Raw genomic sequence first — 72,089 nt, 5'->3', positions numbered from 1 at the left:
CCATATATGGTGGTATTTGGAGAATAATTAAAAGATACTATGTGAAATAATATCTTGCAATTAACATGACAATTATTTCTAAATTAAATAGGAAGTATTGGGATTTACTTTTTGAATAAAATCAATAAGGGATTGAGGAGGAGTGATGAGAGGGATTTGAATAAATACCATATTGATCACCTTTGACTCTTCCTTGATTGAGTGGTTATTGTTTGTTGCATGCGCGTGGGAATTCCGGTGTGTCTCGAGGGCAATTTTGTCATTCTTACCCAAAAGCCCACGTGTCACCTTCATAATTTTTTGGATTATTTTTGGCTCCACACAAGGTGCTTTTTGTAAGAAGCACTTTAAGTGATTTTTTGTGAGTAACTTGCATTTTTACTAAGAATAGATTTTAAAAACATTTTAAAAGCATTTTCCAAATGAGCAAATAATTTGAGAGCTTGTTTGAAAGTGCTTTTAAAATAACTGAAAACGTTTTGGTGAAAATGTTTTTAGGTTTTAAAAGCACTAGTTATGTGCTTCATTGTAGGTAGCACTTGAAATGTTTTTTTTTTTTAATTTACTTGCATTTTAATTAAGGATTGATTCCAAAAACATTTTTCTTAAAAGTGTTTTCAGTCATTTAAAAAACAGTTACAAACACACTTGGTTGGAACATGTGAGAAATTATTGTACAATGAATTTGCATTTTTCAAAGAGGTAGAGAACAAAACGATTAAATTCATATTTGGATTCTTCCCATCTTAAAAATTAAGAAAAATATCGTCAGTTGGAAACCTATAAATGTATTTCGGGCATTATATGAAGAAATTAAATTCTTTAAAAAAAAAATGTTAGGAAGATCATTTTTTTGTACCACATTATGTACCATCTGACGTGACAAGGGATGTGTCCATACCACATCAATTAATGAATTTATCTAATTAGATGTTGATTGTATACGTCATTTGCATTTTAACTAAGAATTAATTTCAAAAACATTTTAAAAGCTCTTCCTAAACGAACCAATAATTTGTGTTTGTAACAAAAATCATGCAAGAAGTTATTGTACAATGAATTTGCTTATTTTAAAGAGGAAAAGGAAAAAATGATTAAACAGAAAAGGTTACAAAATTTATATTAACTGCATTCAATATAAGTCCAAGACACTGCTCTAACCATATTCCAGCTTAATTAATCCATAGATACCGATAGAAAGTAATTAAACACTCAAAACAAGACATGTTCGAGCATCATATTTTAAAGAGGTAGAGAACAAAATGATTAAATTCATATTTGGATTCTTCCCCTCATAAAAATAAGAGAAATATCGTCAGTTGGAAGCCTTTAAATGAATATTTGGCAATATATAAAGAAATTAAATTCTTAATAAAAATGCTAAGAATACTATATTTTTGTACTATATTTGTGTATCATTCATTTGATGTGAGAAGTGTTGTTTATGTGCCACCTCAATTAATAAATTTATCTAATTAGATGTTAATTATATGCATCACTTGCCACATTAGATAGTACAAGAATATAATATAAATATGTAGCCTTTTTAGCACTATAAAAATTGAGAAATGCTAAGCAAACTCTCTCAAAGTAGGACTTGCCGACTCTCTACCACATCATGTTTTGACACAATATTTAATAATGTTGGCACGAGAGTTGACGTTAAACTATGAGATGACAGAGAATTTACAAAAAATTCCACTTTAAGAGAATCTCACTAACATTTCTCTCTTACATAAATAAAAAAAGAGAAAAATATATAAGCCAAACTTTGCCTCTATCTTAATTATTGTTTTTATTACCATTATAGCGTCACAATATGTTATCATTTATTAGTATGTGTTATTATTTGTTAATGTTATCACATACCTTAGATTTATGACATATCTATCTATCATTCACACATAATATGATATCGAAAAAAAAAATTATGATACCATACATCTTTTCATCTAATTCTAGTTAACTTTCATAATAAATGCTACTTTTTCAAATTTTGCAAAAAAATAAACCAAGTTAAATGAAAGAACACGTGGTAGATGATTAAATGTATGATAAGCATACACCAAAGTTTAGAATGGTGAGAAAAAATGCTTCCTATCACACATGACAACAACGGCCATACTAATGGCTCAATTACTATTTAGAATGGGATGAATTAATTGAGAGGGAACTCAATTTAATAATTCATAATTTAGATTTTCATTATAAATTATTACTAAAATTTATTGAATCAAAGTAGTTATATAATCAGTTTACTAATTCATCTTAATCGGAATGGAAACATTTTTTTTTTTTTTGAACAATTGATATTATCTTTACTAAGGGGAGTGGGTGGGCTTAGCCTCACAATGATCTAGCAATAATGTGATTCAAATTCGCTTTTGGCGAGAATCGAACCTAATTAAGACCTCTCACTTACCAGTTAAGAAGCCCTTATTCGAAGATATTAATGTATATGCTATTAATAGTAAACTTGCATATTAAAAGTAATAAATTTACATGTTGTGTTTAATACAATGATCATCGGACAGTCAGAGATAATTTATCTTTATATGTATATGATATAATCATAATATAACCGTTGAGATGATGATTGTATCAAATACATGTTAGTATTGTAGCCAAATCCTTTATTTCTCCCAAAATCAGAATATCACTTATGCAAATCCAATTCCTCCTAAATAGGGAGTTGAATTTCTTATTTGATGCAAGTTCCATGTCTCAATCCTTCACTAAAAAAAAAGGGAATGTTTTTTAAGGACCTATACACATTTTTTCAATTTATCATTTGAACTAAAATTTTAAGCAATTTGTTATATCACCTTTCTAAAATCATTACTTTATCATTTCATCCTAAACTGTTAAAGTTTTCCATCTAAAATTCGTGTACATAACTTGTGTTTAGGGTTATTTCGGACGTTTCACATCATTTTCATTTCATTCTTTGTCAAAACAATAAACTAGTAAAAGCACTGTAAGTTTAGTACATATCATTATTTTAGAGGACACCTATATATCAAGAACATGCGATATATGTTTCGAGGACTATCATGTTAAAGAGAAACTCGATCAGGATTATACTATTTTCATTTTAGAATAAAAAATAATATTTTATTGTAATCATTTTCATTTTTTATAGTTGGTAGAACTATAGATTTTCGGAGATTTGAAATGTCCTAAATAGTTCTAAACATAAGTCATGTGTAAAGACTCACGAATTATTTTTAAAATAAAGACATGACAAATTAAAAGTTAATATAAAAAATCGAGTATTTAGTTTATATGATAAATTGAAAGGGAAGTGTTATTGGCACTTCAAAAATCTCATTTTACACTCATCACAAGTGTATTTTTATTTCCTAATATAGAAAGTTTGAAGTGTAAAAATTTTAACAATTTCCAATTGAAAAATATGTATAAGTATATAAGATATTTTAAAATTTTCCTGAAAAAATAAAACAGAGAAAATGACCGTCACGGATTCCCACCACTTCCACGCGCCGCATTGCGCAAAAGGGTGGCAAAGTCAAAAACGCTTACAGTTGGGCCCCAAGTGGGCCCTCACCCCCTCCCAAAGTCAGGTCTATATAAATCAAACCAGTGTCGACTCTTTTCTCCTTCATTCATTCATTCGCTTCCGCCGTTTCACCCGACCCGGAGGCTCCGATACCCGAAAACCCGATTCCCACAATCCTTCATCCTCTGTAGACTTTTCATCCTCTGTAGACTTTTCATGGTGGGTGTTCGTTCGTCTTCTTCTCTCACTATGGCTCTCTCCCTCTAGATTCTAGGCCTTTATTTTTTCACACTATATATAGTCCCCCTCCTTTATCCAAATTTTTTGCTCAAAAACTAATCAAGCGCTCTCTGTCTGCAGCTCTGAGCTCCTCCGAGCTCCCCCGCTACTCCCCCACCATGGCCGGCGATAAGGCCATCAGCCTCGAAGAGATAAAAAACGAGTCCGTCGATCTGGTATATACAAATATCTATATGCTTTCCTTTTCTCTGTTGAGCTCTGCTGCATGTGTTTGGTTCCCGGGAAAAAAATGACTAAAAAGGGTTACAGAGAAAAATTACTCAAACAAAAATTGATCTACTTGAAATTTTAGAGATTTCTGTATCAGTATCGTCAGTTCATCTCACTCACTTTGAAGATTTTTATAATTTTTTTTTTCTTTCGCGAAAAAAATTAATTTACAATTAATTTGTTGCTTTTTCTTAATATTTTCTCGGTGCTTTACTTTTATTTTATTATTTTCGCTAATTTTCTCACCTACCAAACGGTTGTTGATATTTTAAGCAGGAGATTTCGCTCCCTCGTTGCGATTCTTCAAAAATTAAATAAAAAAAATAAAAACTAATAAATCATCTTTTTTTTTCGTGGTTGATCGGCGGCGGGACGTTTCAGTTTTTTTGAGTCTGTCATTTCGGCGATGATCATAGAGAGGCTACACACGAAAAACCTTTTCAGGCCATCCGAATCGTTGGGGCCGTTTGTCCTCGCCTTCTGGTGGGCCCAGATCCCAGAACGAACGGCCCAGATGCTTCCCTACCATGGCTTCTGCTTCAAGCACTTTTTATTTTTAAAAAAAGATTGCAGTTTTGTTTTTGTTTTCGAAAATGTTTTTAAAAAATTTGTATGGTCTGCGCTTTTCCGAAATCACATGAAATCAGCGGCTTGACAAACGCAACGCTGCTTTACCAGAGAACATGGCTGACAACCGAATATTAGTTTACCCTCACACCCCCTATTGGACTCGTGTCCGTCATGTGTCCTATTGAATGCGTGTTCGTCACGCACCTTTTTATTGGGCGATTCTTAAGTGGTTTTATATAAAAGAAAATAATATCTTTTTGATTTGGAAATTAATTTATTGATTGAATTATTCTATCTGATGACCTGTGTTGATGATTTTATTTATTTTATTGTATACGGTTGTATTTTATTAGCTTTCTTGTTTTGGGATTTGGACGTTTTGAGTTCCTTCCTTTTCATTTAGTTTGAGATTCGAACTGTTAAAATTTGATTCAACGATTACAAATAGGAGATCTTTTTAAAAGTGATAATCAAATTCTAATGATCCGGATTCCGAATTAGGTGGATTTTGTGGAAAGAGATTTGGAGAGGATCCCTAACCCCTTGTACTACATATATGCTTGGATCTTTCATTTATATATTTCTAACTTTTTTATTTGGTCAAACATTAAATTTCTATTGAATGCCTAAATTGTTTAGTAAATGATAATCTCACATCATTTTTCTCCAATAGGGAAAAAAAAAAAAAAAACAAACGACACGATTAAGCATGAGGATAATATTTAGGTGCCCACTCTATGTATTCATTTTCTGATTTGGTCTAATAAAAAATATAATTGTATTCCTTATTTTTTAAATCCAAAAAAAATTAAATAACATGCATTATCCTTAAATATAGGCGCGTAGATACTAAACAAAGTGTGTTGTTGATATGCATGATTGTCACGTATCCCATGGTCTTATTTGGTTTAAGCTAGATAAGGTCAAAAGTGTGTTGGTAAGCAGTTGAAATATCATTTGTAAGTATTTAATTATTTTAATTCACTATGTCTTGAAGTCAACAAGGGAGACAGAAATGTTTGACTTTTTGTCTATGAAATCAATTGTCATCTGTTATCTATTTACCGAAGAAAAATCTTAAAATATCATGAACTGTTTGTTTACTATGGTGCAGTGGTGAATTCTTACATTTAAGTTTTTAGCTTGAAATAATTGTATGCGTGTAGCACCGAACTTAATCATGACAAATGCGGTTTAAATATCATGTCGGGTTGGCTTTAAAAGAAATGTTTCTATAATTGTATGCGTGAAACTGCTTATATCGGTGCTGCATACAAACAATTCAGAATAATTTTGAAATGGAAATGTTTATATTATAGGAATTTTCTGAAAGTTTCATGTAAAGAAAATAGGTATTGTTTGAATTTCGTATTGCAGAAAACAGTTGGTTGCATGCAGTTACCCCTAAGAAGTGAAACTGTTCGTTCATGTGTATTTGTTCATTTTTGTTAACAGGAACGGATTCCGGTAGAGGAAGTCTTTGAGCAGCTGAAATGTACAAGAGAAGGTCTGACTGGAGAAGAAGGAGCCAACAGGCTTCAAGTCTTTGGACCAAACAAACTAGAAGAGAAAAAGGTCTGTTAAAATTTCTGACATATTGAAATCTTTTGTTCCTCCTCTGTTTTTTATTTTTTTATTTTTTATTTTATTTTATTTTTTTTATGGTGTGACATGATGATGATTTCGTCTTCTGTAAACAGGAGAGCAAACTGCTCAAGTTCTTGGGATTTATGTGGAATCCTTTGTCATGGGTCATGGAAGCTGCTGCTCTGATGGCTATTGTCTTGGCAAATGGTGATGGAAGGCCTCCTGATTGGCAGGACTTTGTTGGCATTGTTGTTCTTCTGGTCATTAACTCTACTATCAGTTTCATCGAAGAAAACAACGCTGGTAATGCTGCTGCAGCCCTTATGGCCGGTCTAGCTCCCAAGACTAAGGTGATGAAATAAAATTGTTGAACAATGCTTCTATTGTTACTGCAAATATTCTTTTGAAGATTTGCTTATTTTTTTATCATTACCTGATGTAGGTTCTTAGAGATGGTCGATGGACTGAGCAAGATGCTTCAATTTTGGTGCCTGGAGACATAATCAGTATCAAATTGGGAGATATTGTTCCTGCTGATGCCCGCCTTCTCGAGGGTGATCCTCTGAAAATTGATCAATCTGCCCTTACTGGCGAGTCCCTTCCAGTTACTAAGAATCCTTCGGATGAAGTGTTTTCTGGCTCAACATGTAAACAGGGAGAAATTGAAGCAGTTGTTATTGCTACTGGTGTGCACACCTTCTTTGGCAAGGCTGCACATCTGGTGGACAACACCAATCAAGTTGGGCACTTCCAGAAAGTTCTCACTGCCATCGGGAACTTCTGCATTTGTTCAATTGCTGTGGGGATACTAATTGAGATAATAGTAATGTACCCAATACAGAAGCGCAAGTACAGGCAAGGGATTGATAATTTGCTGGTTCTCTTGATTGGAGGAATCCCAATTGCCATGCCAACTGTTTTATCAGTCACCATGGCTATTGGCTCCCACAGGCTTGCTCAGCAGGGAGCTATCACCAAGAGAATGACTGCCATTGAGGAAATGGCTGGCATGGACGTCCTCTGCAGTGACAAGACTGGGACTTTGACCCTGAACAAGCTCTCAGTTGATAGAAATCTGATTGAAGTGTTTGCCAAGGGTGTGGAGAAAGAGCATGTTATGCTTCTTGCAGCAAGGGCTTCTAGGACTGAAAATCAGGATGCTATTGATGCTGCAATTGTAGGAATGCTTGCTGATCCTAAGGAGGTAGTTGGTCTCTCGCTTTTCTTTTGTATATCATTACTTTGTGGTCCAAGCGTTAATAATTCTAATTTTAGGTGTCATATAATAATTTGGGCAGGCACGAGCTGGTATAAGAGAAGTCCATTTCCTACCATTCAACCCCGTAGACAAGAGGACTGCTCTGACCTACATCGATTCCGATGGAAATTGGCATCGCGCTAGTAAAGGTGCCCCTGAGCAGGTAACCTTGTCTTAAGTCAATTCTAGGCATTGATTTGGGGAAGAAATATTCCTCCCCAGACATAACAAATGCAGATATTTCTTATCCTCAGATATTAACCCTATGCAACTGCAAGGAAGATTTCAAGAAAAAGGTGCATGGGGTGATTGATAAGTTTGCTGAACGTGGACTTCGTTCTCTGGGTGTTGCAAGACAGGTTTGTAAGAAAAACCTTTATCATATGCTTATTGCTGTGTAAACTGACTTTCTGATATCATTTCTGTCCTTGATTTATCTCCAGCAAGTACCAGAAAAAACAAAAGAGAGTCCAGGGACACCATGGCAGTTTGTTGGTTTATTGCCGTTATTTGATCCTCCCAGGCATGACAGTGCAGAAACAATTCGCAGGGCACTCAATCTTGGTGTGAATGTGAAGATGATTACAGGTAAGCTCATTTTCCCTTAAAACCGTGTATTACACAGTGGCTACATGTAATCCCTCCTATTTTTCTCCTGCCCGGGGAATTTCGATGCTCTATTCAGTCAGTATAATTTGTGCTCCTATTGTGTAGGGGATCAGCTTGCCATTGGCAAGGAAACTGGAAGGAGGCTTGGTATGGGAACAAACATGTACCCATCCTCCGCATTGCTTGGCCAAGACAAGGATGCAGCCATAGCTTCCCTCCCCGTGGACGAGTTGATTGAGAAGGCTGATGGATTTGCTGGAGTATTTCCTGGTGGGTTCTACCGGAGTTTCTTTGTTCTTTCCACTTTCTAATTAAACATGCAAACTCTTTAATGAGAAGTTATAAACCTCACATTTCTTGGTAGTAGTTTGCATTTCCAAATCAATTGTTATTGGTTTAAATTCAGCCTAGACTCATGATTGCTCATAGCATGAAAGTTATTGGGCATGTTGCTCTGCCTTCAGTGCTTGTTTGGCGATACTATCACAATTGTCCACCTTTTAATTTGATTTTTTTGTTTCATATTAATTAAATGTGCATGGTTTGTGAATGTTGTTAACTTGATATTGAGTCATTGACCATTGTTCTGACACGTCTTTTTTAATATAATAGAACACAAATATGAAATTGTAAAGAGGCTGCAAGAGAGGAAGCACATCTGTGGAATGACTGGAGATGGTGTCAATGACGCTCCAGCTTTGAAAAAAGCAGATATTGGTATTGCCGTAGCTGATGCTACTGATGCTGCAAGAGGTGCTTCAGATATTGTTCTCACTGAACCAGGGCTAAGTGTGATCATAAGTGCAGTACTGACAAGCAGAGCCATATTCCAGAGGATGAAGAACTATACTGTAAGTTACTTTTATGTTCATTGAGAGGAGCTGTAGATGGTCCATAAATAATTTGTTAATCTTCTCAGGTCATTCTAATTCGTTTGTTCTATTTGCAGATCTATGCTGTTTCAATTACAATACGTATAGTGGTAAGTGAAGCAATGATCGGTATTTAGATGTTAGAGTTTTCCTATTTTTGGTTGTGGTTTGTTCTCATGTTGCTAAGTTATATGCAGTTTGGATTTATGTTAATTGCTTTGATATGGAAGTTTGACTTTGCACCCTTCATGGTATTGATCATCGCCATCCTAAATGACGGTAAGATTATCCACCTATCTGTTTGTATCAGTTACCATTAGAACACCATAGTTTTAAACGAGTCTGACTTTGTTTTTATGAATCTGCTAGGAACTATCATGACAATCTCAAAGGATCGAGTGAAGCCATCTCCACAGCCAGACAGCTGGAAACTGAGGGAGATCTTTGCTACTGGCATTGTCCTTGGAGGTTACTTGGCACTAATGACAGTAGTGTTCTTCTGGCTTATGAATGATACCGACTTCTTCTCGGTAGGAATATATAGTTCTTTGTTTTCCATTAATACATAAGCTATTTAGGTCACAGTTATTTTGGCAAATATGTTCATTCTTCTGATTTTATTTAATTATTTTCATAATGCAGGAAAAGTTTCATGTGAGATCTTTGAGGGATAGGCCTGAGCAAATGATGGCAGCGTTGTACTTACAAGTGAGTATTGTGAGCCAAGCCCTTATTTTCGTCACAAGGTCTCGTAGCTGGTCTTTTGTTGAACGCCCTGGACTTCTCTTACTTGGAGCTTTCATGGTTGCTCAACTGGTAAGCATTTTTGCCAACCGAGTACCTTTACAATTTTACCTAATTGCTCTACTGGATGTGTTGAAGTTTTATAATTTGTAGTAATTTTCACTAATGTTAAGGTGATTAATCTAGAAATTTGTACATTTCAAAGCAAGAATTTTACTCTGTTAGCAAGCTTAAAAACCTGTTTGATGCTTCAATTGGTTGCACTGGTACGCGTAAGACAAAATAATTTCCCTTTTATTTTTATTTTATAATAACTCACTCCGCAAAATGGCAGGTTGCAACTCTCATAGCAGTCTATGCAAACTGGGGTTTTGCACGGATAAAGGGAGCTGGCTGGGGGTGGGCTGGTGTCATCTGGCTTTACAGTGTAGTGACATATTTCCCTCTTGACTTTCTTAAATTCGCAATCCGATACATTCAAAGCGGAAAAGCGTGGAATAATCTTTTGGAGAACAAGGTATATTGCTTTCTGCTACATTATAAGCGCTACTCGGCATTATAAGTTAGATTCATGTTTCTTGCCACAATTTACCTTATTGTGTCTTCCCACCAGACTGCCTTCACTACAAAGAAAGATTATGGAAAAGAGGAGAGAGAAGCACAGTGGGCTGCAGCGCAGAGGACCCTTCACGGTCTTCAGCCACCTGAAACGAACAACCTTTTCAATGAGAAGAACAGTTATAGGGAGCTTTCCGAGATTGCAGAACAAGCGAAGCGGAGGGCTGAGGTTGCAAGGTAAGGACCAATTGCACTCGTACATAGATAAAGAAACATGCTTGTCTCAGTAGTGATGTCTGCCGGTTCTGTTTCTTGTTTCTGGGAAAATGCTTCGTCTTGCATTGTTTAAGAGCTTTTTATTTTGGTTGCAGGCTTCGTGAGTTGCATACGCTGAAGGGTCATGTTGAGTCAGTTGTGAAGCTGAAAGGACTTGACATCGATACAATTCAACAGCATTATACAGTTTGATGAGCTTTTCAGAAGGTAAACACAGAGAGAGAGAGGCTTGAGCTTGTACCTTGAAGAGCGAGTAGCCAAAATTAATGACGATGATGATGAAGCGCGTAGCAATAACCTTGTGTCTTTAGATTAGGTTACAACTAGTTTACTTTTGATGTTAAATTTGGCCAGAGGATTATCCTCTTTTGTAGCCAAATAACTTGAAGTTTACAGTATGGTTGTTTTTACTCAAATATCGGCTTTTCAATGTGAAAGCTGCTGCGTATGCTATTGCATTATTATTGTACAGAGTAGGAGAATACAAAACAAGTAATAAGGAAGCATTCGATATGAAATTTGCAAAATTCGTGTTGGAATTTTTACGTTAGGTTTTAATGAAAGATGAGTTTTATTCTAAATTATTGCAGCTGTCTTACTGTGTATGCAAAAATCTAATTCACAGCAATACAATCATGCCTAATCTCATCTGACTTTCCAGTCTTAACTCCAATTCGTCCAAGCTTAGTCGTTTCCGTGACGCTCTGGAACAAAAATATGTACTAAAAGTATTTACCTCGAGTTCTGGGCGTGAGGTATATATTATTTTGTTTGAATATAGGGCAGCCCAAGAAAGGATTTAAAAAATAGTAACAATTTCAAAAAGAGGAGTGGAGATGACAAAACAAGAGTAATTATAGCAATGGTCCCTCAACTTTAATCAAATTAGAGTAATGGTCTTTTAATTAAAAATCCTACATCATTGGTCCCTCAACTCATCGAAATGTGTAGCTATGATTCTTCGTCAACTTCGATTGAATTTTGTCAAAACAAGTTATGTTGGAAAGAGCATTGCTACAATTGGGTTAAAGATGAGGGACAAGTGCTCCAATTGGGTTAAAGTTGAGGGACCATTGCTCCAGTTGGATTAAAGTTAAAGGACCAATAGTAATGAATTTTTAGTTGAGGAACCATAGTTGCACGTTTTGATGAGTTGAGGGACCAATGGTAATGAATTTTTAGTTGAGCGACCATTGCTCCAATTGAGTTAAAGTTAAGGGGAAATTTGAAAAAATAACCAAAATTTGATCCCGCTATAGAATTATAACGACCTTTTTAAGTTGTTGATAATTATAACCAAAAGTTGAATGAAAATACGAATATACCCTTAATTACTAAAATCCTCCTCCTTTGCTATTTTAACGGTTTAAGAACTAGCAGTGCTAGCTTCAGTTTTTCCACAATCCTTGCATCCCCAAATTCCATCTGTGTTTCTCTTCCCAGCATACTTGCCACACAATTCATGCACTATTTGATCAATATTAAACACTAATGCATGAATACCTTTCTTTATCTTTTCCTCCCCTGGGTCTTGCATCTTCCAATGCAACTTGCTAAAACCATGCCTTTTGTATTCTTCAATTCGTTAAAAAAAAAAAAAAATGCCAGATCCATACCTTTTACATTCTTGGTCCATAAAAGGAACAAATTAATTAACTTGCAATTCATACAATTAAATAAAATCAGAACAATAAACCCGTTAATTTTTTCTTAGAAAAACACCAAATAAGCTTTAGATGTAATCAGATTTGTTTTGAAAAAAAAAAAAACATTAAAAACAAAATAAGAGAGACATTCGAGAAACCCAGCATAGAAGGTCGATTCCAAAGAGTGGGTGTTTGAGAGTGATGCACTTTGATGTTCCACTGCTACCCAAGAAACCTAACAACAAATTTAAGATCAACACAAAAACCAGCAATTATGCGTTTGATGTAGTAATCACTTGGTTCAATTGCCTCTGAGTAAAGAGAAGTGTGGTGGTAGTGTTTCACCAATTGGAATAGAGATGAAGAGTTAAAGAAACAAACGCTAGAGCTCCTGAGGTAGGAGAAGAAGAGAGAATTTTGACATACGGGTAATTAAGTATTTTTAACTTCAATTTTGGCTAGTTTTATAAGAATTAGAAAATATAGGCTATATTTCATTGGATGGTTCTCAAAATGGTATATTTTCAAATTTCTCAAAGTTAAGGGACCATTGCTACAATACAAATATAAGCAAATGTTTAATATGTGTAGAAATATGACTTTTTTATTAATTTATACAAAACACTATAATATATGTAGAGTCATATCAATCCCTCTTCCTATTTAGATAGGAAATCCTACACAAGTTACAATTAGAATTACATTTCTATAATACATGCAATAATCACGGAGATGATTCCTAAGTAATTAACTCTAATTTAACAATATGTACAACGAAGCAATTCATCTCTTATCCAAACACTAATATCTGATTTTTCGTGTGGACATCAATTTTGTCATATCGTCTATCTTTCCAATTAATCGACACAAATTTCTCACTTAGGTTTTAGATTTCAGTCACCAAACACTTTGAGAGTTCAATCATAAAACATAAGCTTCTAGAATCTCTTAATACCCTAAAAGAAGCAGTTATGTCTAAGATTAGGTCAAAAATTGAAAGAAAAAAAAAAATTATGAAAACATGAGTCGAGGGAAGCTAAGACGCAACTTTCATTCTACAATGTGACAAACTGAATGACTGAACTTGAATGAAATTTTAACATTAACGTCCGGATAAGAAAATATTTTGTATAACAAGGATTATCATAACAGTTGAGAGGTGAGATCAATATAAGCTTGTATGTATATCCGGGCCGATGCATCGTATGCCAATCCCCAATTTAAGTTGTGAACTTTGAGACCCTCAGAAGGACATGTCGTCCAAAATATCAGTCACGACTCCAAGTTAAAACGACAATCAGTGAGTCAGTTTCCCACAGTCAGCAGTACGAAGCCTAGACAGCGAGGGAACAAATGGCAGCTGTGTCTTTTAGGTAGCTACTGCAGCTGCACAAGGACGTGCCAAAAGCCGCCCGGTTCAACGCCGAAGGTTTGGGCTTCGCCGTTAATGTCTGCACTATTCGATGGGGGGAGCTACAGTTGGGCACACCAGATCGGTGCTCGATGCAATCCCCCAAGTAACCCTCTCTCTCTCTCTCTCTCTCTCTCTCTCTCTCCCCCTCCCTCTCGATTTTCTCTGAGATTGGGTGCTCGATCCACACCAGATGTTTGATGATTTGTCTAAACCAGATTTTTACACATCCTTTGCGACAAATTATACTGCTTGTTCTTGTTTTTCGTAAATTGAAAGCGTAAAACTTTGAATTTCTTGGGTTTTTTCGATTTTATGATTCTTTCTAGTTTTTGGTAATATGGTTTTAGTTGAGCAGTATTTGGATTTAAGCTTTGTGTTTAGAGTGAAATTGGGATCTGCTAATGATTAAAGTTTGACTGGGATCTTGCGATGCAGAATGGAAAGTCTTCACTTTTGTTCTTAACAGTGCCAGACATTAATCGAATTTGTGGTCGACATGATACATACAATGATAATGAGCAAGGTTATACATATACATTCGAATAGACAAATTGACGAAATCAAATTTGCTCTTGTTTTAGCCTAGTAATCATGTACCCAGTACCTACTCTATCGCAAAACAACAAGGGCTATAGCAGCTCCCCCTTTGTTGTTGCATTAGGAAGAGTTTGTGGGAAATTCAACACTGCATAACAAGAGCATGTGCTGCTGGATAGACAGACATGCACCCGGATGTGTTGAAGTTTTATAATTTGTAGTAATTTCCAATAATGTTAAGGTGATTAATCTAGAAATTTGTACATTTTCAAAGTAAGAATGTGACTCTGTTAGCGAGCTTAAAAACCTGTTTGATGTTTCAATTGGTTGCTCTGGTACGTGTATGAAGAAATAATATTCCCTTTTTTTCTTATAATAACTCTTTCCGCAAAATGGCAGGTTGCAACTCTCATAGCAGTCTATGCAAACTGGTGTTTTTCACGGATAAAAGGAGCTGGCTGGGGGTGGGCTGGTGTCATCTGGCTTCACAGTATAGTGACATATGTCCCTCTTGACTTTCTTAAATTCGCAATGCGAGCAGAAAAGCGTGGAATAATCTTTTGGAGAATAAGGTATGTTGCATTCTGCGCTACTCAACAATGTAAGTTAGATTGATGTTTCTTGCCACAATTTTCCTTATTGTGTCTTCCCACCATATTGCCTTCACTACAAAGAAAGATTATGGGAAAGAGGAGAGAGAAGCACAGTGGGCTGCAGCACAGAGGACCCTTCACGGTCTTCAGCCACCTGAAACGAACAACCTTTTCAATGAGAAGAACAGTTACAGGGAGCTTTCCGAGATTGCAGAACAAGCCAAGCAGAGGGCTGAGGTTGCAAGGTAAAGGACCATTTGCACTCATACATAGATATAGAATCATGCTTGTCTCCGTAACAATGTCTGCCGGTTCTGTTTCTTGTTTCCTGGAAAATGCTTCATCTTGCATTGTTTTCCTTTGCTGGTTGGACTTGTTCCACGTGAGAATTGAGTTCTAAAAGAGCTTTTCGTTTTTGTTGCAGGCTTCGGGAGTTGCATATGCTGAAGGGTCATGTTGAGTCAGTTGTGAAGCTGAAAGGACTTGACATCGATACAATTCAACAACATTATACAGTTTGATGAGCCTTTCAAAAGGGAAACACAGAGAGAGACTTAAGTTTGTACCTTGAAGTGAAGAGCGAGTAGCAAAAATTAATGACGATGATGATGAAGCGCTTGGCAATAACCTTGTGTCTTTAGATTAGGTTGCAACTAGTTTACTTTTGATGTTAAATTTGGGCAGAGGATTATCCTCTTTTGTAGCCAAATAACATGAAGTTTACAGTTTGGTTGTTTTTACTCACATGTCGGCTTTTCAATGTGAAAGCTGCTGCGTATGCTTTTGCATTATTTCCTGTACAGAGTAGGATACTACAAAACAAGTAACAAGGAAGGATCCAATATGAAATTTGCAAAACTCGTGTTGGAATTTCTACGTTAGGTTCTCAAGAAAGACGAGTTTGATACTAAATTATTGTAGCTGTATTATTGTATACGCAATAATCTAATTCATATCAATACAATCATGTTTAATCTCACCAGCTTCCCAGTCTTAACCTCAACTTGTCCAAGCTTAGTCAGTTCCGTGACGCTCTAGACACGAAAATATCTACTAAAAATATTTACCTTGAGTTCTGGGCGTGAGGTATATATTAATTTGTTTGAATATAGGGCAGCCTACATGGTTCAGTTCCTACTATTGTTCAATCTTACGCCAAAAAGCAACCTTTGTCATATTTCCTACCCTAGAAAGGATTTTAAAAAAATTGTAACAACTTCAAACGAGGAGTGGAGATGACAAACCAAATAGAGGCAATTGTTTAATATGCGTAGAAATATGATTCTTTGTATTACTTTATATAAATCACTATAATATATAGAGTACTTTTCGATCGCTATGCATTTCATCGCTCCATCGAAAATTTCCTCTACCCCTACCATACTCCATTTTGGTAGTTTTCACAATATCAATTCCTTTTTAGATAGGAATTCTGCACAAGTTACAATTAGAAATTACATTTCTATAATATATGCAATAATCGTGGAGATGATTCCGGAGTAATTGATTCTAATTAAACAATATATACAACAAAGTAGTTCGTCTCTTATTTGGATTTTAATGTTTGATTTTTTGTGCCAATATCAATTTTGTCACATGGTCTATCTTTCCAGTTGATCAACACCAATTCCTCACTTAGGTTTTACATTTCAGTCACCGAACATTCTGAGAGTTCAATCATAAAGCTTAAGCTTGTAGAATCTCTTAATATACAAAAAGAAGCAATCATGTCTAAAATTAGGTCCAAAATTGAAAAAGAAAAAAAATTATGAAAGCAACAGTCAAGCGAAGTTAAGGCGCAACTTTCATCCTAAAGCGTAACAAATAGAATGATGGCCTCGAAAGAAATTTTAACATTTACGTCCGGATAAGAAATTTATCTGTATAACAAGAATGATCAGCATAGTTTAGAGGTGATCCGGGTCCACGCATCATAAGCTAATCCCCCAATTTAACTTTGAGACCCTTAAAACGATATGTCGTCTAATATCAGTCACGACTCACTGTTAAAACAACAACCAGTGAGTCAGTTTCCTTCAGTCAGAAGTAGATAGCCTAGAAAGCGAGGGAAAAAATGGCAGCGGCGTCGTTTAGATGGCAAAAGCCTCGCGGTTGGTGCTCGATGCACACCAGATGTTTGATGATTTGTGTAAACCATATTTTTACACATCCTTTGCCACAAATTATACTGCTTGTTCTTGTTTTTCGCAAATTGAAAGCGTAAAACTTCGAAATTCTTGGGTTTTTTCGATTTTATGATTCTTTTTAGTTTTTGGTGTGGTTTTATTTTAGCAGTAGTTGGATTTAAGCTTTGCGTTTTGAATGAAATTGGGATCTGCTAATGAAATTGTTTTAGCCTAGTAATCATGTACACAGTACTACTCCATCGCAAAACAACAAGGGCTATACCAGCTCCCCATTTGTTGTTGCATTAGGAAGAGTTTGTGGCAAATTCAACACTGCACAACAAGAGCATGTGCTGCTGGATATACACTTACACCTGAGAGAGAGAGAGAGAAAGAGAGAGCCAATTTCAAGAACATCTATAATATAGCTACAATCTTGGGCCAATCTTCCCCTGTCTATAACAAGAACATCTATTCCATGTCCACGTAGGGGATGTGAGCAATCTTGGGCCAATCTTCCCCTGTCTCTCTCCGGAATCGTTCTTCTAGCAGCGGACACCTCCGTATATCCAGTCGAGAAAGAGACGTGGGAAGCCATTCTCCTGGCAAGCACCTGATATTAGGGCACTCAAAAATAAACAAGCCTTTCAGAGATTTTGGCGCTTCTTCAAGAAAGCACTGGACCTCAGGGCATCCTTGTATTGTGAGGCCTTGAAGAGAGGTGAGTTGTCTCAACACCTTGCCTTGGATTGTTGTAAGATTCGGATGTTTGCGGATGGCGAGTTGAGTGAGAGCGGTGGGCAGGAGCCCCTCATCCGGAAACGAACATCCCATTTCTTCTCCACATTCTTCAGTGAAGTTGATTTCCAACTTTCTAAGAGAGTTGAGTCTTGTTAAACCCCACAGTGAGCGGTTTGCGGCGAGTTTTCTACAACACTCAAAAGAAAGGTCTTGTAAATTTGAAAGGTCTTGTAAATTTGACAGCAACACTCCTTGAGGAAATGGTTCCACTTCTGGACAGCTGAACACTTCCAATTTCTGAAGAGACGGTAGAAGGGTATGCATTTGTTCTGGCAACGACCTCAATTTCTCGCATTGAGAGATAAGCAGCTCCTCCAATTTAGGTGCATCCATCCCTCCATCTGGAAAACATACAAAATTTGGGCAGTTTTTTATTTTCAAGTGAACGAGGGAGAGGAATTTAGGGCATTCAGATTCCACATGTGCAAGTGAACCGCTGAAGGATTCCAGGTGCCTCAATTTTACCCTTTCAAGCCTTGGCAGCTTCTCCAACGGTACTATCTCAGTTAGCTTGGGGCATCTGCTCAGTTCAAGCTCACAAAGATTAGGAAACAGTATTGTGGTGTTGCCTCTGCTTCCATCGTAATATGATTCCACTTCTGGACAGTCAAACACTTTCAATATCCGAAGAGACGGTAGAAGGGTATGCATTTGTTCTGGCAACGACCTCAATTTCTTGCATTCAGAGATACACAGCTCCTCCAATTTGGGTGCATCCATCCCTCCATCTAGAAAACATACAAATTTTGGACAGTTTTCTATTTCCAAGTGAACGAGGGAGGGGAATTTAGGGCATTCAGATTCCACATGTGCAAGTGAACCGCTGAAGGATTCCAGGTGCCTCAATTTTACCCTTTCAAGCCTTGGCAGCTTCTCCAACGGTACCATCTCAGTTAGCTTGGGACATCTTCTCAGTTTAAGCTCACAAAGATTAGGAAACAGTATTGTGGTGTTGCCTCTGCTTCCATCGTAATATGATTCCACTTCTGGACAGTCAAACACTTTCAATATCCGAAGAGACGGTAGAAGGGTATGCATTTGTTCTGGCAACGACCTCAATTTCTCGCATTGAGAGATAAGCAGCTCCTCCAATTTAGGTGCATCCATCCCTCCATCTGGAAAACATACAAAATTTGGGCAGTTTTTTATTTTCAAGTGAACGAGGGAGAGGAATTTAGGGCATTCAGATTCCACATGTGCAAGTGAACCGCTGAAGGATTCCAGGTGCCTCAATTTTACCCTTTCAAGCCTTGGTAGCTTCTCCAACGGTACTATCTCAGTTAGCTTGGGACATCTGCTCAGTTCAAGCTCACAAAGATTAGGAAACAGTATTGTGGTGTTGCCTCTGCTTCCATCGTAATATGATTCCACTTCTGGACAGTCAAACACTTTCAATATCCGAAGAGACAGTAGAAGGGTATGCATTTGTTCTGGCAACGACCTCAATTTCTTGCATTGAGAGATACGCAGCTCCTCCAATTTGGGTGCATCCATCCCTCCATCTGGAAAACATACAAAATTTGGGCAGTTTTCTATTTCCAAGTGAACGAGGGAGAGGAATTTAGGGCATTCAGATTCCACATGTGCAAGTGAACCGCTGAAGGATTCCATGTCCCACAATCGTACCCTTTCAAGCCTTGGCAGCTTCTCCAACGGTACTATCTCAGTTAGCTTGGGACATCTGCTCAGTTCAAGCTCACAAAGATTAGGAAACAGTATTGTGGTGTTGCCTCTGCTTCCATCGTAATATGATTCCACTTCTGGACAGTCAAACACTTTCAATTTCTGAAGAGACGGTAGAAGGGTATGCATTTGTTCTGGCAACGACCTCAACTTCTTGCATTGAGAGATACGCAGCTCCTCCAATTTGGGTGCATCCATCCCTCCATCTGGAAAACATACAAAATTTGGGCAGATTTCTATTTCCAAGTGAACGAGGGAGAGGAATTTAGGGCATTCAGATTCCACATGTGCAAGTGAACCGCTGAAGGATTCCAGGTCCCACAATCGTACCCTTTCAAGCCTTGGCAGCTTCTCCAACGGTAATATCTCAGTCAGCTTGGGACATCTGCTCAGTTCAAGCTTACGAAGATTAGGAAACAGTATTGTGGTATTGCCTCTGCTTCCATCATAATATAACCACTTTTGGCAGTTCCACATCTCTCGCAAGCACAATTTTTCTAGAGAACTAAATGGAGCAAGTGAATCATTACCGTAAAACTCGCTATCTATCTCCACCACGTTATTTATCCCTCGAATAAAAAGATCCTTGAGGAAGCGTAGTTGCCCAAGTGGTGGCAATAAGCGGCAATGTTTGCAATCTATAAGTACAATATGAGATAGTTTAGAGAAAGATGGATCTGCTAACCAACCTGGAAATTCTAAACCCCCATAAGATCTAATCTCAATTTGTTTGAGGTTTGTATGAGGTTGGAGCTTCTTGAGCACTTCTCTGTCATTTTCTGGATCATGATTACTGGTATCATCATCACCTTCTCGCCATGTCAAAACAAGTTTGTCCAGATACTCCTTGTTGCTCATGATATCTGCTTCCAAAGCATTCCCCTCATGGTCAATGTTACCAAGTCCCGAGATTGTAAGATCTTGGCGCAAATGCTGAAGCTCTTTTAACTCTCCAATCCTTTGACCTGTTTGTTTGTCCACCACAAAATCGCTTAATGTCTGGAGATTTTTGAAGTTACACATCCCTGCAGGCATCTGTTTGATCTCTGTTCCTCTGATATTGAGATGGCGCAAGTTGATTAGTCTCCCCAATTCGGAAGGTAGTTGAATCAGCCGATGACAAAATTCCAATAACAAGGTCTGTAAATTGTACAAGTTGCACACCTTATCAGGTAATTCTGTTATGAAAGTCCAAGACACGTCCAAATGCCTTAATTGTTTTAAGTCGCCAATTGAACTAGGTAACTCATCAATATCCAAATCTTGTAATTTGAGCACTCTTAAATATGGTAGAACTAGCAATAGATCAATCGGTTTGTTTCCCAATCTGATAAAATGTACCGAATGTAGTCGTAGAAAGCCGTGCAAATGCTTAGCCTTGTATAGTGCCCCAAGATTCTGAGTACTTTGATTGCAGAAGTTCATGGAAGAAACATGACGAACTCTGCATATATTTCTGTCGACTGTCAGATGGTCGTCCTCCAATCTCAAACAAAACTCTCCAGATACAAACTTTGCTAAATCATTGATAAGGTCATGCATGGTGAAATATGACTGAAAATACTGGTCTTTTGAATGTTGAAAGAAAGACCTTGATACTAGAATATCAAAGTAATCACTTCCAACATCTTCCAATGCCTCCTTCCCGTGGGGTTGTAAGAGGTCTTCAGCCATCCACCATAAAATTAACTGTGAAGCTTTAAAGTTGTAACCTTTAGGAAATATTGCACAATAAGCAAAACAACGTTTGAGATGCGGAGGTAGATATTGGTAACTTAACCATAGAGCCGGCAAAACCTTATCATTTGGCAACTCCCATAAGTCACTCTTCAATATCTTTTCCCATTCCTTTGGATTCAAAACAGAGTATAACAGGCCCCCCATTGATTTTATAGCTAAAGGAAGGCCTTGACACTTCTTAACAATTTGCCTTCCAATGGCTTCAAGATGCGGATGGGCAGGAATAACACTGTCTTCCGTGAAGGCATGCTTTGCAAATAACGACCAAGAATCGTCCTCGGATATTCCCTGTAGATAATGTGTTGAAAGAGGCCCGGTGATAGATGCAACGCGTCTTTGGCGTGTTGTGACAATGATCTTACTTCCGCGTACTCCGCAACTATTGAAGTGAGTCATCAAGTTTTTCCAAAGAAGATAATCCTCACTCCAGACATCATCAAGAACGAAGAGGAACTTTTTTCCTGTCAAAACCTTCTCCAACCTTTCAGACAGCAGATCCAGATCTGTGATCCCGCAAGTTTGATCCGTGATCCTCCCATATATTGTTTGCGCTATTTGAAGAATATCAAGTTCTTCTCCGACACAAACCCATGCTTGAACATCAAAGTCATCCTTGACATCTTTGTACACAAGTTGAGCAAGGGTGGACTTCCCGATCCCTCCCATGCCCTCGATGGGAAGCACTCCTATCTTGGGGCCAGCAGTATCATCCGAACGCAATGATTTAAGAATCGTTTCTCTGTCATTTTCCCTTCCCAAGACGTCAGACTCATCGACCCGAGAAGTAGTTTGACGAGTTCTGTCTTGTGGTCTATGTTGAACTCCTTCTTTCAGACCAAGACCGTCTCTTTCATTGAGAATGATGTTTAACACCCCCAGAATGTTTGATATCTTCGGTTCAAGAGAGTCGTGAAATTCATCGGACGGAGAAGAAGACTTGAATACTGATCTCGTGATCCAGCTTGTGCTGCTGCTAGCTGCAGGAGAATGCTCATCGTCACCTTCCAGCTGGCGTCGAAGAGCTTCAGTGTTGATCTCGTCCAGCAACTCTCCTACACAATAGATAGCATCTTTGAGGTCGTCGAGCCACCTCCTCACGGTCGGCCTTGTCATCTGCTTCTCCTCGGCATCGTCAACCAGCTTGTTAGCAGTGAGCAACTTGAGCTTCAACTCCCTCATGAGCAGCTCGTTGTCGTTTTTCTTCCCAGAGATGAAATCGAGGAAGCGACTGGAAGCCATCCGGTCGAACAAAACATTGAGGAAAGAAGAGAGAAAAGCTCCGCCCACCAACTCAGCCATGGTCACAACTGAGTCGCCGTCGGATAGGAATCTGAAAGATGAAGAAAGAGTTTGGGTTGTGGGGATGAGCTAGTTTTGCTTGAATGACGCTTTGCTACTAGTTCAGAGCTTTCAGATCGTTCAGATATCCGTCAACTTTTTCCACATGGGATTTTTCAATCAGTTTTGTTTTGATTGAAAAATTAAAGTGGGAAAATGCAACGCGGTTTATGGGGTCGGCCAGTTGGGAAAATGCAACAACTACCATTCTTGATTGAAAAATGACTTTGCCACTTCAATAATTGACCATCCAGATTTTTAACTAATATTTCTTTTTATTTTTCTTTTTAATTAAAGAGTGTGATTAGTTTTTCTGAGTGAGGGAAAATGCGATCCATCCGGTCAAACAAAACAAGGAGGAAAGATGAGAGAAAAGCTCTGCCCGCCAACTCACCCATGGTCACAACTGTGGTCGGATCGGAATCTGAAAGATGGAAGAGTTTGGTGTGTAGGGATGAGTTTTACTCTGCTTTTGCTACTAAAAGATGAGTTCATAGTGTTTTTTCATTTGTCATTTTCTTAGGGGCATTGCCTTACAGCTAAAATGTTTAATTTAATTTTGCCCTTGAGCTAAAGAAAAATATTTTTACATTGTGGATAAAAATCATGGCAACCGTCCCAAATTTTCAAAAAGATGACGCGTTTTATGGGCTCCACCACTTTCAATTGTTTCCCACCCGCTCTTTCTTCTTTTTTTTTTGGGTCGGATGGATAATGTTCCTTCTTTAAGTGATTCTTGATAACTAATTAGCTTTTTTGCACGCATTCTCTCGTATACAAGTGCATTCTCGATGACTAATAATTAATTTTTCTTCAAATGCATTCTGGATGACTAATAATTTTTCTTCACTAGCATTACTCTTGTTTCCCACTCGCTTGTCCTTCTTTAACTGCATTCTTGGTATTCTTTCGTGAACTTCATTCGCGATAACCAATAACTAATATTTTAGCTCGCTCTTCCTCATCTGCAAGTCCATTTTCAATAACAAATAACTAGCGTCCTCACCCACACGCTCTTCCATCTACAAGGGACTTTTTTCAATCACATGCTCCTTTTAACGTTCAATTTTGTAAGCTAATTTCAGTAGTGGAACAATAATTGAGTTCATCATTTTATTATTTTCAATTTATTTGATACAATAGTCAAAAATTGAAAACAGTGTGTGAAAAGTAAAAAAAATATGAGTGATAGCACCATCTTTCAAAACTATCTACCTGCAGCAATAGTGTGAGTCGCAGGGGATTTTTTGTTTTTGGAAGGTGGATTAAACAATAAGAAGACAAAAGTTGGAATTGTCGGGAAATTTTGTTTTTCTTTTTACTCGTATTGATTTTGGGGCTAGTATATAAATTAAATGATGTTTCTTAAGAAATAAGTCTGCAAATCTGAAAAGAAAGAAAAATAAAGGAGGAGGAGATTGCTCAAACAATGGTTCACTTGAAATTTTTTGTAAATTCCTATCATTTCTATAAATGGTGTATCGCTCAAATTTTTGCTTGGGGCCTCATGACTATCTCTGTTTAGTAGTTCATGAGAATTAGACGGGTGTGAGCTGACGAAGATATCATGGAGAGAAAGGAAGTGAATTAGAATGTAAGAGCTATCAAAGTCTAAAATGGCCTTAGTTAAAATGTACATGACCCACTTGACTACCATGTTACATCCGGATTGTGGTCTATTGCTTGCAGCTCTACATGTGAACTGTTGTTGGACAAAGAAAGCAAAACAGTGTAATTACCAAAATAATGATATATGCCTTCATATATACACACTAGCCGATGTCCACATGCTCTGTGCGTATGTAAACAATTTTATTTTGAGTTACGAAAATGGGAGTGCGGTTAGTTTTTAAAATTCTAAGAAAAAAAAATCAGTAATGAAAATGGGATTATGATGGGGCATTTTTTTTTAAAGTGGGCATTATTTATTTTTTAATATATCACATAATTATTGTCTTGTACTTATATTGTAATATTGTGTATTCAAGGTAAGGGTAAAATAAAAAATAAGGATATAATTGTTATTTTGAGAATGAACGAGGTTGACAAAGCCTCTTTCTTTAATAATAGTATAGATAGTAGGAAAATACCTTTATCAACCTTTTGACTAAGATCAAGCATAGATACTGGAAACGGATTTCATGACTTTCGTCTAAGTTTCATCTTCCTCAAGGATTTACTTCTATCACATTATAACTAAATAACGCTATGCCATGGAAGAGAGAGAGATTGAGAGACAAAAAATAAAAAAAAAAAAAAAAATAAAAAAAAAAAAAAAAAAACCTTACTCATAATACTAGAGAAGTTTTATTTGAATCCATATAATTTCATTCTACACCTAACTTACTCTTCATATCTATATTATTTTTTATTCAACTATCATTATCTCTTTAAACACAAATTTACTACCTAAAGTACTCTTACAAACTCAATTCAATATGTAAGTTTATCTTTACATCTATTTAAAAAATAAAAAACTAAACTCAAAGCATACATTCTCTCCTTTGACATTTTAATTTATTTGGTAATTGTTGGCTGAATAGTTTTGCAAGCATTACAAAAGAAAGATGCACAGTTGCATCCGCGAAATGAATTATGCACAATCCATGGAAAATGTCATGGCCATAACCTTAATTTCAACATAATTCCACGAATCAAAGGACCTTTTTCCTTTACAACTCCTCTTCTTTTTTCACATTAAAAGCTAGGGTCGGGGTTTCAAAAAAAAAAAAAAAAAAAAAAAAAAAAAAAAAAAAAAAAGCTAGGGTCTAAATCTTTTTTTTTTTCTTTTGTTTCGCACACACAGACATGGGCTAACAAAGTCTTTTTATGCAGGCAATGTTAAACCTTAAAAAAAACTTGAAATCAAAATTATTTTTTTGCATAAATCGTCTCATACCTTACTTGGAGGATCCAAAACTTTAAAATCAACACCTATCGGTCGAAAAAGCTTGTTTTTCTGTATGAGATCGTCTTAGGGTTTTAGCCAGAATAGAACATTGGTTAAAGATTGTGTGATGGTTAGGATTTGTTTATTGGATTTTTTATTTATTAATAAATTTTAATTTTATTATTAGTTTATCTTGTACTGATGGTAATTATGCAATAAAGTAAAAAAGACAATTTACATTTAAAATTTAAGTTGAATGTAAAATTGTGTTATATGAGTTCAAATAAAATTTCTCATGATATTATATTAAAATTCTTTTGTTCACCCCCCCATAATTCGTTAAAACACCCCGGCATCAAAATTTCGCCCTAGAATTCCAACTTTACCCTTGTTTCTCATGGAAGTGCCACCCCTTGCAAATACAAAGCATCCCACATCTATCCAACATACCACCTCACCGTCGCCGGTGACTCTATTGTGTCCTCTAGGATCAACCGGACCTTTGAAATCGAGCCGCGAGGGAGGGAAAATGTGATCCATGGCTGTAGTGTGGTTTGGTCTTTATGATTTAGATAAACAATTAAGTCTTTGAGGGAAACAGAATTCAAACGCCAGGCTTCTTTTTGGGGCTCAAGTAAAACAAGTTAAGATATGATTTTTTATTTTTATTTTTAAAAAGAATGGTATTATCGACACATCTCATTTAACTTTTTATACACCGATGAGCACATATTTTATTACTTATTTTACCCTGAAAGTTACATTTTATGATGACATGTTGGATATAAACAAGAGGAATTATATAACTTTGAGTTTTTATAGTCATACTAATGAATAGGATCAAAGTCATATTAATTTCTTAGTTTTAATATAATCATGTGCTATGTTAAATGCCTATGACCATGATTGAAGTGTGGACTATGGATTTACGATTTAGAAAAGACATGTGACTTAAATTTGTTTTACTTCAATCTCTTTGCAGGATACTCATTGGAATAAAATTGGAGGATGTCCATTTGGAAAATACAATTACCGTTTCGAATCAAGTAGAGAATTTAAGAGGGCAATATGAAGGTCATGGTTGTGGTTTTAAAACTTCGTCAGTTACGGAGAATGAAAGAAGGAAGTTAAGGGGAAAGACAAAAGAAACCAAAAGGAACAGCTGGAGTTCAATTGGCATTAATTTGGAGATAGTTGGGGCTGCTCATTATGGAAGAAATGAATGAAAGTGGGAAGAAGAAAAGGAAGAATAAGACAAGCAGAAGAGGGAAGCAAAAGTGGGCAAGACTAAGAAGGAAAAAACAGCTGGTTAATATAGTTAATTGGTTGGTCATTATTCATGGAAAAAAGAGAAAAAGAAGAGGAATTAAAGGGAGGAAACTGATCATCATTCAAGAAAAAAAGAAAAGAAAAGAGAAAAGCATCGGCGGAACATGTAATATCCCACATCGTTCAGGAGAGTGGATCCTGTAAGCCTTATATGTATATTCTCATTTCTACCTAGCACAAGGCCTTTTGGGAGCTCACTGGCTTTGGAATTCATAGAAACTTCGAAGTTAAGCGAGATTGGGCTAGAGCAATCCCAGGATGGGTGACCTACTGGGAAGTTGTTCGTGAGTTCTCAAAAACAAAATCGTGAGGGATTGGTCGGGGCCCAAAGCGGACAATATCATGTTACGGTGAAGTCGAGCCAGGATATGGTGGGGGCCCAGGCCGGGATGTGACAGAACAAGAAGAAGAAGGCAACAGCAGAGCACTCTTGTGTGTTTAGTAATCTAGATGCCATGGATTGTTAGCACATATGAGTATACATAGTAAACTAGATGCCGTGGATAATATATGAATTAGAGGAACTAGACCGTCAATTTGGATGATTACTCATTAATAATTAACGTAGGAATTGAGTTGGATTGGTTATGGTGAATTGGATGCTCTAGTGTCTTTCACAACTAATTTATAATTTTCTTTGCACGTTGTTCATCATTTTACATTACTTGTTAATTTCATTTTACATTTTATTAATTTAGAATCTCTACTCCTAAATTTTTCTCAATCATTAATCATACAATTTCAATTCAAGTGCAATACAAATTAAGTTAGATAGAATTATTTCAATCTTAGTTGGAACGATCTTGTGCTTGCCTACTACACTACTTAATGATTGGTACACTTGCGAGCATTAAAATTTGGACTTAATTGGGTTGATTTCGGTTAATCTAATTTTGGCAACGTATACTCTTCGTTAATTTTTATCATTTTATTATCTTCAATGCGTTTGATTCAACTGTAAAAAATTGAGAGCATTGTATACAAAATAAAAAGAAGTGTGAGTAATAGCACCACACTTTCAAAACTATATACCCGCAGCGATAGTGTTAGTCGCTGTGGGACTTTTTATTTTTGGAAGGTGGATTAAACATTGTCGGGAAATTTTGTTCTTCTTTTTACATGTATTTCTTTGGGGTCTAGTATAGAAATTAAATGATGATTCTTAAGAAATAAGTATGCAAATGTGAAAAGAAATAAAAAAGAAGAAATACTTTGGATTGTGGGGATGAGCTATTTTTCACATGGGATGTTTCAGTGACTTTTGTTTTGTTCCTGAAAACTTAAAAGTCGGAACATGCAACGTGTTTTATGGGGTTCGGCAACTTTTACCCAATCAATAACTTCCCTGTGTTCCCACCTACTTTTCCTCCTCTAACCGAAATCTGAACTTCTAATAGCATTGGATTTTTTTTTTTTTAATTGAAGAAAAACTTCAAAGTTGAAGTTTAGTAACGCTTTAAGTAACTCGCCTATAAAGTACATTCGTAAAAATAAAACCCAATAAAATTAACGGAGACCACACATGTGGTGGAGCATGTGATTTAATTTGAATCATGATCGAGAAAGCAAGATACATAATTTTTTCACAGTGATATAATTGTATCATCAGAAGTTTACCTATTGGAGTTAAATCATAACCTGCTTGACTAGTGTGTTATTATTGTCTGATCTTGGACCAGAAAAGCTTGATTGAAAATGACTTTACCACTTGTCGCGAATTCCCTTCAATTATTAACCATCCAGACAGAGATATATTGCAGCTCTACATAAGAATTGTTATTGGACTTGGAAAGAAAGCATAACTGTGTAATTAACAATAGAATGATATACATAGCGTGATGCTATTTACACACTTTTTTAATTTTCGATCGTTCAAATCGAATGAAATGAATAAAATTAATGAATAAAAATTAACAATGGTGTGTTGGAGGTAAGAGGGATGTGTGAATTTAATACTACCCTATATATATTAGCAGATGCCTTCACACTTTACGTGTGTAAACAATTTTATTTTGTATTTTTTATTTTTGATTAAGGAGTGTGATAAGTTTTTAAAATTCTAAAAAAGAAAATTTCAGTTATGAAAATGGGATAATAATGGGGAAATAGATCCTCTCCGGATCCTTATGTGGGGATCCTAGGGATTCTCACATCTCAGTTATTCATCGCATATCGTGCGATCAGTTTTCATCAGGTATTATTTGTGTTTAATTTTAAATAATAAAAGTCAAATAATTTCTGACCGTACAATACATAATGAACGACTAAGATGTGAAGATCTATAGGATCTTCACATAATGGATTCGGAGAAGATCCATTTCCTAATAATGGGGCTGTTTCTTTTAAAGTGGGCATTATTTATTTTTTAATATATCGCATAATTACTATCTTGTACTCATATTGTAAATATTGTGTATTCAAAGTAAGGATAAAATAGAAAAAAAAAATAGGGATATGATTGTCATTTTGAGAAAGAACGAGGTTGACAAAACCTCTTTCTTTAATAATAGTATAGATAGTGGGAAAATACCTTTCTCGACCTTTTGGCTAAGATCAAGAATAGATAGTAGGAAACAGATTTTGGGACTTTCATCTTCCTCAAGGATTTACTTGTATCACATTATAACTAAATAATGCTATGCCATGTGAAAAGAAAGGAAAAAAAGAAAAAAAACTTACTCATAATACTAGAGAAGTTTTATTTGAATCTATAAAATTTCATTCTAAACATAACTTACTCTCTACACTTATATTATTTTTTTATTCAACCATCATCTCTTTAAATACAAATTTATTACTTAAAGCACTCTTACAATAATATGTAAATTTATCTTTACATTCATTTAAAAAATAAAAACTAAACTCAAAGCATACATTCTCTTCTTTTACGTTCTAATGTATTTGGTAGTTGCTGACTGAATAGTTTTGCAAGCATTACAAGAGAGAGATGCACGTTGCATCCGCGGAATTAAGCATGCACTATGCCACTATCCATGGACAATCCCATGCCTGCAACCTTAATTTCAACATAATTCCACCAATCAAGGGCCCTTTTTCCTTTAGAACTCCTCATCTTTTTCACATTAAAAGCTAGGGTCTAAATGTATTTTACTTTTTCTTCTTCTTTTGTTTCGCTCAGAGACTTGGGCTAACAAAGTCTTTTTATGCAGGTATACACTCCTAAACCTTAAAAAAAAAAAAAAAAAACTTGAAATCGATAAAATTTTTTTTTGTGTGCATAAATCGATTCATACCTTATTTGGAGGATTCAAAAACTTTAAAATCATCATATATTGGTCGAAAAAGGTTGTTTTTCTCTATAAGATCGTCTTAGAGTTTTAGCCAGAATAGAACATTGGTTAAAGATTGTGTGTGGTAAGGGTTTGTTTATTGGATTTTGTATTTATTGATAAATTTTAATTTTATCATTAGTTTATCTTGTACTGATGATAATTATGCAATAAGATAAAAAAGACAATTCACATTTAAAGTTCAAGTTAAGTGTAAAAGTAATATTATATAAGTTCAAATAAAATTATTCATGATATTATATTAAAGTTCTTTTGTTCACACCTCATAATTTGTTAAAACACCCCGCTATCAAAATTTCCCCTACAAGTTAAACAAGTTCAAATATGATTATTGTTTTTCAAAAGGGTGATCTTAGTTTATTTTTCATACACCTTTTTGTTAATTTATGTCATTTTATCATCTTTAATTCATTCTAAAAATTGAGAGCATTTTGTGAAAAGTAAAAAAGGGTGAGTGATAGCACCACCCTTTCAAAACTATCTACCCGCTGTGATGGGGTGAGTCGTTGTGGGATTTTTTGTTTTTGGGAGGTGGATTAAACAAAAGGAAGACAAAAGTTGGTATTGTCGGGAAATTTTATTCTTCTTTTTACTCGTATTGTTTTTGGGTATAGTATAGAAATTAAATGATGTTTCTTGAGAAATAAGTCTGCAAATCAGAAAAGAAATAAAAAGGAAGAAATAGTTTGGATGAGCTAGTTTTGCTTTGCTACTAGAGTACTATAGTTCAGAGTGTTCAGATATCCCTCTAACTCTTTTCACGTGGGATGTTTCACTGACTATTGTTTCGATGCCAAAAACTTAAAGTTGGAAAATGCAACGCGTTATATGGGGTCCGGCAATTTTACCTAATCAATAACTTCAATGTGTTCCCACCTACTTTTACTCCTCCAACCGAAATCTGCACTTCTATTAGCATTGTATTTTTTTAATCGAAGAAAAACTTTGAGTTTAAATTTAGTGTAACGTTAGGAAAATTAAATTTATAGACTAAAATAATAAATTAAATGATGTGTCACTAATAAGAAATGAGCACGTTTATCAACGTTTAAGTAATAATTCAATCATCAACTTATACGTCATTTAGTTTACAAAACTTAATTTATAAATTTAGTCTTCCTAACATTACTTTTAAATTTAGTAACGCATTAAGTAGCTTGCTTAGAAAGAATATTCGCAAAGAATGAAGATTTTCTCCAAATCCTCTTTGTGAAACTCATCAAAATTGACGGAGTCTACACAAGTGATGGAGCATGTGATTTAATTTGAATAATGATCGAGAAAGAAATCACGGTGATATAATTGTATCATCAGAAGTTTACCTATTGGAATTAAATCATGACCCGCTTGACTAGAAAAGCTATATTTGCTGGGATAGGGACAATACTGTACAACTACTCTCCTTGATTGGAAATGGCTTTACCACATCTCTCGGTTCCCTTCAATAATTGACCATCCACACTGAGATCTATAGCAGCACCATATGTGAATTCTTGTTGGACTTTGAAAGAAAGCAAAACATTGTAATTAACAATAGAATGATATATATATATATATATGTATATATAGATATATATGTTGGTGCTATTCATCCATTTTTTTTAATTTTAATAATGAATAATGATATATACTAGCAGATGTCTACAAATTCTGTGCGTAAACAATTTTATTTTATTTTTATTTTTAATTTTTAATTTTTGATTAAGAAGTGTGATTAGTTCTTAAAATATGTAATTTGCTAGACCGTGTGTCATTTACGAAAGGGAGGATTACAGGTTTTACAAATTGTTGTGGTGCTTGTGTAAGCTAGGTGGGCGTACAATTAGGGTTTTTTTTTTTTTTTTTTTTTTTTTAATTTTTCAGATTTTATGTTTTTTTTTTCTGTTTTTTTATTATTTAATATTAGTTAAAATCCATATAAGCATCCATGTCATTTAATGAATAAATAAGAATCATTGGATGTCATGTTATCAAAAGGCTTAAAAAGAGTGTAAAAGTATTTGTAAAAATATTTGTCCCTTGATCCTATCCCTATATATATATATTCCTTTGTTAATTGTTGACACTTTATCATCTTCAATTTATTCAATTCGAAAGTAAAAATTAAGAGCAATTTGTGAAAAGTTAAAAGGAGTGAGTGATAGCATCACCCTTAAGAAATAAGTCTACAAATCTGAAAAGAAATAAAAAGGAAGAAATAGTTTGGATTGTGGGGATGAGCTAGTTTTGCTTTGCTACTGAGTACTAGTTCAAAGTGTTCAGATATCACTAAAAATTTTCACATGGAATGTTTCACTGGCTTTGTTTTGATGCCAAAAACTTTAAAGTTGGAAAATGCAACGCGTTTTATGGGCTTCGGCAACTTTTACCTAGTCAATAACTTCCGTGTGTTCCCACCTACGTTTCCTCCTCCAACAGAAATCTGCACTTCTAATAGCATTGGATTTTTTTTTTATCTAAGAAAAACTTCCAAGTTTAAGTTTAGTAACACGTTAAGTAACTCGCCTAGAAGTACATTCGCAAAAAGGAAACTCAACAGAATTGACGAAGACTGCACAAGCGGTGGAGCATGTGATTTAATTCAGATAATGATCGAGAAAGCAAGATACATAATTTTTTCAGTGATATAAGTGTACCATCAGAAATTTACCTATTGGAATTAAATCATGACCTGCTTGACTAGGTGTGTTATGATTGTCCGATCTGGGACCAGAAAAGCTTTATTTGCTGGGATAGGGACAATACCATACATTACTTTATCGCTTCTCTCGGATTCCCTTCAATTATTGACCATCCACACAGAGATCTATAGTAGCTCTACATGTGAATTGTTGTTGGACTTGGAAAGAAAGCAAAACAGTGTAATTAACAATAGAATGATATATATAGGGATTTTATTCACACGTTTTTTTCAATTTTCGACCGTCCGGATCGAATGAATTAAAGAAAATTAATAGATAAAAATTAATAATAATGTGTTGGAGGTAAAAAAAATGTGTGAATAACTTACACTATATATATATATATATTAGCAAATGCCAACACACTCTATGTGTGTAAACAATTTCATTTTATTTTCTATTTTTTATTTTTGATTAAGAAGTGATTAGTTTTTAAAATTCTGAAAAAGAAAAAATTAGTTATGAAAATGAAACAATGATGGGGCAACTGCTTCTAACGTGGGCATTTTTTTTTTTTAATATGTTCATAATTATTGTTTTTCCCTCATGTTGTAAATATTGTGTATTATGAGTTAGGGTAAAATAGAAAAATTTGGGACATGATTGTCATTATGAGAAATAAGTTGACAGGGCCTTTTGTCACATCCCGGTCCGGGACGGATCACTTCCCGGGCCCGCTCCACCACTGTAGCACGATATTGTCCGCTTTGGGCTTACCATTCCCTCACGGTTTTGTTTTTGGGAACTCACGGACAACTTCTCACCCATCATGGGATTGCTCTAGCCCCCTTCTTGCTTAACTTCGGAGTTCCCATGGAACCCGAAGCCAGTAAGCTCCCAAAAGGCCTCGCGCTAGGTAGGGATGGGAAAATACATATAAGGATCACTCCCCTGGGTGATGTGGGATGTTACAATCCATCCCCCTTAGGGGCCCAACGTCCTCGTCGGCACACCACGGCCAGGGTTAGGCTCTGATACCAATTGTCACATCCCGGCCCGGGGAGGATCACTTCCCGAGCCCGCTCCACCACCGTAGCACGATATTGTCCGCTTTGGGCTTACCATTCCCTCACGGTTTTGTTTTTGGGAACTCACGAACAACTTCTCAGTGGGTCACCCATCATGGGATTGCTCTAGCCTCCTTCTCGCTTAACTTCGGAGTTCCCATGGAACCCGAAGCCAGTGAGCTCCCAAAAGACCTCGTGCTAGGTAGGGATGAGAAAATACATATAAGGATCACTTCCCTAGGCGATGTGGGATGTTACACCTCTTTTCTTAATGATAGTACTAGTATATTGGCACACATACAGTGTGTGTAAATTTTTTTTTTTTTTTTAAATTGAAGAAGAGAAGAAGAGAGTGTGAGCGCTAACCAAACGTACAATGATAATGAGCATGACTAACTAAAAAAAAAAAAAAGTAAAAACAAAGGAAAAAAAGAAAAGAAAAAAGAACCGTCAGAAGAAAATACATTTCTTGTTCTTTTGGCTAAGATCAAGTAGATAGCGGGAATTGGATTTCGTGACTTTCGTCTAAGTTTCACCTTCCTCAAGTGTTTACTTACATCGCAGTATATCCAAGTAACACTATGCCATATGAAAAAACGACTTACACATGATATATTAGGAAAGCTTTATTTGAATCCATATAATTTTATTTTACACGTAATTTATTCTTTATACTCATTTAATTCAACTATCAATATCTCTTTAAACACAAATTTACTACTCTCACAAACTCAATTCAATGTGTAAATTTATCTTTACATTTATTTAAAAAATAAAAAACCAAATTCAAAGCATACATTCTCTCTTCTGACGTTTTAATTTATTCGGTAGCTGCTGACTGAACAATTCCGCAAGCATTACAGAACAAAAATGCATCGCTGCAACCACAGAATGAAGCCTACATAGCCATGGAAAATTGCATGGATGCAACCTTAGCTTCAGCATAAATTCCATCAATCATAGACCATTTCTAAATCATAGACGATTTGTAACGGCTTTCTCACGTTAAAAGCTAGGGCATCTTTTTCTTTTCTTTCCTTTGTTTCCCACACACAAACTTTGGCTAACAAAGTCCTTTTTTGCTGGCAATATACTCCTAAACTTAAAAAAAAAAAAAAATTGAAATCAAACCAAAAAATCTTGCATAAATCGATTCATACCTTAGTTTGAGGATCCAAAACTTTAAAATTACCATCCATCGATCAAAAAGCTTGTCTTTCTCTATCTGTTGAGCCTAAAAACTGCTTAGCCTACGTCGCACATGCTGAATAACTAATAAGCTAACTACGTCATTTGGTTGAATGTGGGGCGTGCCAACTCGTCGGCCGAGCTCGGCCTGGGAGTGAATGAATGTCGATGTGGCGTGGGGCGGGATGATTATTTCTAAATCTTACGACTGTGGCCGAGGAAGGAACACGTCTTTGCCTTTGGGATCTAGAGCCTGAAGACAAGACTGCTAGTTACTATGAAGTTCAATAAATATTTGGCTTTCAGTGCACCGAATGCCGTAACCTAGTCACACCTTACTCGCCATGAAGATAATGAAGTGACCTTCAGTCCTTGTTGACCAAGACTCGAATAGCTAATCAGTTGGTCTCGAAGTAGTGCTGTTTATCTAAACTGAAGGTGCTCATCAATCGCTTGATTCTATAGCTCCAAGGCTATTTATCCAAACTGAAGATGTCACTGGTTGGCTTCGTAGTGCTGTTTACCCAAACTGAAGATGTGTTGGTGGGAAAAACAGTAAAATTAAATTCTCAAGATGTTTGAGGGGTTTTGCGTAGAGCGAGAGTTCGTGCATGACAGATTTGTGTGTTATTTTGAAGAGGGCTTTGAATGATGCACTCCCTTCTCTATTCATGGTAATAATTTCCCACATGGAAGAAGTTGAATCTCACTCGGATCATAATTCCTCAAGTTCTCCTTTATCCATTCTGAATGGGCTTCGACCTATTCTAGTATATTTAACACTCTGAATCCAGCCTCACTTTCTTCCAGATTCAGTCCTTGATCCTCTATAGATGCTCCTTGATTCGAGGCACCACGGGCATATGAAGACTTTTTATTGCATCAGGACTCAGCCGACTCTCTCCAAGTTTACGATGAAACCAATTCCTGGTAGGAATCAGTTGTCCTTCCTTGGGTTGGGCTTGACTTGGGAATATTCCAAGTATTATGAGATTTCTCCCCTGGGCAGAGCCCATAATTGCCCTCAGCCCAAAACTGTTAATTTGGGTCCAAACACTATCAAAATGCTTGCTTTTCTCTATGAGAGCATCCTAGGATTTTAGCCAAAATAAAACGTTGGTTAAAGATTGTGATGGTAAAGGTTTGATTATTGGAGTTGTGGTTTAAACAAGGTTAGAAGCGGGTTTTTTGCTTCATATTCATTTAGTCATCGCCCACTTCGTATTCTTTATTGTTGAGTTTGTTCCACCTTCTTTGAATGTGGAGGCACTCCTGGGTATCCCAATTAGAAGAGATCTTTATTTAGTCAAAATCATTCTTCTTCTTCTTCTCTATTTTTTCCCCCCATTTCAAGTGTGTCATTTGCTATGAAAGACGACAAAGAGCGTTTATAGTGCCCTTGGCCGTAGAGCGTATTTTTCAAGTGATGGAGCATGTGATTTAATTCGAATAATGATCGAGAAAGCAATCACAGTGATATAATTGTATTTGTATTTTTCAAGTGAATAATTATCAAAAGGCTTAAAAAGAGTGTAAAAGTATTTGTAAAAATATTTGTCCCTTGATCCTATCCCTATATATATAGTCCTTTGTTAATTGCTGACACTTTATCATCTTCAATTTATTCAATTCGAATGTAAAAATTAAGAGCAATTTGTGAAAAGTTAAAAGGAGTGAGTGATAGCATCACCCTTAAGAAATAAGTCTACAAATCTGAAAAGAAATAAAAAGGAAGAAATAGTTTGGATTGTGGGGATGAGCTAGTTTTGCTTTGCTATTGAGTACTAGTTCAAAGTGTTCAGATATCACTAAAAATTTTCACATGGAATGTTTCACTGGCTTTGTTTTGATGCCAAAAACTTTAAAGTTGGAAAAGGCAACGCGTTTTATGGGCTTCGGCAACTTTTACCTAGTCAATAACTTCCGTGTATTCCCACCTACGTTTCCTCCTCCAACAGAAATCTGCACTTCTAATAGCATTGGATTTTTTTTTATCTAAGAAAAACTTCCAAGTTTAAGTTTAGTAACACGTTAAGTAACTCGCCTAGAAAGTACATTCGCAAAAAGGAAACTCAACAGAATTGACGAAGACTGCACAAGCGGTGGAGCATGTGATTTAATTCAGATAATGATCGAGAAAGCAAGATACATAATTTTTTCAGTGATATAAGTGTACCATCAGAAATTTACCTATTGGAATTAAATCATGACCTGCTTGACTAGGTGTGTTATGATTGTCCGATCTGGGACCAGAAAAGCTTTATTTGCTGGGATAGGGACAATACCATACATTACTTTATCGCTTCTCTCGGATTCCCTTCAATTATTGACCATCCACACAGAGATCTATAGTAGCTCTACATGTGAATTGTTGTTGGACTTGGAAAGAAAGCAAAACAGTGTAATTAACAATAGAATGATATATATAGGGATTTTATTCACACGTTTTTTTCAATTTTCGACCGTCCGGATCGAATGAATTAAAGAAAATTAATAGATAAAAATTAATAATAATGTGTTAGAGGTAAAAGAAATGTGTGAATAACACTACCCTATATATATATATATTAGCAAATGCCAACACACTCTACGTGTGTAAACAATTTCATTTTATTTTCTATTTTTTATTTTTGATTAAGAAGTGATTAGTTTTTAAAATTCTGAAAAAGAAAAAATTAGTTATGAAAATGAAACAATGATGGGGCAACTGCTTCCAACGTGGGCATTTTTTTTTTTTTAATATGTTCATAATTATTGTTTTGCCCTCATGTTGTAAATATTGTGTATTATGAGTTAGGGTAAAATAGAAAAATTTGGGACATGATTGTCATTATGAGAAATAAGTTGACAGGGCCTCTTGTCACATCCCGGCTAGGGGTGGATCACTTTCCGGGCCCGCTCCACCACCGTAGCATGATATTGTCCGCTTTGGGCTTACCATTCCTTCACGGTTTTGTTTTTGGGAACTCACGAGCAACTTCCCAGTGGATCACCCATCATGGGATTGCTCTAGCCCCTTTCTCGCTTAACTTCGGAGTTCCCATGGAACCCGAAGCTAGTGAGCTCCCAAAAGGCCTCGTGCTAGGTAGGGATGGGAAAATACATATAAGGATCACTCTCCTGGGCAATGTGGGATGTTACAATCCACCCCCCTTAGGGGCCCAACGTCCTCGTCGGCACACCACGGCCATGGTTATGCTCTGATACCAATTGTCACATCCCGGCCCGGGGCGGATCACTTCCCGAGCCCGCTCCACCACCGTAGCACGATATTGTCCGCTTTGGACTTACCATTCCCTCACGGTTTTGTTTTTGGGAACTCACGAGTAACTTCTCAGTGGGTCACCCATCATGGGATTGCTCTAGCTCCCTTCTCGCTTAACTTCGGAGTTCCCATGGAACCCGAAGCCAATGAGCTCCCAAAAGGCCTCGTGCTAGGTAGGGATGAGAAAATACATATAAGGATCACTCCCCTGGGCGATGTGGGATGTTACACCTCTTTTCTTAATAATAGTACTAGTATATTGGCACACATACAGTGTGTGTAAAACTTTGTTTTTTTATTTTTAAAATTGTAGGAGAGAAGAAGAGGGTGTGAGCGCTAACCAAACGTACAATGATAATGAGCATGACTTACTAAAAAAAAAAAGTAAAAACAAAGGAAAAAAAGAAAAGAAAAAAGAACCGTTAGAAGAAAATACATTTCTTGTTCTTTTGGCTAAGATCAAGTAGATAGCGGGAATTGGATTTCGTGACTTTCGTCTAAGTTTCACCTTCCTCAAGTGTTTACTTACATCGCAGTATATCCAAGTAACACTATGCCATATGAAAAAACGACTTACACATGATATATCAGGAAAGCTTTATTTGAATCCATATAATTTTATTTTACACGTAATTTATTCTTTATACTCAGTTAATTCAACTATCAATATCTCTTTAAACGCAAATTTACTACTCCCACAAACTCAATTCAATGTGTAAATTTATCTTTACATTTATTTAAAAAATAAAAAACCAAATTCAAAGCATACATTCTCTCTTCTGACGTTTTAATTTATTCGGTAGCTGCTGACTGAACAATTCCGCAAGCATTACAGAACAAAAATGGATCGCTGCAACCACGGAATGAAGCCTACGTAGCCATGGAAAATTGCATAGATGCAACCTTAGCTTCAGCATAAATTCCATCAATCATAGACCATTTCTAAATCATAGACGATTTGTAACGGCTTTCTCACGTTAAAAGTTAGGGCATCTTTTTCTTTTCTTTCCTTTGTTTCCCACACACAAACTTGGGCTAACAAAGTCCTTTTTTGCTGGCAATATACTCCTAAACTTAAAAAAAAAAAAAAAAAAAAATTGAAATCAAACCAAAAAAATCTTGCATAAATCGATTCATACCTTAGTTTGAGGATCCAAAACTTTAAAATTACCATCCATCGGTCAAAAACCTTGTCTTTCTCTATCTGTTGAGCCTAAAAACTGCTTAGCCTACGACGCACATGCCGAATAACTAATAAGCTAACTACGTCATTTGGTTGAATGTGGGGTGTGCCAACTCGTCGGCCGAGCTCGGCCAGGGAGTGAATGAATGTCGATGTGGCGTGGGGCGGGATGATTATTTCTAAATCTTACGACTGTGGCCGAGGAATGAACACGTCTTCGCCTTCGGGATCTAGAGCCTGAAGACAAGACTGCTAGTTACTATGAAGTTCAATAAATATTTGGCTTTTAGTGCACCAAATGTCGTAACCTAGTCACACCTTGCTCGCCGTGAAGATAATGAAGTGACCTTTAGTCCTTGTTGGCCAAGACTCAGATAGCTAATCAGTTGGTCTCGAAGTAGTGCTGTTTATCTAAACTGAAGGTGCTCATCGATCGCTTGATTCTATAGCTCCAAGCCTATTTATCCAAACTGAAGATGTCACTGGTTGGCTTCGCAGTGCTATTTACCCAAACTGAAGATGTGTTGGTGGGAAAAACAGTAAAATTAATTTCTCAAGATGTTTGAGAGGTTTTGCTTAGAGCGAGAGTTCGTGCATGACAGATTTGTGTGTTATTTTGAAGAGGGCTTTGAATGATGCACTCCCTTCTCTATTCATGGTAATAATTTCCCACATGGAAGAAGTTGAATCTCACTCGGATCATAATTCCTCGAGTTCTCCTTTATCCATTCTGAATGGGCTTCGACCTATTCTAGTAAATTTAACACTCTGAACCCAGCCTCATTTTCTTCCAGATTCAATCCTTGATCTTTTATAGATGCTCCTTGATTCGAGGCACCACGGGCATATGAAGACTTTTTATTGCATCAGGACTCAGCCGACTCTCTCCAAGTTTACGATGAAACCAATTCCTGGTAAGACTCGGTTGTCCTTCCTTGGGTTGGGCTTGACTTGGGAATATTCCAAGTATTATGAGATTTCTCCCCTGGGCAGAGCCCATAATTTCTCTCAGCCCAAAACTGTTAATTTGGGTTCAAACACTATCAAAATGCTTGCTTTTCTCTATGAGAGCATCCTAGGATTTTAGCCAAAATAAAACGTTGGTTAAAGATTGTGATCGTAAAGGTTTGATTATTGGAGTTTATGTTTAAACAAGGTTAGAAGCGGGTTCTTTGCTTACATCAACATATTGTGCGGAATGAGAAGTTTATGTTTGAAAGTTTTGAGTTAACGAATCATGGAACAACATAATAACCTGATTTTAGCTGCTGGCTCTATAAAGTAGAAGCACAAATGGAAATGATGGTTCCCAAAGTTTGCAAGGCATTGTTTAACAATTAATATGATGTTCAAAAGTTGTGCATTGGAAGTTTAATTCCAAACTAATGAACATGTGTAAATATGAATAAGCACGACTAAAACACATAAAATAAGGATGAGTGCAACCGAATGATATAGAAAATAGATTGTTGTAGGCTACAATTCTTAATTGGAACAAATTTAAAAGGATATTTGACGATGGTCCTATTTAGAATCACAGCTATTAACCAGAAAGTGATAACCAAAGAGGAATTTTTGAAATGATTGTTGAATGAATTTTTTATAGCAAGGCCTGGGATGCACACCATAGGGGCATCCTTAGCATGGATGAAGGATCATTTATGTATTATGTAATCCTTGGGGAGACGACTTATTTGTCATAATCGCAAGATAATAAAAAAAGATTCAGCAACTTAATATAACCATCATATGTAAAATAGGTGTAAAAGTATATTACCATGGTTCGGGTAATCTGTTTATGAACCCATGTTCATTGCACTCAAACGATTCAGAGTTTTTCTTGACAACTTTATGGCAAGACGGGCATGATTTGTACCACCAGCCCTTAGTCAAATTGAATTCAACAATAGTTGCTTGGCATACGAAACTTGCATTCTGTTATGGAAACATGAGGTTTTGAAATTAACTTTGGAAACATGGAGTATAAACAGATAGAGAAACAAAGCAAGACATGGTCAAGTTAGATGCAGCACGAAAATCTATTAGTAAAAAGAGGTGATTTCGGTGAATAGGTTGGTGATGACAAACTAACCTTGTCCAAGGCAAGATCAAGTAAAAGCAACTCGTCAATTGTTTTTGACTCAGTAGTAGCACTGACTGCACAGCCTGTATACATCTTAGCTGAGGTGGGCAGGATTTGAAGAGGTGATCTGCTATCCTTAAACCTGTTTTGTGCATGTTTAGGGTGAGAAAGATTAATCGAAGAAATATAAACAAAAAATTTATTAAAGAAGGGTTGTCGATTTTCTTGTGGTTGTATTCAGAGAGTTGTGGAATCTCTGGATTGAAAACACAAACGGTTGATCCTGTGCTTCCGAGAACAGGTTTTCCTGTAAATATGAGATAACAATTAACAAACTGAAATTTTAAGTAGTTAGATAAAGTATGGCAGGGTATAACCTTGGTATTGTTTTACTTTCAGGCTTGTGAAAGCACAAAATACGAGTGGCAAAAGTGCTTGTATTCCACTGGTCTCAAAACCTGTTGTAGTCTCTCCCTATAAGGTTATTCTCACTGTTTCGTCTCTGTAAGTAATACAAAAGATGATGGTTTGGTATATGTCATAAATAGGGTGGCATATAAATAATATTTAGCGTTTAACATAAATAGAAATTACCTAATGTTTTGCAGGTTTAGATTTCTCTTCTTTGCAACTCTTGTGTTCTGGATAGTGATTTCTTCAGTTGGCTGCACAGCCGTTAGGCAACCAAACACATCTACATATAATAGTTAATGGGAGGAATAAGTGGACACTGAAGGCAACAAAAACATATAAATAATCAACTTAGATGTTTGAGTGGCACTTGAAACTAAATTTGTTACCTGTAAGCTCAACATCGTTGTCGATTCTCTAATGAAGTTGATTAAGCTCAATTAAATTGAACCAGTGCATTGGGAGTTCTTGACTTGTTTTGTGAATAGGAATGATTGTGGTTTTCCTATTCAATTCAATGATGGTTGCATGAGGGACAACCTTGCTTGATCTTTTGTTGTGAACGACACGAAATTTGTTGATTTCATATGCATTGCCGACACTTAGATGGTCCAAAAAAAATTGGATGTCTCGACCGTTGATGGTTCCGTGAACCACATCTCTCTTTTAGAAGGAGAATTTTAAGATTAGACATAATACTAAATGAGTGGGATAACATTTAATGCATATAGTTTAAGAATCACGTAAACAGGCAATATAGTCTAGTTGTGGCTACTTAGATAGCATTTAAGATCATATGCAAGATAACAATGGAGATTATTCAAAGAATCAAATCGGTAGTAGTTGAAGCAACCTTGCAAAATCACATTTAGTTTGATTTGTATAGGTTAAAAAACAATGAAGAAAAATTAAGGAAAAGAAGAATTGATAGTTCATACTTAGTTTTGTTTCTACAGTCATAAAAGCTTCCTCAAATAGAACAAAATATAATATCTGTAGTGAAATCCAAAGATAGGAAAAGTGTACATGGTGCACTGTGAAATTTTTTTTTTTTTTTTTTGAATGAAATTTATTGAAAGCCATGCCATCATATGGAGAAAATAGGTTTTTCATTTGTTGTCTATCTGCATGAACTTGTTAACCCAGTATAAATTTAATGTTAAGCCCAAGATTATATCTAGTAAAACAATTAATCAGACAAATGGTAATTACGTAAGCAATGCATAATTGGGTAGCAAGGTGTATAAATTAGTTTCTTCGTGGAATTTAGTCTATGTTTGATTACAAAGTTTGTTGTACTGAGAACATGGCATGCACATTTGGATACGTAAAAATGCTAGCATTCAATGATAAGTAAAAAGGTGTAAAAATCTCACATCCTTATCAACGAAGACGTAATCAAGACTTATAGGTTGAGGATTATCTCCGATGCTTTTCGTGACCCATATTTTGGATACCCTGATGTGGAGCTTGTTTGCTGGCTGGTATGGCGTCAGAAAACGAATTTGTTGCTCTTCGATTAATCTAGATATATAAACAATTTAGGAACAAATTAAATTCAAAATTGAATAAGGTGATTTAACAAAGAAGTAGTGAAGTCATGTTTACAAAAATAAACAAACGGACAAAATAATAACACAAAGTTATACCTTCTTGTAAATGTTTTAAAACATCTTTATAAACTATGTTTTTTGTATAACTATAGGGCATGTCGTTATTGTGAGCAATAACGAATTTGAGACCCTTTTTTGAGGTAACTCTGGATAACGCAATATATAGTTGTCCAGTGATGAGCGGGTTTGTAACAGAATGAATAGTTGGAGCATCTTTGGCTAACAACCGGCGCATAGTGGCATGGTCAGCAAGAAAAAGGGGTACATAAATTTGATGAGAACTTGTTCTAGCTGCTGAATGTGAGCTAAGAAGACTTCCAACAGGAGTATGTTGTTCAAAACTTGATGCAAAGGTTTGGGGAGGGTTGTTTCCTTTGTTTAAAAATAGTAAAGAGGTTGAAGTATTGTTGTATTCGTCGTCATAACTGATGGGAACATCTTGTAACACCATATCATCGAGATTAACAACCGCAATAGATGTAGGCAAATCAGCACGCTCAGTTCTAGCGGCATTCTTAGATAGCCCTATTCTTCTAGACATAAATCTACATAAATGGAAAAAACCACACAACAGTGGTTTACTTTCTAACAAAAGCAATGTGACGATGAAACAACTATGTTAACCATATGAAATGAGCGGTGAACCAAAACCCATTCAAGCAAGAGGTCTTCAGAATCGTAAACACTTTGTTAACATAATAGTAAAAACATAATCCTAATCTTTTTAGATTAGAATGAAGAATAGAGACAGTTGATTTGTAATTGTTTCCTTAAATAGTGTGGTTTGTCAGTGCAGAGTGGAAAATTAATGATTAAAGTGAACGATGATTGCCAAAAAATGGTGATAAAGGAAAGCAGCATAAATATCGAATAACGATGTTACTATGATCCAAAAAAGCATGCATTGACAATTGAACATCTAAACCGAGAAAAGAGTAAAAAAAAAAAAAAAAAGTAAAAAAGTTAAAGGTTCTTTAAAGGGACAAAAATCTAACCGTTGTAGAGACGAAAGCGTAGCTGTGAATGAATGCCACCAAAGAACAATGCAGGACTCCAACGATAAAAACAAAACCTAGAGAAATAGGAAGACAAAATATAAACACATACATAATCAGAGAGAAGCCAAAGACAGAACAAACATCGAACCATAAAAACTAATGCACGGCTCAACGACATTAATATTGGAAGACATGCATTTATAAATTTGATAGAAACAAACAAATTATTTAGGTCTGACTCACTTTAGACCAGTAGATAGTGCAAGATGAAAAGTGTATATTTAAGAGTCTAAGCCCTTAATTTCCAACAATAAATATATTTTAACAGTCGAAGACGGAGTTGCACCTCACGTACTTAATCAACAACATATATATAAAACATTTGTGATGCATGCTAAAGGATATGCATCATTTGAGAGTTCGAAGATTAAAGCTTGCATTCAGTATATGTTAGATCCTGTAAACGTTGGAAAACTTTTTCATTAAATATGTTTAGGGAAATATAGAAATCTATGATGCGATTCCATTGTTCCGTTTCACAAAGTTCGTAGGTTGGACTCTTATTAAACGGTGAGCTTGATACAAATTATTAATGATAGAAATACTCCAGGATGTTTGGAGTTTAAGCACCGCTACTTAAACATGTCAACAATGCTCCAGGATGCTTTGAGTTTAAGTACCACCGCTTAAACATGTCAACACGTCGATAAGTTGACTGGAACAATTTTATTTATAAGAAATGAAAATTAAAAAGAATCATGAAAAATCTGTGATGGTGGAAAAAATGGATTGAAGTCGCTCCAAGGTAAGTAAACATAAGAAACATTTTATCATGGTCATAATTCAACTTGAAATTCCAGTCTAACGTGATGAACAACTTTGTATCCATAGTTGAAGACCCTAAAAATGTAAACCCCTAATCCATACTTTTAAATTGACACCCTCTAATAAAATCGTATCCAACTCTATGAATCACTCTGAAGTAGTTAAAAACCATTAAGTTGAGAAGTCATTAAAGATCCAAACACTAAAATCATTGTAGAGGAACAGTGAGGCGACCAATGTCGGCAGTTTTCACGGTTATCAACACAACTACGAAACCATGAGCATTAATCTTGCCACCTAGGCAAACTTCACCATCTCTAAACCCACCCTGTGCACAGTGCAGGGACCCTTTCTATTTACAATTGTTGCATTGTTTGCATAATACGATGCCTTCCATATTCAAATAGTTACATACCAACCGAGAATAATAATATAAATTCGTCGCTCACCCCTTTTTCCCCATTTGAAAAACCACCCGAAAAACCACATTAATTACCATAGTTTTTAAGAATTCAGATATGGCTGCAAAGAATGAACTAACACAACATAAACATCCATAGAAACATATGTTTTGGAGTAACCAATTAAAAATTGTTAAGGGACCAACTAAAATTTTCAAAGTTAAAAATGAGAACAGAATCTTCATAAAAACAACTAAAGTTGCAATTTAAAAACAAACGAATAATATCAAAACATTAATAGAACAACTGTTTTAAAAGTGTATAGCCAACAAAGAAGCATGAGTCAAAGGATCCTATCAAGAAAAAGAGAAATGCAAAAAATATATAAGCAGATAAACATATTCCCAGCACGCCAACACTTCATCCTTAAAACGGTAAAAGGGTTAATTGTTTACATTATTGATGTTATGACCAAACAAAAGAGGTTTACATGGCGTTTATCTTATCAACACCCATCTAGTCTCTATACATTGAAAACCCAGAAGGATGTTATGGTGGAGGCAAGAAAGAGCAACAAAATTCCAATTTTGTAGCAACAACCAAACTTGTAGATCCCACTGAAAACCCCCTAAAAAAATGTTAAACTTCTTCATTCAACGGAACTTGTTCTTTTGGCGAATTACTACGATTTTCAGGTGAATGGATAGTGTGGACGACCAATTTGTTTCGGTTTGCACCCTTACCATAAACACGCAAACCCAGCCTTGTTTTTTCTATTTTGACTGCTTCCTTTGTATTGGGTCCTGGGGCAGTTTCTCTATATATCTGTATCGTTTTTCGAATCTTGTTATTATTTCGAGCCTCAATCAGTTCCTTTAAATTTTTAACCAAAACTCCTCCTAGAATTTGTTGTTCGCTTTGATCAATCTCTTTGACCATTTTACCTACCCTGAATCACAAATTAAATATAGCGTCATACTTATGTTTTTAGAAAAATCTGTTTAGCTTGTAGGTCTTAGAATAACACAGTAAAAAAATTTAAAAATTTAAATATGGAAGTTGTGATTTTTTTTTTGGGAAATATGTCTGGTTTGTTGAGAGATTGGAATTGTTAACATCACTTATTAAAGCACTTTGGGGAGGATGAGACAGTAGACTACCAGATAAACCTAACGAAAAGACCAACCAACCAAAGTAACTAACCTTTGAAGAACGATTTGGTAAAGTGAGAACGTAACAAAGAAAGGAAGCAACCAATAGAAAACATATAAAATGCTTAACAACATTTGATAAACAATTAAAAACACTGGTTAGATAAGAATCACAGAGACACCAAGAGACTTTCACACAATAACAGAATTGCATAGACAAAATTTAAACCAAAAAAAAGAAAGAACTATCAAACCTTTGGAGAATCAGAGGTTACAAAGATAACGAAGAATGAGAAACAAAGCTTAGAACAAACGTTTAATATGAGGTGAAAAAACCTAACAGTTATGTTAAAAATTATAAAATCGCACTATCTGAAATGGAAAGCATGGGGAAACAATGTATTGAAGTCCAGGGCATACCAAAGGCTTGATTGAAACGTAATGGTTCAGAACCCCTTGATTAAAGGCAGCAGCAAGAGGAGATTATGATTGAACGATGTGAGCACGATCTAAACTGCAAAAAAGCAGTGAGACTGAGATTAAGAATTTGAAGTGCAAACAAACAGTTACAATAAAAGTAACTTAAATTGTGATTGTATAACTACTAAGAATTTTCTCTATGATCTTTCATATTTCCCCTTAGTTGTTTGTAGTAATGCTTTATTTTGTCATAACTCCACACTGAACGTAAAATACCCTGTGGTTCCATGAGACAAAGTATGTAATGGTATCAGAAACTTACCAGTTAACCATATAATAATCTAATGTGATCCTAAAATGATGTAGTCGTGGACAAAAGTAAAATTTCATCACAGAACACATAAACATAGGTCAATGAAGATGCTTCCTATAAATTTGCTTTGTACATGGCCTTAATTACTTGAAACCGATAAAAATCTTTAACAGAGACAAAGGCATGTATTTAATGTGCTATAAATAGCTTGTAGTTTGTTATTTGGGAGAGTTTTTTTGGAAAGTTTGTTTGTTCACAACTCTAAGTTCATTTGCTACAGTACCCCTGTTCCCCCAGTTCTAAAAATAACATTACAAACAATATCAAGCAGCATTATTTAAGAATCTAAAAACAGCCCAAACTAACTATACAGACAAGACAGACACCAAAACATGGAGACATGAAACACAAAAGCTGTAATTAGATCCCAATCACAAAATGCCAAGACAAAATTCCTAATCCAACTATCCGTATACCAACAGCCCATCCAAGCAAATACAATTCTAATGGGGTTTTCAACAAATAAACCAATTATCCAATTCGAACGGCGTTTCGAACAAATACACCAACCATTCAATTGGAACGGGGTTTGTTACAAATACATGGTTAGTTATCTTAAGCTTTACATAAATAGAGATATACAGATACGTGCACAATATAGAAAGAAGCCCAATTCCATTCTACGGTAAAACGACCAAATGGATGTTTAGTTATCTCAACCTTGACATAAACGGACAGATACAAATATGCACACTAAATAGAAAGAAACTCAGTTCCAATATAAGCTCAAACGACAAAAATTGAATTATATATTTAAAATCCAAGCATGAAAGCTTCACAAATATAAATAAAAAAAGGTAGATAGCTGAATAGGCTTTGAACAAACATCATGGCGTATAATTATTACCTCAAAACGGCATGGAACCAACCTCTTCCTCAAACGATCAAAATTTTTGTAATCTGCAAAGAAAGTAGATCCGTTAGCGACTTAGACACTTTCAAATTGAAAGAGGAAATGTAAAGAATTTTAGCTAAATGAACAAAGACAGATTAAAAAAAACAAAAAAACAAAAAAACAAAAACAAAATTTACAGATATTTTGAATCGAGCACAACTAATTTGGTTCAACGAAGAATACCATATCTTAAGGCCAAGGTTATATGTAATCTTCCACATCAAGTAGATTTAGCAAGCAAACGATTTGGATGACTAATAACTCCTACTCTCAAGCCTTTGGTACTACTAAAGAACCGTATATTTATTCCAAGTCGCTTCAAAGAGTATAGGTGTGTATTGGTAGTGACCATAAGAAAAGCTCTAATTAAAATGGTGTAATCAAGTTTCATTCCTTCCCACAAAGCTCTCAGGTTGGACCCTCATGAAACGTTGAGTTTGATAAAAATTATTAACGATATAAAAAGTCGAGCATGCTTTCAGTTTAAGCACCACCACTTAAACATGTTAACACATCTATAACTCTAATCAAACTGCAAAACCAAAAACACATGAGTGTTTCTCGGTTCAAACATAGAAGCACCAGAGTGAAAGGTTCTTATATGCATTATGAGACAAAAGTAATTGCAGCAGCAAAACCCAGAGCTTTCAGTTTAAGCACCACCCTCCAATGCCAACACAAAACACACACAAACAGGATATGATTAACATGAAAATGAAGCTGAAATGAAAGTAAAGTTGAGCCTAAGCTGAAATGGATTAAAAGGATGATTTTTGCAGTAGAAGAACAACATTGTTACCATTCAAATACAAACATATAAGAGAATAACATATGTTTGAACTCTTCTTCCAGCGTTGAAATAGATTTGGATGACTAAGAACTCCTACTGTCAACCCTTTGGTACCACTAAAGAACTGTATATTTATTTGCAGATGATCAATTGAAACACCCCACAGATCAATTAATTCAAATCATAGTTAAATACTAATAGTGGCTTTAAAGAATGTAGGCTTGGTTTTAAAATAAAATAAATAAATAAAAAAAGCCAGGAAATTAGTCTTACTGTTCTCAAATTGACGTTTCACACTTTTAGTTGCATGCCAAAAAACCAAGACATGTGTATGCTGATGTTCTCAAATCCAAATAATACGAAATGATTCTCTCCAAGGTAGAAAAAGGACACTATATACTGTATCAACAAAAAAATAGAAGGAGAAAGTTTTCATGAGTAAGGAGATGATAACGAAAGGGTTAGGATATACCTGCTGCTATGAATTACAGATTCCAGTGGATGAGGCTCTTTGTTTCTCAAAAACTTGCAGGTGGTTGAGTTGCAAGGATACATGACATGGCAAAAAATTAGAGGGAAAAAGAGTTTGTATCCAAACACAGTAAGGAGAATTATATTAGAAATTAGTTTCTATAAAAGTTAACAAAACTTAACAAAATTTTTAAATGGATTGAGAAATACCTCAGTAATGGTCTCTTTGGTGGCTGTTGTGTGAATGAGGGGTTTGATGTGTATGCTTTTGCTGGATCTACATGCATATGAAAAATAAAATTTATAAGTGCATCACAAAAATATAGAAGCAACCAAGAAATGGAAAAACAACCTAGGAACATAGAGATATTCGAATGATGTGAAGTGGAAAGGAACCTAAAGGTGATTTGGTGAGAAGCAAATAGTAGGAAAGTATGAAGAAACACACAAATGAGCAGAGTGTAACCCCATTATTTATAACGACAGAAAGCTAAACAGCCTAAACTCCCTAATTAAAAAACAATAAACTTAAAAAGGAGACTGAATTTTGTTTACACATAAGCAAAGGAAAAAAAATTTCTGAAAAAACACAAATATCAACATAGTGCAGTCCCCTAATTTAGAAAGACTAAGTGTAAACTATAATAGTTAACTAAACAATTTAAAAATATCTATGACAGCTATAATGAAGGGAAAATTAGCCATGACAATTTAACAGTGTAGCCCCCTAATTTACAAAGACAAAGAGCAAGCTGTAAACTTAACTAAACAACTTTAAAATATGTATGACAACTTTAATGAAGGAAAAATGAGCTATCACAATTTTAATAAAGGGAATGGCAAATCAAATAGTCAACAGCAAATTGAAAACAATAAATTGTGTAAACTTAGATATGTTTTACCAAATTTTTTTTTTGATTTGTTAAGTTTTCATGTTGCTGTAAATTTAGGTGTTTTCTCTCTGTGTTGGTGTATCTGCTTAAACTTGTCAAACGTTGGTTAATCTTATGGAATATTTGATATACTTCACAGCTTACTGCCTATGTGCAATGGAGCAGCACAAATTTATCTACATTATGGTTGTTAGGACAATGGATTAGGTTGTAGGATAAATTTGGACATGTAGCTAATCCTAGAGGTGATCTAAACAACCTGCTAAAGACTAAGAGCAAGCCCTAATAGTTAAGTAAACAATATAAAATATCTATGATAGCATTAATGATAGAAAAAATATCTATGACAATTTTAATAAATGAAATGGCTAATCAAACAGTAAACAACAATTAAAAACAATAAACTGAAAAAGAGTTAAATCCTAAGGTGAGCGAAACAATCTATAAAGATCTATGACAATTTTAATGAAGGAACAAAATATCCCTAACAATTCTAAAATAGAAAAAGGATCAATCACACAAAAAGTAATCAAGAAAACAACAAGTTAAATCAGTGGAAGATCCTAATTGACAAAAACAGAGACATAATCTAGCACCCAATTGAACAATTTATAGACATCCGTTAGAATTTGAATGAAAGAACAATGAAAACAAAAGCAGTGCAATACCTTTTGATTCAAGGGAGAAAAATGAAAACCCAGACCCTGCCATTCGTCCCTGAGGCATCCCTTCCTCACCGACTCTGTGCGTAACTCGTCAACCCTAAAGAATACACACACCCATGCTTTCCGCTCTATATCTCTCTCCCTGTCGATCTCTCTCTCTAAAATGGGAGAAAATCCCATAGATCCTGGCAGAGGAGCTAGCAAAATCTTTCTCTCACTCAGTCCAAATCCATAGCTCTAATCCGTCTCCAATCTGTTAGGCCCTGTGTGTCTCTCCTATGTAGTCGCTCTGTCCCCCTCTCTCCGCTTGCCACAACGACACGCAGCTGTCTCCGAGTCAAAAATGGGAGCCATTGTCTCTCTCAAATTCGTCGGCCGTGATGTCCCCTTCCCCTCTCTCCCTGAGTCAAAGCTGAAATGCAGGCCCTGTGTCTCCCTGCTCTGTAGTCGCTCTGTCCCCTTCTCTCTCTGCTCAAAACAGCGACACCCAGCTGTCTCCGAGTCAAAAATGGGAGTCATCGTCTCTCCAATCTGTCAGCCGTGATATCCCACTCCCCTCTCTCCCCGAGTCAAAAGCTGTTAACGGTTGAAAATCAATTCTTAAGCCTGAGTGGCAATTGTGTAAATAAAACGAAAGTGTTAAAAGCAACTGAGTGGCAATCCTGTAAATAAACCGAAATGTGGTCCAAAACACTGTTCATATGAATAGTGCGATTCCCCTCCTACTTTAGACTAAAGTAATTTACTATTTCAAGCGTCCCTTTCAAGTTTAAATAAGGTATTTGAGAAGTTGAGTAGGAAGGTTGGAATATAATTTTATCTTTATTGAGTTAGCTTCCTATTCTCTTCGACCTCGAATCATAAACAATGGTGTTTTTCGAGCCTTACTAATAATAATGATAAATTTCCTTTTACCATAATGGTTATCTTCCGATTACTTTATCGATTTTGAAAATTCCATTTTGTTCTTCATCCGTTGAATCTCTGACTGAAAAAATATAGAAGTTTTGGTTTTGTTGGAAGAAAGAATCGATCATTTCAAATCCGAATATGATAATTATGATAAACTTCTTTTTATTGTTAGTATGAGCAATATTATGCACATCCAATGGGCGTACTTGTCAATGCGATGAGTACATTCCCAAGTACAAGTTTAATTTTTCTTCCAAGTGTTCAATAATTCTGCCCCCAGTTGCTTGCAAGTCCAGTCTGATTCGATTATTAAAAAACTAATGGCCTCAGATTTGCCCAATTCGCCTGCAGCCAATCAGAATTTAAGTTTGGGTGCGAAGAAAGTTGATGTTCTACCATAAAATTAATTGGGGAGTAGCCCAACTTACTTATAAGCCCACACAAAGTCTTTCCTCCCATCAATGTGTAATTCATTCTCAACACGTCCCCTCACATGTGTCGCATTTTCAAGCCTAACACATGGATAGCACACCAGGATGATGTAGAGCGTGTGTGGCCGTTTGGCTTCACACATGGGACAACCTGCTCTAATACCATAAAGAAAGTTGAGGTTCCAATGTAAAACCAATTAGCAATAGGGGTAGTAGTCCAGCCTCTTATAATCCCATGCAAGGTTCATTCTTTCATCAAGGTGAGATTCATTCTTAACACGCCCCCTAACATATGGCAAATTTTCAAGCTGAACACATGGACAACACAAATCGGGTGACGTAGAATATGTGTGGTCGTTGGGCTTCGCACTAGGAACAACATGCTCTGATACTACAAAGAAAGTTGATGTTCCACCATAAAACTAATTGGCAATATGGGGAACAGCCCAACTTACTTATAAGCCCATGTAAAGTCCCTCCTCTCATCAATGTGAGATTCATTCTCAACAGGTGCGAGTAAAGGGAAGAAAATGGTGCTGACGCCGCTGCTTGGGAAGAAACCGAGCGAATGGTTGAAGAAGAAGAAAAGATCATCTGAGGAGGTTAATACAGTATTTGCAAACATGTGATGGAAGTCTGGAATGGAGAAAAAGGTGGATGGAGAAGAAGGGAGCTTTTAAATTTATTTTTATTAATATCTACACTTTTTTTATATATATAAAAATGGGATTTAAAAAAATTATTATTATCCACGTGGCACAAATATGTGGGGTCCGCAATGTTCACATAGGCAAATATCGGACAAATAAATAGAAATTGAGACAGAGGTTTGACATTGTAACGAATTTGTATATTAATGTATGACATTACAATATTAAAAAAGAATTGTTATTGGCACTTCAAAAATTTCATTATGCACTCCAAACTTCGTATAATTAGAATGGAAAATATACTTATGAGGAGTATAAAATGAGATTTTTCGAGTGCTAACAATTCCATATTCAGAAGATGAAGCATGAGTTTGTGAGGTGATTTACCATAAGATTTTGAAAAAGAAGAATGTACCAAATGAGTGGAAAAGAAGCATTTTTGTGACAATGTACAAAATAAGTGCGACACACAAATTTGCATGAACTATAGAAGTATTAAGTTAATGAGTCATACAATAAAGCTTTGGAAGAGAGTAATTGAGCATAGACTGAGGCAAGAGACATAGGTCCCAAACAATCAATTCGGGTCATACCAGGGCGCTCAACCATGGAGACAATTTATCTCTTATGAAGATCGCTAGAACAATATATAGATATGAAAAGAAATTGAATATGGACTTTATAGATTTAGCAAAAGCGTATAATAGGGTCACAAGAGAATTTTTTTGGCGGATTCTAGAGAAGAAAAGAAGATGAGTAGCATATATCTAAGCAATAAAAAATATGTACAAAGGAGCAATGATTGTAGTAAGAACTCATGAAGGACAAACCGAAAACTTTTACATATAATTGTAGGGTTACACCAAGGCTCAGCTTTAAGTCCTTATCTTTTTGCACAGCCAGACAACTGAAAACTGAGGAGATCTTTACTAGGGCTGGAAAAAAATCCCAAAAATCCCAAACAGAACCGAAAAATTCCCGAAACCAAACCGAAATTCCCGAAAATTTCGGTACCTAATATTGAACCGATCCCGAAATTTCGGTATGGGAATCGATCTCAAGTTTTTGGGATTTCGATAATCCCAAACCAAACCAAAAAATATATATATTTATTATTTAATTTTTAAATATATATTTAGAATTTTAATAGTCGTTGGATTATGTTGAGATTTAATCTCAACCGTTGAATATAAATCAAAGTTATCAAAGTCTCTGACTCGCTCTCTCTCGGTCTCTCGATGCTCACCTCAGGTTCTCACCTCAGACTCAAACTTCACCATTCTCCTTGCCGATTTGCGATTTGTCTCTCCTCCTCCCACATCCGTCGCCTGAATCTCGAATCTACCCACACCACCAGTCCTCATTCCTCTCGGTCCTCACTCCTCACTTGAATCGCGCCTTCACCTGAATCTACCCACCCGAATCCGACTCCTGAATCAAGCTCTCGGTCTCAGTCCGTACTCCTTCTCACTGCAAAAGGTAAGAAATTCCTGCAATAAACTCAACCAAAGTTCATACAAATTGTTTGATTCCAAATTCGATTAGGGATTTTGAATTTGGGTTTCTGAATTAGGAATTTCTGAAATTAGGATTTCTGAATTAGGGCTTTTTGAATTAGGGATTTTGAATCGATGGAGAGATTATAGAGGGAATGAGAGGTTAAAAGGGGGCAGGGAGCCTGACGTAAATGTTTTCTAAAATACCTTTTGCAATCAGAGCTTTTTTACTTTTGCTTCTTTGTTCCTTGTAAAACATTTTCCTTCTTTTTATCGTGTTTAGGATCCTTGTCGTCTACCAGTTAGTTGTGAGCTTTGATGGTTTCTCTTTATAGAAATCAATTATCTTGATTGTCTACTTGAATTCATTTATATGGATTTTAGCGAGGTACCCCATTCGTTCTTTTCAACCGATTATGGTTATGTATATATTCTTATAGGCTATGCGAATGCATCTCCAATATGAATTATGTATGATTTATCCTTCCTGGTGTGAAATCATGATTTCTTTTACTATTTAGAACAAGAAAAGAAACCTTGATTTGAACAATTCGTTATGAAATCTAATTTGGTAATTAATTTAATTTAGTGTTTTGAAATCTAATTTCTGTCTTCCTTTTGAAATTTAATTTAGGGTTTGGAATTAATTTTGTTTGCAGAGTTGACTTCTTCCTCGGCCTTCCACAACCCACCTCAGGCATCATCAGGCATATTTGGTTATGTAGAGATTGTGTGTTTTGCAGAGTTGGTTATTTCGTTTGATTTTATTCTTTAACATCTGGTAGTTTATAGAAATTGTTCAATAAGTGGTTCTTTATTAATTATTGACATCTGAAGTTGTGCTTCAACGACAATTATAGAGAATACTAGAAAATGTGCCCGCGTTGCTGCAGGACTTGAACGCATCACCTTGAACTGCACGAATAAGATACATTTTACCTAAATGAAGAGAAGGATAGATGAGTGAATGCGGCAGTTGATACGTACTTATTACATCAATTACTATGACTAAATAACGTGTCAATTCCATCATTATGCAATAAAAAAAACGTAGGGCTAACGAATATGACCAATCATTCTAACATTCTTCCTAGCTCATCCAATCTAGATGACAGAAATGGCTAATTTCGTTGACCAATTAACCGGATTAGCTAACACTTCCTAAAGAGATATTCTTCATGCTTCACATCTCTTAACTGGAGCTGTAATAGAATTCTAGCATAGTATCCCCAATGCTATTGAATTGGATGACGAAAATGCCGAATTTCTAAATAGCTCATCATATACTTGTGATTTGTGAATGAAGATTTTGTATTCATCAATAACGATCAAATGCTTGACAATTATCGTGCTAAGTAATTATCAATCACATATTTAAAATACAGGCACAAAAGCTTTAGAAAGATAAATAAAAAAACCCATATAACTAAATAGGCTTTGAATATGCTATCAGGGCACATAATTATATACCTAAAAATGGCAACAAACCAGCTTCTTCCTCACACGACCTGACTTTCTGAAATTTCCCAAGAAGATAAATCCATTAGCAATTGAGAGAAATTCGAGATATATATAAATCAAGAAGCAGAGAGCAGAATGTTCAAACCTAATTACACCAGAATCTCAAAACGACCGATGCCCCGGAAATAGCCATGCCCTATTGCTTCTCCTCGTTCCCAGTTTGCTCTGAAATAGGGGTGTGACTCATAGTTTGATCTGGAATGGGAGTTTGACTTCTAGTTTGTTCTACAATGGGAGTTTGAGTTATAGTTTGCTCTACAATGGGAGTTTGAATGTTGACCGAATAAAACTATTGATCAAAATCGTTCTATTTATTAATGCTTGTTCAGAGATATAATCATACCAAACAGAAAGACTCAATCCATTGCTAACATCAGCAACCCTAATTTCCCACCAAAAGAACTTAGCTCAATAGATTTCTTAGGAAACAATTCTTAGTCGCTGCGAATCATCAACCACGTAACCGAAACAGAACCGGATTAAATAAAAGCACTTTGAGTAAAGAAAACAAAGTGAAATCTGTTTTCCATGCAAATAATCTTTTAGCTCTCCGTTCAACACTTTTGATACGTTTTATTTAAAATGGTTTCTGGAATCGGTCATCTCACAGGGTATTCTGACTCTCTTTTTCATTCATTTCATGCAAACCAATCATACATTTAAAATAGGGCTTGGATAGCCTAATGTAAACTACACAAAAAAAGATTTAGAACTTGGTTTAGCGGCTGAAAATAATTTGTGCCTCCAAATAATAATGCTTACCCATAACCTAGAATTTAAAATTAGCATTTTGTGGCATTTGGATATGAAAACTGAAGCGGCAGGTGGCAGCAGTGGTACCAAATAACAATTCTAAATCTAGCAACAGAATCCGGCTGATAATTAACCCAGAATATAAAATCTAAATAAGTTAGAGCAAAAATCACCTCAAATCTTTGCTTCTCTTGTACTTTGGTATTATGGGGTTGACTTGTAAACGGTAGATAAAGTCCTGAAAACCAAGAATGAAAAGCATTCTTTCAGTTAACCAAAAATCATTCATAAACGGAGTACGACATGTAAACAAAAAATAAATCTTGGAAAGCAGACATAAACAAACTTGAATCACAATTACTTTAATACATATTTGGATACAAAGGAAAATTGAATTTATTAAATTTTGATATAAAGAACATTAACTAATGCAGGAAGAACATTTGTGCCTCAATGGCGTGAGAAGTACTCAAAACAAACTTTGTGATGTGTAAACAGAAAATGATCATGCTCTCCAACATAATGCAGAAAAAACATTTGAATTCTTCCATGATATCCATGTTTTGCACATATTTATATACCAATTGAGAATAACAATTTAAAGCCCCCACCCACCCCTTCTCCCCCACCCGAAAAATTCACCTAAAAACTACATTAACCACCACAGTTTAAGAATCCAGATTACATTTTTCAACAAAAAAGAATCAGCCTTCAATTATTAGCCTAAATATTGATTTGCAAACACAATGTAGCAAAAGAGTTGTTCAATAGCTCATTTTGGATTATAGGAAGTCCATTCAAAGAACTGAAAAAGCATAAATGAAAATATTCAAGAACCAACCTTTTTTGGAAACCATTGGTTCTAGTCTTATGATCTTTGATTCATTTAGCGAGAACCAAATTAATCTGAAATAAAAAGAAACCTGTTAGTTAAATCAACTCAGAATTCAAAACTAATATAGATTGACGGTGAAAAAAGGTATTCACACACATAATGCAATACACATGTGTAATATACAATTGAGTAAGATACTTTGATGCCATGTGGATCATTAACTGTTCCCTTGAGCCACAATTTTATTTGAATTAATGTACTAAAGATTAATGCTATGTACATTGAAAACGTCGAGTGATTGTTCTATCAAAAGATTTGACCACACAGGTAGGCCATGCGGCTTTGGATCGATATTAGTACACTTACATGCAAAAAATTATGAAATATTGATTGGTTTATTAATAACGTTAATGAAGATTCTTGTTTTTGGCGTGTCTCAATGAATGTTGTTTTGTTACGTCGTTTTATTACTTAACATTATTAGTTAAATTTAAATACATAATGTTATGATAAAATGATTTAAACTTAACATTATTGGTAACAGCATACAAAGTTTCAAAAAACAACATTGAACTTAACTAAGTTTGATGTGAGGATTAATTTGAATTTAAATCATGGATCCCTGCTCTAATCTGTGCACACACAACATACACATTTTAAAACAAATAATAACAATCATAAAAGAACCAACATAGTGATGGCATAAAAATCTCAAGCATGTGGCATCATCTGTCAATGAACAAAAATAAGATGCATCATGTATTGCAGAGGAATAGATAACTGAGAATTCCATTCAGAGTCACCACAATGACAACAAAGAATAGAAGCATGAACAAAAACATGCAAAACACATACAATGTGTTTTTTGCATAGAGGTTGTAACACTGAAAAAGTAGCAGAGCAGGAGGAAAAAGAGAAATGGAGAGCAAGGTGGTAGCCAAAAGAGAAAATCAGAGTTATTAATATCTTCTTAGCTCTCCTAATTTAATAATTTAGACTCAAAATAAATTCTGTCAGATGTCTTTCCGAATCCATGTTTTGAGAAAGATGGTATTGTCCAAGAAGAGCGGGACTTTTCCTTTCTAAAAAATGGAAGCCAACAGCAATCATGAATAAAAGTGGGTAGAGAACATAAAATTCTACTTGTCTTTTCTTGTGGCTTTGGCGGGTTTGGCAAATGGTTTTTATTTTTTTATTTTTTTATTTTTTTTTATTTAATTTTTTTTTTTTAATAGAGCAATGGACGGTAGCAAGAAAGGGGGAGAGCAGACAGGCAGTAGAAAAGCAAGAAATAATCAAATTGGACTCGAACTTACCAATTTTCTATTCAAATAAATTGAAAAAAAGGAGTTGGAATCAAACTAACCTCCGTTTTCTATATGCAGCAAACTGCATCTTGTTTTTGCCTTCGTTAGCAACATACCATCTGTACACACCAAAAAAACACAGTAAACACCTCATTCATTACTAATAACCATTTCAATTAATTTATTATTTAGACAAAATTTTCAACGATTCCGAAGCTCAGATAAAATCTGTAGGAGAAAATTGAGATTATATGCAATTGTATGTCAAATAACCTGAAAAATACCATATATCCAATATTAAGTGCATACACCTATAAACTAATCTTTATATATTCTTTAAAATAATACAGAATTTTCAGGCAACAACCATTTCTTTTATCCCATTTGTCCAACACCACCCGCATTTCAAACAAAAAGGAAGAGTTTAATAACTATTAATTTCAGGCACTTTCCAATTCTCAGCTATGATAAAGACCATGGATAATTTATTGTGTCCATTTTCCTGCCATCTTAAGTGGCCAGAAACTGAAAATTTCTTATCAAATGTGTTAATGCTGCAATATATAGGATGACGGAGAAAATTCCAGTGAAGATTGGTTGAGGAAATTGACAGTGTCGCTACTCGCCTTTAGAAAGATGTCTTTTCTGGAAACCATTTCAAAGTGTTTAGGATCCCAAAACTCGTAATCGATTATAGTGTGCCTAAAATCAAAAAATGACCTTCACAAAAACTAACTCAAAAACCCTAAATCCCTAAACCAGATTAGTGTGGTTTCATCCTGTTAAAGATACGAAAAATGAAGCCATTCAAGCGATTAAGATATCTAGTAATGATCGTGGAGATGCGCAGTTGGAAGAAGATGTAAGATAAAAAACTTATTCGTATGAAATGAATCCAATATCCTAATGTAAAGGAAATTAGTCATAGTAGAAATTCTGAATGGACAAAGTTTTGGCTTCCCTTTCCGGCTATACTTGATTAACTGGGAACCTTTTTTTAATGCAATAAGCGACTTCATGAGAGAGAGAGAGAGAGAGAGAGAGAGAGAGAGAGAGGAATATTAGGTGAAAAGTAGTATTGCCAAATCACACAGAGATCAAAATCTTGAATATATATGTTTAACCATATCAAACATCATTTCATCGAAACCGACTTCACAAACACCTTCTTCTGTTTTCAAATTTTCAGAAACACAACAATCAACTACGTTTCCGAGAAAATTAACAAAAAAAAAAACCCTCTTTGATTCAGTTTTCTCAACAACCAAACAGAACCTAAAAATTTCAAGCTTACATTTTTGAAGCGAGCCATGGATAACGTTTGCAATTTCAGTTCTGTAGCTTTGTGATTAATACTGCAAAAAATTATACACATTTAGAGTAGAAAAAGAATGAATGGGATTCGTCAAATAATTAAAACTAATTGAAAAATTAAACAAAATTACCTTTGGGCGTTTAGGGTTTTGGGGGAGCTTTGTCTCTGCGTGAGGTTATAGACGAAGGAAGGTGATGACTAAACGCGCGAGGCAAATTAGTTTTGTTTATTAGGCGCATCCGAACCGTCTAAACATACTAAGGAAATCAAGATGCATCCAAAACACAAACAGTCAAATTGGAATGCGCATGGAGAAGCAGAACAAGAAAAAGAAGATGAAGAGGGGGTAGTCGATAGCTTACCCGACACTGGTCGTGGTCGGAGTTTGACAAAAATCAAAGAAGCCCTGTGCGATTTCATCGTTGTGAGATGTGATGGTCACATCAAGATTTTATCACCTGAAGGTCGACTCTTCCAAGTCAGAAAATAGAAAAATTAAAATTAGGGTTTTTTGAAATGGGTCCAAAGTAACTAAAAATTGGACCTATTTAAAAAATCAAAAGTCACTAAAAATTGGACCTATTTCAAAAGATAGTCTATAAAATTGGATCTATTTCAAATTTTCCCATTAAAATTCACGAACAATAAACTAACAGAAACAAATTACAGAAGAGGAAAAAATAAAATTACCTCAACAAAAATCCCTGATTATTCCATGAGTGTTGATTCTATAGGTTTTAAAGGGGGAAGGTTTTTTTATTTGAGATGGAGGATGTTTGATCTGGGGATTTTAGGTGAGCAGATTGAAACTGAGGGAGAGAGAAAGAGAATGATGAAGAGAATGGTAAAGTAACGATCGCACCCTGCCTTTCCACGATCATCAACACGCGGCATCAAGATCAGCGGCAGAGAGAGACAGTGGCAGCTTTGTAAATAAACTGAAATGTGGTCCAAAACACTGTTCATTTCTACAGTGCAATTGCGCCTCCTTCTTTAGACTAAAGTAATAAGTGTTTCAAGGTTGTTTCCATTGAGGAGCTGGGTTGTTTATAGAATAGAATTTGATTTTAGTCTTCTTCGTGGGCATCTATCTACTGCATCAAGTCTAGAGAGTTATCTTTTTCTGTTATTTGTTCTGTTTAAAGAGCAGGTGTTGGTTCTTGAGACTTTCATCCTACTCGTACTCAGCACCACATGGAAATTTCTTGCAAGAAAGATTGTCAGATTGGCACATTGCTTTTGAATAGGCAATTGTGCAGATTGGCAGATTAGTAGAAACAAAGAGGCAGATTGGGCCTGCTTATATGTCAATTTTTCAATATAAAAGGTTGAATTTTAGCCCAAAAGCATAATATATCAAATTTTTATCCAAAAGCCTAAAACCATTTCGGGATTCCCGATTTGTCTCGAAATCCCGAAACTATTTCGGGATTCCGGAAAATTGAGATTCCCGAAATATTGGTTTGGGATCGATATTGAAATTGGGATTATCAAAAATTTCGGTTTGAGAATCAGAACAAAGATTTTGGTATGGGATCCCATACCGAACCACCCTTGATTTTTATTAATGGCATTGTCCTTGGAGTTGGAGGTTACATTGCACTAATGACGGTAGTCTTCTTCTGGCTTATGAGTGATACCGACTTATCTTCTCGGTAGGAATATAATTCTTTATTTGATTTCCATTAGTATATAAGCTGTGCACGACACAACTATTTTGGCAAGTACGTTAATTATTTGACTTATTTTTTTTCGTAATGCAGGACAAGTTTTATGCGAGATCTTTGAGGAATAGGCCTGAGCAAATGATGGCGGTGTTGTACTTACAAGTGAAGTGAGTATTGTGAGTCAAGCCCTTATTGTTTTGTCTAGAATGGTCAAAATTATCACCTTAGATTACTTAGTTGAACGGCCAGTGTTGGTTTGTATATGTAGCCATTAATTTATTATTAGTGAAAATGCTTTTTCATTTGACAGACAAGAACTCTCTTTAATTTCAAAAGCGCTTTTATACAATACAAAACACTTGGTTGCCTACCAAACAACAAACTGCTTCATCGTAAAAGTGATACGATAAAAAACGTTCGTGAATAAAAGCATTTTACAGAGTAGCACGTCCAAACGAGCACTAAAGCATAACTTTCATCCTAAAATGTAACAAGCCGACTGATCGGCCGTGGAAGTCGGATGAATTTCAAACATCAACGTCCGGATAAGAAAATTATTTGTATATAAAAAATTATCAACACAGTTCAGAGGTGAAACCACTATGAGCTGAGAATGTAAATCCGGACCCATTCATCATCTGCTACACAAGTAAACTCTGTCGCTCTCCATTCCCTGAGACTGGGTGCTCGATGCACACCACGTGTTTGATGATTTGTCAAAACCAGATTTTTATACATACTTTGCCACAAATTATACTGTTTGCTCGTGTTTTCTGTAAGCCCAAGTGAAGTTTGTGTGGATTGTAAGCGTGAAACTTCGAATTTCTTGGGTTTTTTTCGGATTTATGATTCTTGCTAGTGTTTGGTAACGTGGTTTTAGTTGAGCAGTAATTGGATTTAAGCTTTGCGTTTTCAATGAAATTGGCATCTGCTGATGGTTAAAGTTTGACAGGGATCATGCGATGCCGAATGTAAACTCTTCACTTTTGTCCTTCACAGTGCCAGCCATTAATCAAACAATGACCAAGTTGATGGCATTAGGAGCTGAAACTTGATGGCCCTATCAAATATGAAGTCCATGGCAAGGTGATGACTAAATTTCTAAACAAAACCATTGTGATCATTTGTTCGTATATCATTGCTACACTGGGTGCAAAGATTTTAGTAAGAGTTTCGTGGTACAGGTTGCAGCCATGCGATGTATTTGTTGGGCATATGTTAGGCCTTTATGAACCTGCTTAGGAGTTTCAGAAGCAAACCCCTTGAAAAAGTGCGACGAGCTGAGGATCCAAAATATGGTGCTTCGAGCTTTTGTAAGTGAATCATGAAATTTTTACCACGTTAGATTTGGAGAAAATTACCAGTCCTCTCGAATTTCCTTCAATGATTGGTTTTGTTTGATCATCCAGATATCGATTTCAGCTGTAGGCATAGTGTGTGAATTATTGTTGGACTTGGAAAGAAAGCAAACAGTGTAACCAAAGAGTGATACTTAGTTGGCAATGGATTCATTCTGTGTTCGAAGTTTACCTTCTTACAAGGACTTACTTGCATCGGGTTTGCCCCTACCATGCTATCCTAGACTAATAACGTAATGCCATTTGGAGACGCTTCTACCTGACAATGTGTTATGCGGTCTGAAATGCCACCATGGCGTCCGACGTGGTGCATGTAAGTCCTTACACAAATGACTGTAGGAGCTTCTATTCCTAATTCTCCATCATTTTCTTTTGGTAGCATAGTTTGGCTTGGCCCTAAAAAAATTCACTAATTACATAGATCAAATTCAAAGTAACAATGTCACTTACACATGACATTGTGTTATTGGTGTGGAAGTCCTTACACAATAAGTCTGACCAATTAAGATGTCAAATGTAAGATGCTATCAATTGATAAGTCTAAATAAATAGCCTTTGATTAACTGACGGCACAAATCGGATGGATCGAGACAGCTTGATACATACAATGACAATGAGCATGTGCTGCTGGAGCCTGGAGTTGGAACACTAACCAAACATACTAAAAAAAAACCCCATCAGAATAGTACCCAACTAAAGTGTTTTTGGCCATTCAGATGATATGTAAATACATATAGACACCCACATACATACACCTGAGAGAGAGAATTCGGCAAGTACCAACTTCAAGAACATTCTATATCTATGTTGGTGATGTGAGCAATCTTGGGCCAATCTTCCCCTGTCTCTCTTCGGAATCGTTCTTCTAGCAGTGGACACCGCTGGATTTTCAGTCCAGAAAGAGATTTGGGAAGCCATTCTCTTGGCAATCTCCCGAGATTACGGCACTCCCAAATAGTCAAGCTTTTCAGAGATTTGGGCGCTTCTTCTGGAAAGCCCTGGAGCTCAGGGCATTGGTGTATCGTGAAAACTTCAAGAGAGGTGAGTTGTCTCAAAACCTTGCCTTGGATGGTTGTAAGATTCGGGAGATTGTAGATGGAGAGACGAGTGAGAGTGGCGGGCAGTAAACCCTCTTCCGGAAACGAACATCCCATTTCTTCTCCACCTTCTTCACTGAATCTGATTTTCAAATGTCTAAGAGAGTTGAGTCTTGTTAAACCCCACAGTGAGCGGTTTGCAGCGAGTTTTCTACAACACTGAAAAGAAAGGTCTTGTATATTTGACGCCAACCCTCCTTGAGGAAATGATTCCACTTCTGGGCAGCCAATTACCATCAAATTCTGAAGAGATGGTAGAAGGGTATGCATTTGTTCTGGCAATGACCTCAATTTCTCGCATCCATTGATATGCAGATACTCCAATTGGGGCGCATCCATCCCTCCATCTGGAAAACATACAAAATTTGGACATCCTTCAATGTGCAAGTAACTGAGGGAGGGGAATTTAGGGCATGTCGATTCCACATGTGAAAGTGAACCATTGAAGGATTTCAGCGCCCACAATCCTACCCTTTCAAGTCTTGGCAGCTTCTCCAACGGTAACATCTCAGTCAGCTTGGGACAAAGTTTCAGTTCAAGCCGACGAAGATTGGGAAACATTATTGTCGTGTTGCCTATGCTTCCATCATAATATGACCACTTTTCGCACTCCAACATATTTCTGAAGGACAATTGTTCTAGAGATCTAAATGGAGTAATCCCACAAGTGTCAGTACCGTAAAACTCACTACCAATCTCCACCACGTTCTTCAGCCCTTCAATACAAAGCTTCTTGAGGGAAGGTAATTGCCCAAGTGCTGGCAATAAGCGGCAATGTTTGCAATCTGTAAGTCGAATACAAAATAGTTTAGAGAAAGATGGATCTCCTAACCAACCTGGAAATCTTAAACCCCCATAAGATTCAATCTCAAGTTGTTTGAGGTTTGTATGAGGTCGGAGGTTGTTGAGCACTTCTCTGTCATTTTCTGGACCATGATCACTGGTGTCATTATCTTCACCTCTTCCCCATCTCAAAAAGTATGCATCACCTCTTCCCCATCTCAAAACAAGTTGGTCCAGATACTCCTTGTTTTTCATGATATCTGCTTCCAAACCATTTCCCTCATGGTGAATGTTACCAACTCCTGAGATTGCAAGTCTTTTGCGCAAATGCTGAAGCTCCTTTAACTCTCCAGTCCTTTGACCTGTTTGTTTGTCCACCACAAAATCGCTTAATGTTTGGAGATTTTTCAAATTACACATCCCTGGAGGCATCTTTTTGACATTTGTTCTTCTGATACTGAGATGGCGCAAGTTGATTAGTTTCCCCAGTTCAGTTGGTAGTTGAGTAAGTTGAAAACAACAGGACAACAATATGGTCTGTAAATTGTACAAGGTGCACACCGTCTCAGGTAATTCTCTTAGAGAAGTGTAAGACACATCCAAATGCCTTAATTGTTTTAAGTTGCCAATTGAGCTAGGCAACTCAACAATACTGCTTTTTGATAAACTGAGCACTCTTAAACATCGTAGAACTGGCAATAGATCTACAAGTTCGTTTCTCAGCATCAACTTATGGCTGGCATTAAAACTTACTGAAGGACTTGCTGAACGTAGTTGTAGAAAGGTGTGCAAATGCTTAGCCTCATATAGCGCCTCGAAGTTCTGAATGCTTTGATCGGCAAACCCCATGAAAGAAACATGACGAGTTCTGCATATATTTCTATTGACTGTCCGATGGTCGTCCTCCAATCTCAAACAAAACTCTCCAGATACAAACTTTGCTAAATCATTGATAAGGTCATGCATGGTGAAACATGACTGACCATACTCGTTTACCGAATGTTGAAAGAAAGACCTTGATAATAAAATATCGCAGTAGTGACTTCCAACATCTTCCAATACCTCCTTCTCGTGGGGTTGTAAGAGGTCTTCAGCCATCCACAATAAGATTAACTTTGCAGATCGAAATGCGTAACCTTTAGGAAATATTGCACAGTAAGCAAAACAACGCTTGAGATGCAGAGGCAAATAATGGTAACTTAACCATAGAGCCGGCAAAACCCTATTGTTTGACAACTCCCATAAATCACTCTTCAATATGTTTTCCCATTGCTTTGGATTCAAAACAGAGTGTAATAGGCCCCCTAATGATTTTATGGCTAAAGGAAGGCCTTGACACTTCTTAACAATTTGCCTTCCAATGACTTCAAGATACGGATGTGCAGTAATAACACTGGCATCCGTGAAGGCATGCTTTGCAAATAACAACCAAGAATCGTCCTCGGATATCTCCAACAGATAATGTGCTGAAAGAGTGCCGGTGATAGATGCAACACGTCGGAGGCGTGTTGTAACAATGATCCTACTTCCATGTACTCCGCAACGATTGAAGTGAGCCATCAAGTCATTCCAATGAAGATAATCCTCACTCCAGACATCATCAAGAACGAAGAGGAACTTCTTTCCTGTCAAAATCGCCTCCAATTTTTCAGAAAGCAGATCCAGATCTGTGATCCCGCAAGTTTGATCCGTGATCCTCCCATATATTGTTTGTGCTATTTGAAGAATATCAAATTCTTGTCCGACCCAAACCCATGCTTGGACGCCAAAGTCAACCTTTACATCTTTGTACACCAGTTGAGCAAGGGTGGACTTTCCGATCCCTCCCATGCCCACAATGGGAAGCACTCCTATCCTAGGGCCAGTCGGATGATCCGAACGTAACGCTTCAAGGATCGTTTCTCTGTCCTTTTCCCTTCCGAAGACGCCAGCCTCATCGAATCGAGAAGTAGTTTGACGAGTTCTTTCTTGGGGTCTATCTGGAGAACCTTCCTTCAGACCAAGAACATCTTTTTCATTGAGAATGAGATCTAACACGCGCAGAATGTTTGATATCTTCGATTCGAGAGAGTTGTGAAATTCATCGGACGGAGAAGAAGACTTGAATACTGATCTCATGATCCGGCTTGTGCTGCTGCTAGCTGCAGGAGAATGGTTATCGTCACCTTCCAGCCGGCGTCGAAGAGCTTCAGTGTTGATCTCGTCCAGCAACTCTCCTACACAGTAGATAGCATCTTTGAGATCGTCGAGCCACTTCCTCACGGTCGGGCTTGTCATCTGCTTCTCCTCGGCATCATCCACCAGCTTGTTAGCAGTGAGCAACTTGATCTTCAACTCCCTCATGAGCAGCTCGTTGTTGTTTTTCTTTCCAGAGATGAAGTCGACGACGGGACGGGAAGCCATCCGGTCGAACAAAACAGAGAGAAAAGAAGAGAGAAAAGCTCCGCCCACCAACTCAGCCATGCTCGCAACCGCGCCTTGGTTGGATAGGAAACTGAAAGATGAAGAAAGAGTGGATTTTGGGAATTAGTTTTTACTTTGATTTTGCTACTAAGGCTAGGTCAGAGTGTGTTGACCCAAAAAAAAAAAAAAACCAGTTTAGAGTGTTTTTTCGTTTGTCATTTTCTTAGGGACATGCTTAACATTAAAAAGTTTAAATTAATAATGTATCTGAACAAAAGAAAAGTGTTTTTTCCGAACAAAATCGTGGCAAAGACGTCCCAAAGTTTCAAAACACGAAAAAAGGTACGCGTTTTATGGGCTCCATTACTTTCCACTGTTTTCCACCCATTGTCAACAATGTTCTATAAACTAATTAATTTTTTCGCATGCTTTTAGATCTCAGTCGACTTTTTTCACTTGGAATTTTTCAATAAGTTTTGTTTTGATGCTAAAATATTAAAGTTGAAAAATGCAACGCGTTTTGTGGAATCCACCACTTGGAGATTTTTAGTTTTTATGTAATTTTTATTTTTGGACGAAACCTTTACCTTATCAATATATTCCCCGTCTTCCCCCTACTTTTACTCCCAACAACCAAATTCTGCCCTTCGAAATTCCAATAGCATTGGGTTTTCTTTTTAATCAAAGAAGAACTTCTCAGCACCCGCCTCTTAAGTATGTTCGCAAGGGTAAAGTTCAAATGAATTGATGCGATCTGCACAAGCGATAATTCGGATAGATGATCAAGACAGCAAGATACAGATCATTTTCAAGGTGAAACTCAAATGTACAAAAGCCGAAATCCAATGCATCATATCATACCAACATTAGTATTAGATTGATCGAGTTGCAGCGGGTATACCTGAAATGTAATCTAGTATGAAACTTCGCCTAGAAGAAATTATTAAAGGAGTGTGATATTCGTACACCTTTTTTTTTTTTTTTCTTTTCCCGTACACACCTTACTCTCAATAGCTAATAACTAGTTTCTTCACACGCACTTCTTCATCTACAAGTGGCCTTTTCGATGACTTGCTTTTAACGTTGAAATTCGTAACATAATTTCAGTAGTGGAGCAATAATGGTGTCTATTATTTAACTTAGGGAAGTGTTATTGGCACTCCAAAAATCTCATTCTACACTCCTCACAAGTGTATTTTTCTTTCCTAATATAGAAAGTTTTGAGGGTAGAATGAGATTTTTGGAATGCTAATTACAATTCCCTTAACTTATTGTATCAGTAATTGCACTGTGGAAGTCATGTGATTGAGTTTACAAGCATTCTAGCCCGATCCAATCTAGTGATCGCATTGTGGAAATTTCCAGTCGAAGAAAAGTTTTAAATTTTCAGGATTCTTTTTCTCTTTCTTTTGTCTAGTATAGAAATTAAATGAAGTTTCTTAAGAAATAAGTCTGCAAATCGAAAAGAACGAAAAATGAAATGAAGAGGAGATTGCTTCATTTGAAATTTATTGAGAACTCCTATCAATTCTATTAATGGTGTATCATTTAAATTTTGCCCGGGGTCTTAGGACTGGCCTTGTTCAGTAGTTCATGAGAATTAGACGGGCCGGTGGTGAGAAGGCAAGGATATTATGGAGAGGACGGAAGTGAATTAGGATGTACGAAGCTATCAAAGTCTAAAATGGCCTTGATTAAAATGATTGTATAATTCAGATAGATCAAGACAGCAAGATACAGATTTCCAATGGTAATCAGCAGGTGAAACTCAAACATACAAATTGCCGAAACTGAATCTATTCCTATTGTACTCTAGTCCTAAACAACTAGAGCTATCCCTGCACCACCTTTGGCAATGGCTTTGTGCAAACCCAGATGTTCCGAATGGTGTAGCATAACAAAGAGTTCCCCTCGCATATTTCCCCATGAGTTTGGGGAAATTCAACACTATTTCTGCATATGCTACACTAAATCAATGTAACAACCAATAGGATTACATGAACTGTTCACTGTTCAGTAAACTGTACGATCCATAAATCTTGTTCATAACTTTCCATATAACATTAGCATTAAAGTTGCAACTGGTTGGTTTTGTTATATCTCAAACATAATCCTAGACCAAAATGTTTTATCAGAATTCTCCAAGAATCATCAGTAAATAGTGTTGAAGGAAGTTCATCAAAATTTTAAGAGAATTGTTATTGGCACTCCAAAAATCTCATTCTACACTCCAAACTTTCTATATTTGGAAGGAAAAATACACTTGTGAAGAGTGTAGAATGAGATTTTTGGAGTGCCAATAACACTTCCCAATTTTAAATATCATTTATATTGGCAGCAGTAAGCAAGTAAAAAGTCACCAATCAGAAAGAATACCTTCGGGTGAGCTCATAGTTCGCAAGGCATCCTCTGCATAGAATGTTGAAGTTGTTGAGTTTTCTAGCCGTTAACTGATAAGGTTTACTGCTAGGGTTCCTAGTTTTTGGGGTTGTTAATCACGTAGGAGTCCAATAATCCCTATACTTGAGGGACAAGCTACATTTTTAGGGTTGTTAATCACGTAGGAGTCCAATAATCCCTATACTTGAGGGACAAGCTGCATTTTCTTGTTTTGACGTAGTCTTTACCACGATTATAGGACCTATAAAATCGTGGGCTGTTATTTCTTGTTTCTGTTCAAGTGTAAGGCTATTTAATAGCCATGATAATTGCTTTCATGAATAAGATAATTCTCCCTGGTTTCTATAAGCTTTCGAACTTTGCATTATAGTAATTCTTTGCAAGTTTCTGGTTCTAACATCTGGTATCAGAGCCCCGCTACGGGGCCTGGTCGAAAGTTTGCAACCCAGGGGATTGAGTGAAGAAACAAAACCATGGCATCTGAGAATAGTTTCGTGCAACCAGCTATTCCAAGGCTTGATGGACACTACGACCATTGGAGTATGCTAATGGAGAATTTCCTTCGTTCCAAAGAATATTGGAACTTGGTGGAGGTTGGAGTCACTGCTGCAGTAGAAGGATCGGATTCCAATGAAGCATAAAAGAAGATTTTAGATGAACTGAAGCTGAAGGATTTGAAGGCCAAGAACTATATGTTCTAATCCATAGATCGGTCAATACTGGAGACCATTCTGAAAAAGGACACGGCGAAGGACATTTAGGACTCCTTGAAATAGAAATATCAAGGAATTGCATGTGTAAAACGTGCTCAATTGCAGGCTCTTCGCAAGGAGTTCGAGGTGCTGCACATGAAGAATGGAGAAACAGTTGATGACTATTTAGGAAGAACACTTGTCATAGCTAACAAGATGAGAACTCACGGAGAAAAGATGGATGATGTGGTGATCATCGAGAAAATTTTGAGGTCCATGACTTCGAAATACGACTATGTTGTCTGTTTGATTGAGGAATCAAATGACCAAGATATCATATCTATAGACGAACTCTAGAGTAGTCTTTTAGTGCACGAGCAAAGGATATGTGATATCCCGTCCCCAAAATTATTATTTTATTTTATTCTTGACGTATTTCAAAGATTTGATTGGAACTAGTTCTTTATTTCTCCAAATTTAAGAAAAACAAAGTGAGAGGTACTTTAGTGATTTCTAATTTTCTCGACCTTTTTGATCAACTCTTATTTCCGAGTCCAAACGGAGAAGTTAGAGTCGTTTGAAGTTGGTGGCATTTTGGTAATTTTACCAAAATGCTATAATTGGAGTGAGACCTCCAGAAAAGGGGGGAGGTTTCAGAAAATGGGAGAGGGGAGCTGCCTCACTCGTTTTAGGGAGAATTGGACCCATAAACCCACCAAACTTGACCCGCTTGTATCTTCTTCATCCGAGCTCCGTTTTGGGTGATCTTGGTGTCCATAGAAAGCTCTTGACGAGCCCTACATCTCTCTGATAATAGATTTCCCCATTTCTTTTCCATATTTGCAGGTCGAGGTCGCAAAGCCCACGACTTTTTCGGCGGTTTTATCATTTTTCCGATGATTCCGGCAACGATTTCCTTCAAGTGAGGTATGAAACTTCATCTACTCTTCATAATCTTCAAGTGGGTATGCTTAGTTTGTGCTTTCGTATTCATTTTAGAGTTGGGTGTTTAGAACCCTAGAAATCCGATTTTCTTCGATGAAATTGGACCGTTTCCGGTTAGAATTTATCGTCGGCCTAGTTGTGAAAAGTGTTTCCCTTGTTGAGCTCTAGCTACCATGTAAATTTGAGCTCATCTAGTTAATGTTGAAAATTCGGAGTTTCTAAACCCTCCATCTTGACTTCCACCGTGTGTGGCGGTGCGTGGGATCATTCACGAGTGTTGTCTAGGTTTCAAATACCTT

The 72,089-nt window shown here is 36.1% G+C and overlaps 3 protein-coding genes and 2 long non-coding RNA genes across 13 annotated transcripts; 1 reads left to right on the top strand and 4 right to left on the bottom strand.

Annotated features, from left to right (window-relative positions):
* The first annotated feature begins 3,616 nt into the window (after positions 1-3,616).
* Positions 3,617-15,485, top strand: LOC103931136 (plasma membrane ATPase 4). 3 transcript variants are annotated; one of them, XM_048580378.1, is made up of 17 exons: positions 3,617-3,739; positions 3,881-3,975; positions 6,056-6,175; positions 6,301-6,537; positions 6,630-7,391; positions 7,486-7,608; positions 7,700-7,804; positions 7,889-8,033; positions 8,160-8,324; positions 8,667-8,905; positions 9,004-9,036; positions 9,124-9,205; positions 9,296-9,456; positions 9,569-9,742; positions 10,005-10,187; positions 14,776-14,939; positions 15,119-15,485. In XM_048580378.1, the coding sequence occupies exons 2-17, from the start codon at positions 3,919-3,921 to the stop codon at positions 15,213-15,215; spliced, it is 2,847 nt and encodes a 948-aa protein (XP_048436335.1). In that variant the 5' UTR covers positions 3,617-3,739; positions 3,881-3,918; the 3' UTR covers positions 15,216-15,485. The 3 variants fall into 3 exon arrangements, with proteins under 3 accessions (XP_048436335.1, XP_048436333.1, XP_048436334.1); XM_048580376.1 differs by lacking the exons at positions 14,776-14,939; positions 15,119-15,485 and adding exons at positions 10,284-10,465; positions 10,600-11,049; XM_048580377.1 differs by lacking the exons at positions 14,776-14,939; positions 15,119-15,485 and adding exons at positions 10,284-10,465; positions 10,600-11,049 and having other exon boundaries at positions 3,664-3,720; positions 3,880-3,975.
* A 1,537-nt stretch (positions 15,486-17,022) lies between these two features.
* LOC125468198 (putative disease resistance protein At3g14460) lies at positions 17,023-22,523 on the bottom strand. 2 transcript variants are annotated; one of them, XM_048580374.1, is made up of 2 exons: positions 19,258-22,523; positions 17,023-18,870 (listed from the first exon to the last, which is right to left on the bottom strand). In XM_048580374.1, exons 1-2 carry the CDS (start codon positions 22,341-22,343, stop codon positions 17,292-17,294), a joined length of 4,665 nt encoding a protein of 1,554 aa, XP_048436331.1. In that variant the 5' UTR covers positions 22,344-22,523; the 3' UTR covers positions 17,023-17,291. The 2 variants fall into 2 exon arrangements, with proteins under 2 accessions (XP_048436331.1, XP_048436330.1); XM_048580373.1 differs by having other exon boundaries at positions 17,023-22,512.
* Positions 22,524-41,013: 18,490 nt separating this feature from the next.
* On the bottom strand, positions 41,014-51,768 carry LOC103941169. 6 transcript variants are annotated; one of them, XR_007256900.1, is made up of 11 exons: positions 51,229-51,768; positions 49,878-49,944; positions 49,669-49,721; positions 48,359-48,411; positions 47,139-47,232; positions 44,339-44,415; positions 43,107-43,254; positions 42,120-42,393; positions 41,697-42,013; positions 41,329-41,626; positions 41,014-41,171 (listed from the first exon to the last, which is right to left on the bottom strand). It is a non-coding gene; the product is annotated as an uncharacterized LOC103941169 (long non-coding RNA). The 6 variants fall into 6 exon arrangements; XR_007256899.1 differs by lacking the exon at positions 51,229-51,768 and having other exon boundaries at positions 41,697-41,821; positions 41,914-42,013; positions 49,878-50,035; XR_007256898.1 differs by lacking the exon at positions 51,229-51,768 and having other exon boundaries at positions 49,878-50,037.
* A 5,397-nt stretch (positions 51,769-57,165) lies between these two features.
* Positions 57,166-59,271, bottom strand: LOC125475538. The gene is made up of 3 exons (XR_007256897.1): positions 59,190-59,271; positions 57,830-57,894; positions 57,166-57,226 (listed from the first exon to the last, which is right to left on the bottom strand). It is a non-coding gene; the product is annotated as an uncharacterized LOC125475538 (long non-coding RNA).
* A 4,735-nt stretch (positions 59,272-64,006) lies between these two features.
* Positions 64,007-67,979, bottom strand: LOC125475536 (putative disease resistance protein At3g14460). The gene has a single exon (XM_048580375.1). It carries the CDS (start codon positions 67,811-67,813, stop codon positions 64,256-64,258), a length of 3,558 nt encoding a protein of 1,185 aa, XP_048436332.1. The 5' UTR covers positions 67,814-67,979; the 3' UTR covers positions 64,007-64,255.
* Between the last annotated feature and the right edge of the window lie 4,110 nt (positions 67,980-72,089).

This window comes from the organism of the source record quoted next, unplaced genomic scaffold (assembly GCF_019419815.1).
Source record: "Pyrus x bretschneideri cultivar Hongxiangsu unplaced genomic scaffold, Pyrus_bretschneideri_v1 Contig15, whole genome shotgun sequence".
In the NCBI taxonomy this organism is placed as follows: Eukaryota; Viridiplantae; Streptophyta; class Magnoliopsida; order Rosales; family Rosaceae; genus Pyrus; species Pyrus x bretschneideri.
This window is presented reverse-complemented; position numbering and strand designations above follow the sequence as displayed.

Coding starts and splice junctions, on each gene's coding strand:
- LOC103931136 (XM_048580376.1), top strand. CDS start 3,919: ATGGCCGGCGATAAGGCCATCAGCCTCGAAGAGATAAAAAACGAGTCC. Junction 7,609..7,699: donor GTAAAGGTGCCCCTGAGCAG/GTAACCTTGTCT, acceptor TCTTATCCTCAG/ATATTAACCCTATGCAACTG. Junction 8,325..8,666: donor ATTTGCTGGAGTATTTCCTG/GTGGGTTCTACC, acceptor TTAATATAATAG/AACACAAATATGAAATTGTA.
- LOC125475536 (XM_048580375.1), bottom strand. CDS start 67,813: ATGGCTGAGTTGGTGGGCGGAGCTTTTCTCTCTTCTTTTCTCTCTGTT.
- LOC125468198 (XM_048580373.1), bottom strand. CDS start 22,343: ATGGCTGAGTTGGTGGGCGGAGCTTTTCTCTCTTCTTTCCTCAATGTT.